Below are 72,089 nucleotides of genomic sequence, written 5' to 3'. Positions count from 1 at the left end.
ATATTTTTGTTTAACTTTTACATTATTATTTTACGGTGTGTCGCAAAGTATGAAATATTTTTATGATGAGTCTCCGTAATACAAACATAGAAAAACATTGCCATAGTCTATAATTTATTACAGTACACTGTAATAAAAACAGTGAGACATTAGTGTTGAGAAATCATTTTTCTTCATTAATACAGTATTCTTCTCTTCAAGGCCGTAACTGGGGGGGTCCAGGGGTCCAGACCCCCCTCAGAAATTTTCAAAAGTAGAAACATTTTAGCGGTGGATATAGTTTATTAACTATAAATTGTATTAAATAATATTGTTAGACCCCCCCGAAATTTTTTTCCAGTTACGGCCTTGCTTCTCTTGATATGGGTTTCAAACGGTTTTCAATGGTTAAGTACATATTTTTGAAATTCGTTGACTGTAGCTCTCAACTATCTGTTCGATACGAAAAACACATTAACCATACTAATTCAGGTACACTAAAGTTTGAGTGCAATCTTAGCATACATCCTTCCAAATTCAATAATAGTGAACATTCTGACTTATGAATCGATTTTTTTCTGTTCAAGGTAACGTAACGCGTTATAAATTTAAATTACGACCAACAAAATACTTTCTAATTGTTGGTGTTTTAGCGAAAGTTAAATTTTACACTCTATACGCTGATAGAAAATAAGAATAAAAAATTAATAGTATAAATAATAAACTGAAAACTGTTTTTATACACAAAATTGCTTATTCCTTAATAATCTCTTCCTTTATTCATATATGAATATTAATAAAAGTATAATACCTAGATATCTATGATTTCACATTATATTAGTTTTTGTGGAAGTCTTTTGCATTACTTGAAAAAGAGTTTTGTGCACGCATATGCATAATACATTAATAAGTCCACATAGAAGGTATAAAATTTAAAAAAAACACGAAAAACAATAATTGAAAAAAGGACTAAACTCCTATATCGGGTGAGATTGTTGTATTAGTATTTTTAACTTTTTAAAGTAATGTACCATTCCGCTGAAAAAAACGATTAACAAAATGACAGAGGTTGGGTAGATTAGTTTATTTCTAAACATGGTTGATATAGTAGTGAAACGAAATATCTTAATAAGATAGGTAGAACTTTTAATATTCAATTTTTTTTTTTTTTAAAAAAAATCTAAAATTAAGGAAAATTAAAATTGTAAGTCCCTTTAAACCAGTGTTTCCCAACTGATGTTCCGCGGAACCTAATGGTTCCGTGAGCTTGAGCGAAGGGTTCCGTGAGTAATTTGGGAAAATATAAATTAACTAGCAATATTTTGATTTGAACATAGAACTCAATATAGAACTGGAATTGACACATCTCCCGATGTGTGGTACGTAGTTTGTAGCTTTTCGGCGTATACAAAGACTAAGAATAAGTTTAAAAATCAACTGAACGTGGCTCCGGACTTACGAATCCAACTTTCAGGAATAACTCCAAATTTAAAAACAGTTATGAAAAGATTCCAATTTTCTCATTGAATCTATCTTAGAGGTAATGAGAGATAAATATTAAATTTTAAGCTTTGATATGTACTTTTATAATATTGTAATAGTAATAAACAAAATAAAATGTTAAAGCCGTCTTGTTTTTTTTATATTAATGACACTCTTGTGCCGGAAGTGTCCGGTAACCCACTCATTTAAGTATATAAAACATATGTCTGTAATAATATTATAGAAAAAATATTGGGGTTCCACAAAACGTTCAATCTCCTGCTAAGGTTCCGCGGGTAAAAAAAGTTAGGAAACACTGCTTTAAACAACACAAATTTTATTAAAATAATTTGAAACTTTAAAATAACTTTAAAATGCTAATATAAGTACTCAGTAAGTGTTTTGAGTTGTTACATAATATTCGTTGAAATATTCGATTTCGTTAATATTTTGAAACGCTCTTTTCTTTTAATTTTTTTTTTTTTTATTAAAAATGATTTACCATCTGTACAATACAATTAGTATATCAAGTAAATTTTGTAAGTGATTATTTATGATATTTGTGGATAGACACTCAGCAATGTCATCCGACTAGGTACTTTTTAGGTATTATTGTTTTTTATTTTTATCCTAGTCTCTATATATCACTGTCTTTTGAATGTTCTACGTTCATTACTGGGAAGTGAAGTGGACGATAGTTATATGATTACCGTATTTAAAGTAATATAATTTTATTAATTGATTAAGAATAAGTATTTTTACTTATTTGTGAAATACTAAGGAGAAGACATTATTAGTCATAAACAAATAGATAGAAACGAGTAAAACATGACGGTTTCTATTAACTCGGGCAATATTGCTTGATATTCAACATTTTCTAATAATGCTTTCATTTTGGTTTCGAATAACTTATCATCTCTTAAAATGTTTTGGTATAATATACCTGTAAACATACGTAAGTGAAAATCAGTTTACGATAGTTATTAGTTACAACCAATATTTATTTGTAATTTAAACATTATAATTACCTTTAGGTGACCATATTATAAAATAACAAAATAATCTTTGAGTTATTTGTAATTGACCAATAACTTAAAAATAGTATTTGTCACTTATTTTTTTAATTGTAATTTGTCTTGACTGCAAATAGTTGCAAATTTTAATTTTCCAGTTTCTATAGCTTCTTTTTGAGTTAATTGTTTAATTGTAGATGGACATTTTATTTCAGCTTTACTGTTATTATCTAATAGTCCGTCCGGACTTGCTGCTAAAAACGGTAATTGTTCATAAATGAAAGGCCAGATTCTTCAATTTTAAGCCCTGATAATTTTTGAAACTGTATCTTCACAAAGGGCTTGCACTCAATACCATATCTCGTATGCTCATTTCCGCAAAATGTTTTATACAACATTGATGTTAATGTATTAGCTTTAGACGTCGCCGGCCGAAATTTACAAATGGTTCCAAAGTTTGACGTAGTTAAACGAATTCTTTATGCCATAAATGCATATCCGATTGGAGTGTAGTCGATTTTTCAATTAATTTGATTTCTTCACTATTTGTTATAATTGATAATAATTAATATATATTAATTAATTATAATTAATATAAAGAAAAGAATATTCATCATATAAACACGTATCACACTGGTGGATAATACGTAAATGTATATTCTACATTTTTTTATTGGTTTTCACTAAGGCTCAGAAGTTGATGCATTTTGCATTTTTTTTTTTTTTAACTCTTCAGACGATGCTCTGCTGGTCACAAATGTGTTTCTTTATCATGTGAATCCGTAAACTAATTTTATTTTGCATTTTTTAGAATTTTTTGGTGTTTGTTACTTTTTAAGTTATTTTTTGACATTTTTTGGTCATTTTCACACATTTTTAGTTATATTTACTGATTTCACACTAACTCACTTCTTAGTCTATAATGGTCTACGTTATGCCGATAACTTAAGATTTGTCCGATTTTATCTCTCTATTACATTCGTCGTTGTCTTGTTATAGTGAATATTATTATACCTAAATTTTATTATTTTTTCCTAATATTCGATTAGTATCCGATTTTTTCTCGTCGATTACAGTCGTCTCGTCATTGTCATGTTATAGTAAATAATACCTTTTATATCTAAATTTTATTATTTTTTTCGTAATTTTTTCCAAATGACTAAAATTAAAACGCCGGTTCGTGCTCGTCTGCGTCTCCCAATCACTTCAGTGGACGCGGAGAAAAGTTTTTCCAAATACGAATATTTATTAACAGATAATCGTCGTTCATTTACTTTTGATAATATCAAATACGCTCTAATTGTACAATGCAATGATTATGATTTTTAAGTAATTTGAAAACTTTGATAAATTTATAAAACAAATGTTTGTCATTTTTTTATTTCATATTTTAAGGACATTTGTTGTCATTTTTGTATCATATTTTGAGTAATTTGTAAGTTTTGATAAATTTATATAGAATGTTATAGTAAAATATTTAAAAAGTTGTATTTTTATTAATTTAAAACAAATATTTGTAATTTTTTTATGTAATTTTTTAAGGACATTTTGTGTCATTTTTATGTCATATTTGCATCTTTTTTAGGTCATTTTTTTATGTTTTTAAGGTCTTCAACTTCCGAACCCAAGTCATAACTAATAGTCAATGAGCAACCCGAGACCACTGAACTGCTATTGCCCGGTCAATATGATATTCGGTATCGAACAATAGAATAATAATTATTGTCTACACCGTGTGCATCTGTAGTAAACCCAAATACAACTAGTATAGTTAAGACGTAATTTTAATGTACTAAAATATATATTTTAATAATATATGCTGCACATAAAATAGGACGTACATTTTTGAGAATTAGAAGGTTAAAAGGGTTAGGTAACATGTTTTCGTCCATTTTGATTAATGTACTAATTTGCATAATAAAGTATATTATTTTATCTAATTTTATTTTCTAAAATTTGCAAATAACGTATTAAGTCATTATTATTATACATCTCCACCATTCAACACTGGAAGTTCTCGTATAAATACGATAATGGCATTTAGTGCAAGTTAGAAGGTAGTTAGGAGTTAGTAAGTGCTAGGCTGATTATTTACCATTTTTATAAACTATTGCTCGTCGTGAACTCTGTTTAAGCTAAATCGCAACCAGTACATAGTTTTACCAAGTTTAAATTGTTTGTTTTTTTAAATAGCAGTAAGCTATATTAAATGGTTTGTCATTTTTATTAAGTAATGAATCATTATAACTTTTTACAAGTTTTAAACATAAGTATTTTATTATTTTAAATATCTACCTTTCTCGCAACCACCTTTAACTAACGAAGATCGTTTAAATAATTTATTGTTTATCCTACACAGCGATCATAACATGTATTAGTAGAAAAGATAAAAACGAAAGTAAGATCATATTATTAGTTTTATTTTTATTATTGTTATTAATATTATGTATAGCCGAGGTACGACTGAAGGCAGACAGATCAATTGATATTTAATATATTGCAACTATACTACTACTACTACCTATTATTAATTATTATTATTCTAAAATCCAGAGGAGTGGAAGATAGTGTCGGTGACGGCAAAAACTCTTGAAGAGTTGTAATGCCAATGAAAAAAAAAATAATAATATAATTTTATAATACTTGTGAGTATTATATAGACTTATAAAGGTAAACTTTATTTTAGTAATCATTTTTTTTCATTAGTATTTTTAATAAAACTGACACCTATTAATCGTATAGGGAAACAATAATTGATCCAAATAAATTTAAAATAATGTACTCATTGAATTTGTAACAGTTTCCAACATTTACATTGTTGAAACTTAAAAATAATATTTAAAAATTGAAAGCTTGTTTATAAATAAGATACCACTTACCTGTATTATTGCTAATATTATTACAACTGTTCATATTATAAGCGTCATGTATAGTGTTAAAATATTTGTCAGATTTCAATTTTTCTTCTTTTTTTTTTTTCATTTTTCCTTTTAATCTCTATAACTAATATCTGAATGTATAAAACAATAATAATTGGTTTTCTTTTGAAACATTTGGTTTTATTCAAATGTGAAAACTGTTTTTATGACTATTAGTTTTCTAAAAAATAAAAATATTTACTTTTACCTGTACATTGTACGTACATTTTAAATTATTATCTGTAAACATAATAACTTATGACTACACTTCTTATAGGTTTGTTAACCCTTACTTAAATATTTGTATGAGAATTATTTCTGAAATATTTATGTAATATTGATAAAAAAGGTTTTTAATAGTTTTTAATTTGCAATCATTTATACTCTTAAACTGTTTTGCTGCCTAGATTTTGAAAATAAAAATCATATTGCATGCCAAATAAATAATATTCTATAAAAGAAGAATATAAGGAGGATCAAAATACCCCTGGGGAGAAAAATTAGTCATTATCATGCATATGTCATCAAATATAACACGATATGTTCTCAAAATGTATAGATTGGAACAAGAAACATTATGAAGCTGATTTATCAAGTCTAATGTTACTAAGAAAAATAAAAAAAAATCTTTCTATGAAAAAAAGTCCATATACATGATTCGTATAAACAAAAATAAACTCATTTTTTTTCAAATAATTCAGTTATATCAAATATACGTTTAATATAAAACATAATCTATAATAACTATAAGCATAAACGTTTTTCTTTAACCGTCGAATTTGATTATCTGTCGCCATCTTTCTCTCGTTGTAGACATATAATCGTTGTTGTAATTTTTGTATAATATAATGTGCAATAATAATATAATAATAATTCAATTTAGTAATAATAATTTAAAAGAATATATTAGGTAATACAATATTGAAATTAAACAGAATTAATGTCGTAATGATTAAGTAGCAAATAGTTAAATTGTAATATATTAAAAATTGTCTTGTTTACATTACATTACATTAATATGGTTTAGTATTTTAATTTTCTTATATTTTATATGTCTACTAAATGAGTATAATTACTCCATAAATATTATTTCAAACTAAAAAATAAATATTTTTCCTAATTCCAATACGTGTTGAAATATGTACCTGCCGTTTTATCAATAGAAGCGAATTTTGAATACAACATAATGTGCATGTGATAAACATACTGCAGCATTATTGTACTGTTTTAAAATTGAACGCTTTGATTTTGCTAAATGTATGTATAAACTATTAAGTTTTTGTGATTTTAGTCCGAAGAATAATAAGTTGTATTGATTAATGAACAATAATCTTACATAGCTTGGAAAACGATGGTACAGTAATTATTATTCAGAACTTTTAAATAGGTTAAAGATAAATGACTCCTATTTAGGTTATGACCTCGGAATTCCTATAGGCCTCACTGGCCATTTGCCTAAATGATTTTGAAATTCACTAAATGATGCCAAAAATTAAAATTATCAAAAATATAAAAATAGTATGTATTTTAGAATAATTGGTTATGCCGAATGATAAGCTGAATTATTGACTATATTGACTTATTATCATTTTTATAATTTATATTAAATAAAAAATTATCACAGTTTTAATAATTAAAGTGTATTAAATTAACAAAATGCTCATGAAAATGAATTGCTAAGTAAATAAGAATTATTATGAAATTAAAATGTAAAAAATTACATCATAAATTAAACTTGATATCCACAAATAAAATTGGTAACAATTATAATTCATCAGCTTTAAGAAGAACAATAAAAATCTATTACATGAAAAACTATTTTAAATAATAATAAAAATGTAGGTATTTAATAGAAGTTATAAATAAGTACCTAGTGAATTACATAGTGTAGTGACATAATTTATATTTTATAAATTTCCAATTTTAGCCAATTGGATACTGACCTAGCACTATTAAAAACGATTCATGATAATAGTGGTTATAGGCCCATACACAAGGGAAAGGAAGATTTTAAGGGTGTAACCCCTTTCTCTTATTACTGAAAAAATAGAAATCGTGTTTTTTCATTTTCGATCGATTATAATAAATATTTTGTAATCTTATTTGTATTTTTGCATAACATTACTATTATAGTGTTGTCTTTACGTTTACTATTTATCAATGTTCATTGTTATCGTCATCACGATATAAACGTAAACATCAACCAAGCATTGAATGAATTTTTTTCTACCCCTTGTTAGGTAAATTTATTACAACAATGATTTATATTTTATATTATTAATAAAAAAAAAACATTTTCAACATACCTACAACATGAATAATAAATATAAATATATAATATTATTAATTAATAATTAGTAATGATGTACATAGTTGTACCTTTTTTAAAAATCCTCCCGCACCCCATTATGAATTCCTGCGCACGAGCCTGAATAGTTGGTCATATCCCGTTTCGTCGCCGTTTCATTTTGCCGCTGTGCCATTTCACAACATAATTCTCAAATTATTTTTTTATTTTGAAATATGGTTGTAAATTTATGATTTTAAAAGTGATAAATAGACACCACAGTGCAATATTTATAATTTGAAATTATCTTTTATAGTACTATACTATCTGAGTTCTGAAGTTATCAATTGATAAATCCCCGATAGTTATATAAATGAATAAATAGTGTCGCTACAGTGATAACAAAGAATTTGGTGTCTTAAGAACCGAGTGACAAACGATCTTTCACAGATAAAATGGATTGATTACTTTTGGAAAATATTAGTTATTTATTTAAATACAATGAATAGTTTAAACTAATATAAAAAATTTTTTATATAGTTTTATATGCTTATTTGATTATATGATTATGTAATTGTATATAAATATATAAGAAATAATTATCTGGTATGTAATTTGTTAACTAAGTTACTCAAAAAATAAATTCGGGTACGGTGGCGAAATTAGAGCTGGCCGAATATTTCCTCCATGTACTAAATATGATTAAATTTTAATTTTTAAATGGTAAATTAATGTATCAACATTATATATTTTAATTTATATTTGATAGTTAAAAATGTAGTAGTCTAATAATTATTATAATAATAATAATAATAAAATCATACTATAGTAAATTATTTCAACCATTTGTATAAAAATATTGATATTAATATTAATTATATTTACCATGAAGTGGATAGCTGCAGTATCACCTAGGTATCTAATATTTATAAAATAACTTTTTGTTATCCGCATATAAAAATTACTATAAAAATTAAGTAAAAATACAGTAATAATTGTATGACTAATATAAATTAGATGGACTGTAAACCAATAAAAATTTAGATAAAAAAAGGAAGATCACAATTTAAGTACAAAATTTAATTTCCTACATAATCCTTACCCTTAAAAGAAAAACATGTAAACATTTGTTTACAACAAAATAAGTAATAACGAATAATTAATTAGCGAAATTTATTTTATTGTACGATGATTATTACATTAATAATACGCAGAAAAGCTGTACGTTTATATGAATTGGACGTTTCAGTTAGTTTTTTAACAATTGTACAGATTGATTATGGATAAGAAAATAGTACCAACATTTTTTTATACTAATGTTACAAGTACCTACTGTCAAATTATTCGAGTAACTACAATTTTCTGATTAATTTATTACACAAGTTATTATTTAACACTAAATATTTACTTCACTCACAACTTTGCAAATTGAAAGTACGTTATGTTAAATAGTCAACTATTGAAAATTTAATTTTAATATAGATTAATTAAAATAAAGATTTAATACAAAACGGGATACTGTATGTTAACTAAGAGTTCTATCAGCGTTCTGTGTAATATATAGTCAATGAAATCGCGATTTTTTTTTTTTTAATCATATAATTTGTAATACGTACGAGTATAAAATATTCGTAGAAACGATATTCTTTATATTTAGATTATTGATTTTAAAAAAATGTGCGTATGATCTATTACATATTTTCAAAATATTTAGTTATTTGTTTTTCAAAAATTAGATAAATTTACACACATATACACTAAAAGTCAAAAAATCTAAGCGGACTATTGAAACCGTAAAATAAATAAATTTTTATGTGAACTGGAATTTCTTAATTGTTTTATCATTCTTCCATTAAACTACACAAGTACTTTTCCCTCAATGAATAATTAGTTTTTATTATGACCAAAGGGTAAACGATTTATAATGTTAACTACAAAAAGTATTTAATACGGTCAACCATTCTGTTTTACAATTTGCCATATTTTTTACATACCGCCATGTCAAATAGAACTTCCATATACGTAATCATAGTTGATAACTTATTCTATTCATTTTTTACTACATATTTACCTTTTAGAGGCATGGAGCGGCAGAATAGTTAATTGGTTTCTCAACGATCGCTTTTGATTAAGCTATTCTTCGGTCACTAAATCTTAAATTATAGTGACTTAACTTATAACTGAGCACTGACAAAAATATTAAATTGAACCGATATACCTAATAGCATTTTAAAATATATATATATATTTAATTTCTTAATTTATATTACCTATGTTTTACTTATACATGTATTATACAAAATTAAAAATGAATTGTATTTTTTTAATAGCATATGAATAACGAACGTTTGAAATGAAATTGTCTTTTACCAAATTGCTTATGTATCAAGTCAGTAAACAATATTAAGTACATTAGGTAAATTTCACCTGTTCCAGTTTCGTTTATACTATATATTGAATTTATTCTTGAATCTTGTGAAGTATAAAATAATACATTTATACTACAATTATATTTATTTACAAAAGTGTAATATAATGATTGTTAATTTCTCGTTATTTCAATGAAATATTTAGTGGAACATAAGAGTTTTGTATTTTATTTTTCATGATACTATCTTCAAGGCAATAAAATAGTTTAATTTAGAAAATCATTAAGATTGAAAATGGTAAAATTTATTTTATTTACTTATAATATAATCATAACCCGTATGTTAATAAGTATCAAAAATTCTAGTAAAAATAAAACACAAAAATTGACTAATAAAATAAAAGTAATCCACCGCTTAATTAATTGATCACCCTGTATATAATAGTAATATAGATGAAATGAATTTTTTACACGTAAATAACTACCTAGGTTCTATTTTTAATAAATATGAATCATGAGGGCAAGTGATGTGGGTGGTACCTACTGTAATTATAATTTTACATTTCGTGCATATAATCAAGAGCAATCGTTTTCAAATAATTATTTTTAGCATAATTGCATAAATAAAAATAAATAAAACTAAATACTGCTACCAGTGTTGCGACACAAGTTGTATTTATTTTATTTTAGATTATAATACATTCTATAATATTATATTAATTTTATAAATCAAAAATTTTAATTATCTTAGCTTAGTCTAAAATTTGATTTTTTTTCAATTTCTTAAAATTTTTTTTTTATTTTTTAGTTGACTAAAATTATTGATTCAAATTTTTAATTGAGGATACACATTTGTAACACACATTTTATAAAGTTATACAGTAAATACCCTTTACAAATACTAGAAATTTTAATTCTAGTCCACTATCATTAATTTTTTATTTCTTTTATAAATTGTAAAAATTTAGTATTAAAATTAAATTATTGTGAACTTAATACTCAATTTATGTTACTTATTACAGTTATAAGATTTAATTAGAATGTATTATTTTAACAAAATAATAATTTGACTTTTGAGTAGCCGTAATTGTTTTGACACATAAAATCAGGTATTTGACATATGGTCAGACATCTGTAACTCGAAATTCAAAACAGCTGTCTACGGAAAAATGTTATCACCTATCTGTAGGTAGTTTGAATCGTATTGATGGACATATAACACTTTTATGTTGGTTTTTATTAATTGTATCCTATGTTTTACTTCAATCTCTTAAATATTTGGACTTGTAATGTAAATAAATTACAATCAATAAGAACAATATTTGAAACTATATCCAATTTTTTCTTTTGTTTTTAATACATACGTGGTATATATATTTTAATCTCTATTCAATATTGGTCGTGTGTTTATTTTAATTTTACCATTCTAAACACCTACTTAACCCGACTGTTTAGGACTTATGATGAACATTAAATGAATCCTAAAGCGTTGTTATGAAATATTTATTAAATCTTTATTTGGCTGCAATAGTATTTATTTTCCGCCTACACACACGTCACAATAAACCAGTTGACATTAGATTACCCCCAGGCGAATTAAATTAACAGGTAATCATTTTTAAATGATTACGTTCAAAACTTGACTGACATATATTCGATTTAGCGACCGTACATGTAAAATACTTAAACGATAAATTAACGATTAAAATTTGGTTATTTGCTATAATATTTCAATTTATTTCAAGTTAGTTACGTTGATTGCGTGAAGCGGACAGCGACCGCACTGTTGTAATCAAAGAGTTCCTAACCGTCAGAAACTTTTCTTGTAACTATGCATACCATACCTGTGGAAAGTTTTGATTTGTTGTCGACTAATACATAGTTTCTTTCTACAGCCGTCGGATAAGTAATTCATTACGCTGAGATGGAAAGTTGAGCAGTGCATTTTTTAAACTAGTCAACTAAACCAGTGATTCTCAACCTTTTTGAGTTCGCGACCCCCTATAATGTTACCAATATCTCTAACGACCCTTTTGTAATGTATGCATTGAAAAATCGTACAAACTGTTATTATTGTATTTATTTGTGTATACATTTTACAAAAAAAAGGTTTATTATAAAATTCGATTAGCGTAAATTAATAGAAAAAAAAACAATAAAAATGATGTAAATTTTAATATTTTTTAAATTTAATGACTCTTTTGCTGCTGTTGATTTGAAATAATTTTTTTTTACATGATGTGACCCTAAAAAAATTGTTGGTGACCCCCAAGGGGGTCGTGACTAGGGTTACCAACTCTTATTTACAGATAAGCAGGAAACCAGATATTTATATGCGGGACTTGACAAAAAAAAAGCAGGACATGCTTACAAATTTATAGAAACAAGAGAAAACGATTTTAATAATTTTTATCAGTTTTATTTAAAATTTGAAATATTCATGTAAAATTAACAGAATAATCGCTATTTTAAAGTAATCATTAAAAGTTTTTTTTTTTGCACAAATTAGTAAATAAAGCACTTTGCCCAAATAAATAGGGTTCATTGAGTACCCTATCATAAGACAATTATTTTTTTTCTTTTTGAAAGAGTGCTTGTGTACTGATTACTGAATTGAATCTATAAATACTATCAATTTTTGATTAAACCGGTACGTGCAATCGACTCTGAAAGAATTTCGAATGGAAAATAGTTTTAAATGCGCACAATAAGAATGTAAGGCTTCTATATAAAAATAATTATACAGAATTACCAAAAGCGAGACAATTAGTGTCCTGCGGATACGCATCGCAGGACGCATTATTTGAGCCCTGGAAACGGAACGTCCCACCTCACGCGGGATGGTTGGCAACCCTAGTCTTGACCCCCCCCCCCCCCCGGTTAAGAATCGCTGAGCTAGACGACACAAATGTTGCCCAATAAAAATATTTTTTCGTCTAGTTAATAGTATTTTGAAATAATGGGTAAAACCCAATTAACTGTCAAAAGAAGATTGAAATTTTGAATTTTGTAAAAAAAAATAATTAGGTGAAGTACAATAGATACGTTTGTGCATAATAAAATATATCATCAATATTTACTATTTCTATCAGCATTAAGATTAATTTTTAATTAATATACGATGTGAATGTGAAATACCATCGTGCTCTTAATATACATTGACTATTTTGAGAAGAAAATGGCTTGTCACCCGAAATTTCTTAAAATTTCTTAAAAAGTGTACTACGGTGAGACTATACTCGTCGCACGTTATCACAACGATGACGCATAGGAGAACGATGCCAGATTAATCCTTTCAAAAATTATTATCTTTTAAATACGACAATAATGATTATTGTTACGTATTTACGTCAATATCAAACCCTGAGTAGCAAACAAACGAGTACAAACTTAGAAGAGAAGGCTGAATTGATTACATTAAACAAAATTAATAGATTAGACAAAGGCGTTTTGTGATTGGTTTTAACTGTAATTATTTTATATTTTTTTTTTATAAATACTAGATTATTATCTAGTATTTATTTAATATATATTTCTATATACTATAATGTAGATCGGATCGATTTCGTTTGTGATACTGGCACAATTATTCTAGCCAAACGCACAATGTTCCCTTTGCAAAGTCTTATTATAAGTTTAAATTCACGGACCCGTAACAATTCTAATTATTCAATGATCTAAGTTAAATGTACATATAATCAAATATCGAAATATTTAAATTGTGTTGATAAAATATATTGATGTATTTGTTTTAAATAATGGTACACAAATCAAACTAAGTCAATACGTAGTACAATTTTCACAAAAAACTTATATTTTTACAGAAAAACTGTACACGGATAAAGTATATTTTATAAGATTTCTGATTACAATATAATACATTTTAAAATATAGGTTAATTAATAAGTTAATTGTTTTAAGTAATTTATACACATATGACCAAGGATCACTTTTTAAAAATAAATTATTTAGTCATAATCAATAGGTTATCTATGTTCCTTATACACAAAGATTATGTACGAATATTTAAATTATAATCGTTATATAAGCACAATATTAAAAACTTATCATCTAACTTAATCGCTCGAATAAATGTAAGTATAATATGTATGTCATTTGTTTCTAAACTAAAATATATTAAATGAATTACCTTGGTATTCACCTGAATTAACATTAGTATTGATGTTCGGTGTTGTACTGGCTCCGTTACAATTGTACATAGCGTTAACTTTTCGCAAGTCATTAACCGTAGCTCCATTTCTTTGTCCCAATGCCATACTTGAGTCATACTTGAAAACAATCATATATTAAAATTAATTTTATTTATTATAATAAATATTTAAATGGGAAATTCAATGACTATATTATAAAATATAATAATGAATTACTTATTATAATACAAATGCAAGTAGTATTATTAATTTATTCACACTGCCTAGCATTTTAATAAATAAAAGATTTACAACGTAATTATAAGTAATATTCAAAAAAAAAAAATATAGCCGGTCTAAAAGAATAAGAATTTTTTTTTTTAATTAAAATATTAAATCTTAACTTCAAAGAAGTCCCATCACTGGATGGGTTCTTCGCTCAAGTCTCCAGTCTTCTTATATAAATCTACTACAACACTTACACTTATTGTAAAAATAATATATTTACAGATTGTGTAATAAAACAAATAAAAAAAAAAAAAAAAAAAAAAAATCTTAATTTTGAAATCAGCAGTGGAAAGACATTCAACGCAACAAAAAAAATCATGTTTTCTTAAGATTGTTTTAAAATTTTTGGAAATAGTAAGAATAGAACATACATATGTTTCAATTACATACTTGTAAATTTACATCTAGCATTTTATGTTTTGCACATTTGTAGATAAAAACTTCAATTATGTGTAATTATATAATTAGTAATAAATTTTATTAATTTAAAATGGACTTCCATTGCATTTCAGTGAACATATAAAACAGATATGTGCAATCTTATTTAAGTGTTTGTTAATTAGATTTTAGAGCTTAACATCAATCTAAGTTAAGTTTAACATTTGATAACATTTTTCTAGATGCATGAAGTTTTATGAAACCGCTTAGTTTACTGTTTATATAATAATTGTTCTCATTTTAGATTTATTAGTAAAACCAACTTCTGTTTCAAAACTTGACCCAACACCCATTCGAAACATAGAAAAATAAACTTTTATTCGGTACCTACTAAAGTGAAAAATATTTCATTACAATCTATGCTGATGAAATTAACTTTGGTGGATGTAGCTCTTTATTTTATATTTTAAAATCGTATGTATCTCGTTAATTTGATTATTATAATATTATTATTTAAACCCGTAATTCATGATTATTTTTCATGTTTAAGATTTAAAGTGACTAATTCTTTCAGTAAATTATTAAATACATATTTTGAGTTTAATAAGTCTCATTTCAGTTAGACAGATTTCAATTTTTTTTTTTTTTAATTACCATATTTAAGCTATTTAAAATGCTTTTTTGGTATTTTCAAATAATTTTATTTAAATAACATACAAATAATTTATATATTTGTCATATCCAGAGTTGTAACCGGATCTTATACATTCTACAATTTTTCATTTAGACTAATGAATTAACTAATGAATGGTTATTATTATTTATATTCAAAAACACTTCTGGAGCACGAAAATATATAGCACAACATCAATAATTTTGTTTCCAAATTTTTATAATTATAATTACTAAAATATTTTTAAAATTAAAATAAATCTTTGATGAATTATTTGAAAAAAAAAATAATAATAATAAAATACGTTTGATAACCATTTTAATTGAAAATGTAAATAATTGGTTGCGTAAGTAATTGGACCATGGCTTAGTTTTAAATCCACACCAAAATAACGTTATATTGTTATATTATATTGACGTTTACAATTAACCGTGTGTGGTACTAAAATAAAGATTAAGGTCTTACGTTGGAATGCTTTGCAGGAATTGCGTTGTGACAATAGCGACAATTTTACGGCGAAGCTTAGCTATGCCACCATTCAAAGCTAACAATCTCAACATTTATAGCAATTTTTGAACTAATAGTATGTAATCTACTTTTCTTCAATTTTTAAAATTATTATAACTAGGAAAAAAATAAAAAAGTTTTTCGTTTTTTTTTTTTTCTGTCGTGAACGACATTTATTTTACAAATATTTTTTTTATCCTAAAATACCTGCAACTCAAAAGCTTGAAAACTACGTCTAGTACTACGACGGAGTAGTGGTTAGTGCACAACAACTTACCTTTGCCACGATGGTTTCTTTGCCATTTTTCGAAAACGCGAAACGCGGGTAATGCATCACACTGGTGTAGTCGTAAGGCAGTCCGAACGAAGATGTAACGTTGTCGGGCACCTTGTTAAAATCTGGCCAGTACGCTGCGAGGACACGGAAAAAAGGAGATTGATTTGTTTTCTTCTCGTCCCTTGACCCCCCCCTCCACACCCCTCGTCCCATTCGCGTGCGCCGTTACGGACGAAACACTCTTACCCTTGTCGATGTTCTCCCAATAGATCGTCACCGCTTTGTCGCGGTCGTTTCGCGCCTGTTCGTGCAGCAGCCCCACAACGTGAAGCAACTCGTGCTGCACAGTGCCCTGGTAGGCGATGCACGAGGGCGCTTCCAGATTCATCATGTGCGGCGACCCCATGTCCCGGTGGTAACCTATCATGGCATAGCATCCCTTGTTGTGCTCGCGCACTATATACAGGTGCTCGGCGTGTCCGAGATCCTGCAGGGCCCTGGCGGACGAGCCGTCGTTCTTGTCGACGAACCTCAAACAAGTCTTGGACTCAATCGCGTCCATAGCCATCCGGATCCGTGACCGTTCGTCCATCGCTGTACAGGTCGCCAAACGAACAGTTAATGATGATGATCCGTCGTGATAGATAACATTTTTACATTTTTTTTTTTTTTTGATCTTCAAACGATCATAAACAGCTTAGCCACTGTACTAACTCCGCTAACTTTAGTATACACGGTAACTGACGATTGGGTATTTTTTTTCGACATGCGATCGGTAGCCTTGTTGCTATTGCTGTTTTTTATTTTTTGAACAGAAAAGTAATACTACTCGTACGGAAGAACACGTCTACCGATCATGTCCGGATAAAATCAATCTTACTAAATTTTTTATGTAACGCGGATATGTATTAATCAAGTTAAATGCATTTCGATAAATGCTGCTGACCATATTCGTACGTTATCAAAAAAGTAATTAGATTCCTATTCCCGTTTTTTTATTTTACTTCATAGAACCGTACCAAAGTATTATCAATATTTGTCGTAAATAATTCACTTACATTATTGTAATCATCTCGATTACAAATTTCCATTATAGTAATTTACACGAAAAGTAAGATTGAATATTATCGTTTTATAGTCAAATTTATAATAAAATATTAAAATGGCTTCAAATTATTTTTACTCTAAACGTATTTTGAATAAAAAAAATCTTTTTAAATAACCCAACAAAGTCGCTGCGCTGATGATTCGATAAAAAGCAATTGACCGCGACATACAAATGTATAAAGTGAGAAGGTGGTATAATTAAATTTGCATTGTCAGTATTTTAGTTAGTAAATGTTAAAAGCATATGATGGAATGCATACTATGTACGTTTAAATATAATTATAACAGGGCATAACTTTGATTAAATGCTAAAAGCTTTGAATGTGAAATTGTAAAGGAAAATGTCACTCCGTAGAAAAAAAAAAACTGTATGATAGTATTATAACAATTTATATCTGTTCTTTGTATAGTTTTATTAAATATCATTATTAAATCTAATTAAATTGTATATTTGATCATTTGATTTACTTACTAAAGTTATAATGAATTATATACGGAACAGTTGCTTTCGGCCATTTATAATAGTCTGACAGTATAGCATTTCTGGAAATGGGAAGCATAATATCTCCTTGATATAGCCGCGAACTCAATTCCGGATACATATCTGTTCAAATAGATAAAAAAAATGCCTAAGAAATGAATTTGATATTGAATACTCTTTTTATTTTTTAACCGAAATCCCGGCTTTTATGTACACTAGTAGTCTAACATACTATAACCTATGTTAGGTTATAACCTATGTAGTAATTAATTAAAAAACAATAATACGTTATTTTACACCAAGCCTATATAGGTGCTTATAATTATATTATGTAAAACATTTTTTGGACTACTGGCTCTCAACATTTTTTGGTGACCTTATGAGGTGTTTATATTTTAATACATAAATTGTCCCATGACCTACTTACTGAATAAATATACTAGCTATCCTATCTAAACCAAAGTGCTTTCAACGGAAGGCCTCTTCACCCACAAACACAACTAACCAACCTATTTCTATACATCACTTATACTTACTATGAATATTTAATTTATAAATTGTATAAGAAAAAAAATTTTTTTTCGGCCATTATATTATGGCTTTTTATTTTTTTATATTTTTATTTTTAAATTCATAATGAAAGGTAATTTTTGATGTATTAGAATACCAGGACAAATAAGACCCATTTTAAGGCTACTTAAAATGTTGTAATTAAAGTCCCTATGGAAGTTCGTTATAACTGTTCTATTTCTTTATGTTATGTGACAAATTAATCATTTATAAAATTATAAGCTATTAAGTTTATTAATTATGATATTAACTAAAAAAATAATAACCATCCTAAACTAATATATTATATTTAATTTAACTTTAACAAATATTATATTATTAATAATTCGACAGTCTCCAGGTAAAAGAGGTAAAGAAAAATTTTCAGGAGAGTAATTCTAAACTTTATATACGTTTTAAAATATCATTACATTAAAGAAAAAAAAAGGTACACTCAAACCAATTTCAACAAAATACATGCAAAATATTCTATATTTTTAAAATATCAGTCTTTATTATTATTTCCTTAGATTAAAGTTAACTTATTCTTTTATAAACAAATTTTAACAGTGTTCAAAAAGGAATAGCTATACTTGTGTTAATTTTACTCAAATATTTTTATTCTCATCTCAAATTACTTTTAAATAGTTAAAACTTCATAGTGTTGATGAAAATGAGACAAACTGATTTACCTATTTTTATAAAATTAAAAAAAAGTTCATACTATAAAAAATTACCATTTTCACCAATAATCGACTTTTACCCAGAGACCATCAAATTACAGTATTAAAAAATAAATGATAATTTTTTTATATTTCAGTGTGATGTTCAAAACTATAATACGGTCATAATAACGCGACAAGACTTTATTTAAATGTAATCTATATAATAATAATGTTAAGAAAAAATAAGCATAGCAAATGATATTGACTAAATTTATTTTCACTGCACATCTCACACTTACCTCCTACCGAACAAAATTATAATCAATGAGCTCTTAAATTACTTAACCTGATGCTGTGGAAAATAACTGTTTACCCCTTTTTGGAAAAATATTTTTCTCAGATATTCTTTTTCACAATCGTTTTTACTTTCTGTACAACGACCATCATCATCAGAAGTATCAATTATGGCTTTTATTTTATGGATACTCAATATATATTTGCTCATTACCAAATTAAACAAATAAACTTCAAAATACAAAAAAAAAAACTAATAGGTTTAAATGGTTAAAATATATCTGGCTCGTAGTCTCAAATAATAGCTTCAAATGTATAAATCATTATTGTGTTTAAACTGCGATAACTATGGACATTTCCGAGATATAACTGAAAACGAGGTAAGTATAAAGTGTATTTATGATTACGACTGAAATGATGCAGCTCTCTCCCCGTCCGACATAAAACCCTGAAAAGATGGCTGATTTTGGAACAATAATGTTTATTATATTAAGATACTGACAGCCAGCGAGATTTGTTCTATTTAACAGAAATAGGAACGTACTTCGCTGATTTTAGCAAGCTAGACAGTATTCACGAGCACGTGAGAGGGACGTTTCAGAATCGAAAGCCCAAGGGATTTCATTAAACAATACACAGTAGATACGAATTTGTATTGTTATTGTAAATAAATAATTGATTAAACAACGTAGAACAAAATGTCCCGCGAGATATTTACTATACATATTATGAAGTAGTGAGATCAATGAAAATTCAATTACCCCTTCGCTTTATACCGGTAAGACCTCGTAGGACACATTTTAGTGGTTATATATATTATTCTATTATATTATATTATTATTGTATGAAGTAATCATTTATGACTATCATCGGATCATCCCATTTACTCATATAATAGAAGTTTGTTGACTACATTTTCCCCAACTAGCTATTTTAATTTTCTAAATTTTTTCACTTCATGCTTTAAGTCTATATTACCATATAAATAACCTGAGAGAAAGTGCTCTCACTCAAGTCACAAAAAAATTCACCATATTCTTTATAAAACCAATAAAATTAATTTTTATTAACAACATTTCAAATGTTTTAATTTCATTGATGTGCAAGTATTGTATTTTCTTAATAAAATTGAATGTATTTAATTAATTTTTATTTAATGTATTTATATTCTAACGCTAAAGATGTACATTGAATTTATTAACATTTTCTAAAAAATAACAATATGATACTGTGTAGTTGACTTTTATTTGTTCAGTTATTAAAATATTTACCATGGGTTATAGTATAAATTATATCTACATGCAGGTCATTTAAAATCACCATAGCAATATCGAATCTAATTTATTTTATAATATTACATAATAAATATATAAACTCAAATCAAGAGAAAAATTAATCCCTGCGATCTCTAGCCCCATAAATACACAATTGTGCAAACGGGCATAATCCATGTAACTGCATTAAAACAAGGCTCGATCGATATTTTTGAACTGTAGAGAACTAATAACTAACAATCTGTACTCCAAAGCGTATGTTCATTTTTTTTTTATATATATATACATATTAAAAATATAAATACAAATAACGTTTATAAATATGGAAATATTGAACGAAAATTCACGAGTATAACATTAACTCAAAATTTGTTTTATAATAATTCTGAAATTGTAAATATTATATATAAACTCATATCTACAACCGTATTTCATCAAATAGCTTTCATCAAATAATTACATTTTTCTTTCTTATTCTATTTGGTTTCGGCCTTTAGACCATGCCACTAAATACAATCTTGCCATAGGTCCCTGTTCTCTGCAGCTTCTCTCCATCTGATTCCTGGTTCTAACGTTTTTAAGTCCTTTTTTACACAGTCTTCCCATCTCAATCTGGGTCTTTCTAAAAGTCTTTTACCTATTGGTTCTTCCTCAATTACATTTTTAATAATAATAATAAAAAAAATAGTAAAACGCCTAATTATTTATTAAAAAACAGACAAGCCTAATGGAAAAAAATGACATAAGTAATAATTAAAACAATCAATTAATATACAGATATACCTATCTAGCGTAAATCTTGGTAAAGAATATTAAAAGTTAACATAGAAAATAAAATACAGCATAGAAATAAATTAAATTTTAAGATATTGACTAAATACATTGGAAAAAAAAAATGATTGATCCTTATAAAAGTAATTATAGTCAAAGAGATGGGAGTTTAAAAAGTGTATAACATTTGCTTGAGATTGGCTCTGAAATGGAAAATTCCATTTACAAAAACTCATAAGTATTGAGCTCTTCTGTATACTATAGTAATATGATTAAAGACTAAAACACTAAGACACAAGCGAGTAATCATGTACGAGGACGCTGCATTTATTAAAATCGATATGAATATTTTAAAATTATTAATTAAACTAAAATATAATGATGAAGTCTATATAGCGACTTGTAAATTGAATTAATCATTTAAATATTATTGCAATATTTTTTTTATACGTGAAAGAAATCATCTATAACTTTAATGGCACAATGCCTCACTAAGATGTAAAATACAATGATTACGGATTATTGAACTGAATAATTTCTAGAATAACATCCTCACTAACGTCAACGAGTTGCGCAAAAATTTGATACATTTAACGCCTCGTGTTCTAACCGATTATTCATAATATCATCATTCGTTAAATTATAATGCGTTTGTTATACTTGCTTAATGGTTGCTTATTAATAGTGTAACATCTATGTTGGGGATGGGCAACTAAGTAATTAAAGGTCCAATTTATAGAACTTTATAATCTAGTGGGCCAGAGCGAAGAGAGCAAAAATAAAAGAGGGTCATTGAAATTGACTTTTATCATTTATTTTTTACGGCTTAATTTTACAACTGAACCAACACAATATAACCAGTACCCGATACCTATAGCTAAGTTAACTATACCGATATGTATATATATATATATATATTTATTATACTTAGACATTTAATCAATTGGCTGCAGTTCAATACTAGAGAAAAATATATCTACATTTTATGATAAACGCGATGAAATGAAATAGGTACCGATAAATGCTAAAATTTTATGAAGTAATTTGAAAACGCATCACGGGCCAGATGAAAAAAAGTATGTGGGTCACCAGTTGCCCATCCCTGATCAATATTACGCCGTAAACTGCAGTGACGAACAGAAAACAGTACAAACTGGTCTGGAACTCTTACCATGTACATACTACTATTAATATCGTTTATCACATACCACATACCGCTTCCTCTACATTGAAATCCCACGAACCTTACCCGGAGTGAAATGAGAGGGTAGCTTCGATTCTCCTTTGAATCTCTCGTACAGCGCGTTGAGGAGACTCCCATCTATACCGGCCGTACAAAATCCCAAAAGCCTTGCGGCTACGTACAATTGAAGCGCATACATACTGTCGACTGTGTGAGCTCGAAAGTAGCGATCATGTGCTCGTATATAGGGTACCATTTCGTTGCATAGGTATGACCTGCCATCGAATTCCGTATCACACGCCGTCTTGAATGTGAAAAATACATTGTTTCGATGCAGGCGAAATTATCTGACAGTTTCTCCCCCATTTCCTTTGATTATTTAATTGTACTTTATTCCACTGATACGCGTGTAAAATCGACGACACGCGCTAATATAGCCATTATTCATTTATTTCGTTGACGTACCGCATACCTGCGCAATTGTGCGTGTGTATGTGTATGTGTGCCCTCGTGGAATTAATTAGACGGCTGTAGCGACGAAAATACTCGTGATGCGCTATAATATAACATTTTCCAAAGTTTCCGATAAAACATACAATAATTATCGCTTGTAGTGGTCAATGAAATGTTAACCTTTTTTATTGTTTTCCGATGATAACCACGCAATATGGTAAAAATTGTATAATTGTTTCTCCGTTCGACTACGCGCGTAGCATATAGTAGTTGTAGTCGATAAGAGTTGGCGCGTAATACGCGCACGACAACACAATAATGTTAATATATTATCATGTTGCAAAGACGTATACATATAATTTCACACTGCATAAATGCAGTGTTGGACGAATAATGTTACACAATGTACTCGTGTACTCGGTTCCAGAATTAATTATCGGAATTGATTGTTAATAGAATTAATTAAAATGTTTAACATAGTCGTTGTGGTATTGATGTGTTTACGCGGATTGTACAACAACGGATTAAATATTGTACTGCTGTTATCTTAAATGTATTAAAAGTTCACTAGGATTAATTTTACGCTGCAGTAGACTTCGATAAAAAAACTCCAAATTTTACTGTGTCAACAAAGAATACCAATATGATGCATCATATAGCTTATGACAACGTCAACACCACCGACATCATAGATAGTACGGGATATACGTTTTACTCAAGGGTTGTATATTTTGTTTGTACATATTAAATGGACTTGGATGCTTTAATGTTTACTTTTTACCAACATATTGCAACCATAATGCAGATTACAGTCTTTAAAATGTTTTCGGTGAAAAACTTGCAAGATTTTATAGAAACCGATCGGTTTCGACACCTTTTAAGTTTTTATTTTAAGTATATAACTTTATCTGTAATGTAATGTTGTTTCTATATTTTGATAACAAATATACATTTAAGATTCAATTCCATATCGTTTGCAATAGCGATTTGATTCTACAAAAAATTAATGTTTCGTTTTATAGCCTATAAAAACTATGCATCTCAACCAAAAATAAAGTTCTTCACGAATCAATTTTGTTACAAAATTGGTAATTTATCGAATAATGTTAATTTGCACAAAACCATTTTCTGAAAAATTTCATACTTTCACAACAACCAAAGGCAATTAAACTACTTTAACTATTAATTACCTAATTAAATTAGGCACATGGGAAATCGATACATGAAGTATCTAAACAACGAAACCGTGAAGTATTTTATGAAATATATATCAGTAGTATATTAGTATCATTCCCAACACAGTTATAATAAATTTCACTTAAAACTAATTTTGTGATTGATTATTATATTACATAGTTTAATTTTTTAAACATTTTTCATATAACTTAGTTTTTTAAAATATTAAAATTATTTTATGCTAAATTTCACTTGAAACTAATATAGTGATTGTTTTCTCTAGTTCTGAAAACAGTTTTAAATAATATAAATAAAAACATTTGCATTTTAAAAATAATAAAATAAATAAAATATTTTTTCAATTTAATTTTTTTTTTTTCATTATTTATTTATAATTATTTTTAAGTTATCATTTTTAATTAAATCATTAATATGGTTATTACAATTATTTCTACTTATATATATTTAATAATGTCCCCAAGCTAAAGTATTAATTCCATTTGCTAATATAAATCTTTTATCATCATGAGTTCTTATAATGATATAATATAATAATTATAAAATATTATAACTTATGCATTTTGCTATATAATATATAATATCTTTTTGTGTCAATGGAATTCCTTCAATGGAAGACTTCTCCGCATACATAAATCTACCTAAGTACTGCAATTTTTTTTTTATTTATGTCAATCTTTGCAAATTATTTGCTAGTCAAATACATTCGGAGAATTTTTAAAAAAGTGGCGGTCAACAACTCAGAGGAAAGATATATAGATTAGTCCTGTTGATATGGCAAAAAGAACAAATTCCAAAAGAGTGGAAAACGGCAATCATTTGCCCGATATTTAAAAAAAATGACCCAAAACAAGTAGTTAATTATAGAGGAATATCATTACTGGATGTAGGATACAAAGTTCTGTCGTCTCTCTTACTAGGAAGATTACAAAAATATGCAGAAGAAATTATTGGCAACTACCAATGTGGTTTTAGGAAGGGAAAATCAACCACAGATCATATTTTTGCTATAAGACAGATCCTAGAAAAACATCATGAGTATAACAAAGATATTCATATATCGCACGAGGAAATCAAGCTACGCCTACAGTCTGCTAACAAAGCATACTTTGCTATGTTGCCATTGTTTAAATCTAGGTTACTACCTAGAAAAACCAAAGAGAAACTGTACACAACATATCTAAGACCAATTGCTACTTATGGTTGTAATACATGGGCCACAACTGGAGGGGACTACAAAAAGCTACTCGTCTTTGAGAGAAAAATTTTGAGAACAATTTATGGACCTATTTTCGAGGACAAGGAGCAAAAATGGCTAAGGAGGTCAAATGAGAATCTGAAGAATCTATATTCAAAGGAGGACATAGTGCAGTTCGTAAGAAGTTCAAGACTTGCTTGGACTGGGCATGCGTGGAGAGCTGATGGGTCCCTCATAAAGATGGTTATGGTGGATCAAATAGATCTGAAAAGACCAAGGGGACGCCCAAGGCAAAGATGGCTAGATGCAGTTAGAAGAGATATAGAGGAGTTAAAACCGGATTGGAATGGAAACTTAGATCTAGCCTACGCAAGAGATGTTTGGGGAAAACTGGTGTTAGAAGCAAAGAGCCTAAATGACTCGTAAAAGCTAAAAAAAAAAATTTGCAAGTCAATTTTTAGTATTTGCAAGTTAAAACATTCACCGTGAAGCCAAAATATTTAAAGTTAGGTCAACTTCACATAGACCACCTGTTTGATCAAGAACTTTGAAATCGATTTACAATCAAATGAAAGCTAATGATTAACATAATTTGCAAGTAACCTAGGTAGTCACAATAAACTTTTGAATTTGTAAAGTTGGTCTATCTAATAAATAAAATAACTAGTATAATTATTTGTTATTCTAATATATACATTGATATATGGTGATGTATAATGTTATTTTCTGATGTCACTTAGTAAATTGTAAATATTTTCTAAAATCATTATCTTTTGTTTGATGCCCACTTCGAAGTTTCAGGTCAAAACATTACGTCGACTGCACAACTTCAAAAGTTAGTGGTCACCTAAATAATTTATAAATTTTTAGAAGGGACTTTCGAATACTTTAAAATTAAAAGCTATCGTTTGCATCATTTACAAAGTTGTAGGACAACTTGAGTGGGCTGATTTCGTAACTTTAAAAGCTCTTACTGGCCACACGGTTCACTTGTGAATTTTAAAAATGGACTTGTAAATACTTGCTATTATCTTTTGTGTGATACCTTTATGGAAGTTCTGTAACAAATTGGGTGAACTAACTTCATAAGCTAAAAAGTTTAAAATGACCACCTAAATTATTTGCAAATTTTCAATAATCATTAGCTTTTGTTTGATTTTAAACTTATTTCAAAGTGTGAAGTTGGCCCAACATTAAATTTTTTGGTTTCACGGTGAAATATTGAACTTGCAAATTCTAAAAATTGACTTGTAATTACTTGCAAATAACTTGTAAAATAACGACATAGATTTAAAAAAAAATTATAGTACTTAGGTAAACTAACTTCATGAACATCTAATTAATGGTGGGTTATGTATATGGAGAAGTCTTCCTTTGACGGAACTCCATTGACATAAAAAGATAAAAATGGCAAAATTTATAAGTTATAATATAATATATTTACTATATTATATTACTATAATTTATATATTTATAAGTTATAAATTATAATTATAAAAATATCATATTAAGAGATTTCTGTAACAGTTTCTTTTTAGACGGTGGGGTGGGTATTTTGAGAGAGTAAGGAGCTAGATTTACTTCTACAATAAGAAGATGAAGATCTTCTTGGAAATGCTTACGGAACCTTTTACAGTGGTGTTTGGCTGTATCGTTTAGTGTATGGAGAACTGTGTCAATACGGAATATGTTGGATACATATAAAGGTTAAATGTGTTCAATTCCATATGACCATATTGGTTTAAGTAACATGTTATATATGTGAAATTTGGTTATCATGTTCATTTTTTTAAGATTTATTTAGTAAGGGGCAAAGGAGTGTTAAGCTGTATTTCAATATTATTCTTCTTCCGTATAAATGGAGTACCCATGTGAAAGTTGTATCCATAATTAAGCCAAAAAATGTTACTATGGTTTTAGTTGGAACTGTCAGTTTGTTAATTTGTTAATAAAAACTAGAAGTGGTATTTTTCCATAGTGTAAAAGTTACAAGTGTAGATTTATTCTCATTGATTTTTACACGCCATGTCTTATACTATTTTAACATTTAATATGAAAGTTAATTTTAATAATCCCCGAAATGTTTCTATTTTTATTTAGTCGTAAAAGGGGGAATGTTTCAGAAAGGAAGGATCTTATGCAGCCTGTCACTTTTTCAAATGAGAAATGTTTAAGATGAGCCATAGTGAATACAAGAAGTTTTTTAACATTTTAAAATAGCGTTATCCAAATTTCAAACATGCATTTAGTAATTAAGGCTCGACAAATATTTTATGAATAAATACAACTCTTTTTTATTATTATTATTATAGCATTATTTTTATTTATTTTTATTTATGGTATGTATATTATTAATTACTACCGGTCTATTTAAATATGTATAAAATATATAACTGACTAACCAATATTAATATCGAACATAGTTATACAAATAGTTACTGGATAATTATAATGTTTAAAAAACTAATCATATACCTACACTAGCAATCAGATATCCTACCGTCCTAAACTCATAAGTAGAAGCACAAATAATTATCCACATAGTTAATCGTCGCTTTATTTACTTTGTTTTACAAGTATCGTGAAAATACTAATGCATCTATTAACTGAGACAACAGTTACAACTGATACCGATAAAAAAAAAAACCCCATTTACTGTCTATATTCAGTAATCGCTGTATTTAATTTCAAAATTACGATTAATAAGAACTGCAGCAGTTAAGTTATGTAATCCAAGTTCGTTTTAATTGATTTTTATTTAATCTAGATGTGTTAAACAAAATCTTAAGTATTATTGACACAAATGACACAAAATATACATCCCACATGCCAATTTATTACGCTTATACGTAGTCCATAGAATTATAAATAGATTGAAAATTCAGTAACAATAGTAAAAAAAAAATATATTTTATCTATAAACAATTTAAAATGTCTATTAAGTATAACGGAAACTATTGTGTGACTCAGCCAATAGAGAAATAGTATGGAATGCACTTATAACCTTTGTGATACCATCTAAAATAGTGAAAATGATCAAACTATGTATGGATAAAACGAAATGTCCAACATATGTCACATGAATTTGAAGTTAAGACTGGAAGAATGATGAATAACAGGAAGATGCATTATCCTCAATACTCTTTAAAATAGTAAATACTAAAAACAGTAGTCGAGAAAACTAAGAGAAAGTATGATGGATTAAACTTGGAAGACAACAAAAAGGCAATGCGGAATACTAGCGTATGCAGATGATATTATCACATTAGAATCAAATAGGCAAGAAGTAAAAATGGGTATCAAGAAGCTCTTAAAAAAATAGTAAAGACATCGAATTGCAAATCAACGAATCAAAGACTAAATATATGGTAATATCAAAAAGAGAAAATTATGGGAAACATTAAGAAGTTGTGAATTTTAAATTTGAAAGATTACATATTTTTAAATACCTGGGTGCTACAATAAATAGAAAAATTAATTATCACAAAGAAATTAAAATAAGAACTACTGTAACGAATAAATACTATTATGGGTTAACGAGCATAGTTAAATCAAAACAAATATCGATCAAATTAAAAATTACATTTTACAAGATAGTATTTCGATTAGTTATTTTGTAAGCATGTGAAACATGGCCAACAATCAAAGGAGATGAAGATAAGATAGCAATTTTTGAAAGAAGAATATTAAGAAGATTATATGGACCAAAAAGATAAAATATTACAATACAATATGAAATAAGAAGCAATATAGAATTACAACAGATGTATAAATAACTGGACATAGTAACAATATTACATTTTAGAAAAATCGCATAGACTGACCATGTATGGAAGTCAAGTAGTCTAATAAAAGCGGTATTAAAATGGAAACCCCTCGGGAAAAAAACAACTAGACATACCAAAACAAAAATTAATAGATAAAGTAAAAAAAGATTTTAAAATAAATTGGAATACAAAATGGAGAAACAGTAACACAGGATAATGACAGGTAGAAGCTGATTTGTGTTGCGTTAATGGGCTTTAATGGCCTTTAGGCTTTTAAAAACCGAATAAGAAGAATAGGACATATATTGCTTGAAAATGGCACGTAAAATTACAAAAGAAGTAATATATTTAGAAAGTACCATGATTTTTTAACAATTACCTTTATTATTTCTCAAAGACCTTCGTATTTTATAAATAATTTTCTCTCACAAACATTTTATGCAGTATAAACCGAAACATGTCCATCGGTCTATTCAGTTAGTGATTGAAAACTAATACCGTTTTTTACTGTTTGTTTTGGCGATAACATAAAAACCAATACTGTAAGTGTAGATTCGTGCAAAGAGTACCTATTTACCATATATATTATATTTATAAAGATAACCACATTATACATTTTTATATTTACTGTAACTATATTCTTATAACTTCAATTTATTACAGCTTTATAAATAATGATAACGACACTTTCATTGATTGAGTTTCCTTCGGCGTACAAAATTTAAAAAATCGGTCGGTGTCACGTAAACTTTATTCGTTTCTCACGGTGTAATATACTTTTTCAAAATCTACTTACTGGTATATCTACTTAACTTAAATTTATTTACCTAAAAAATTTTTTACAGTCAAACTTATTAAAGAAGCCAAATTGGAAGACTGTTTAAGTTCGTTAAAACATCCCCTGACACATCCACCCCCAGCTTAAATAATGCAACTGCTTATAATATATTTATGAAGTGTTTGATAAATTATTTTTTTAACAATAATGGAATAGCATTGCTCGTTATACTGAATAAAATGGACAAAATTACTTTTTCATTACAAATTAAATTGATATGAAGTAATGGATTAATTAAATGGGTAACGCGCCTACCACAAATATGTTTCTACTATTTTGATTATTTAATTTCATTGACGTTTGTAAATCTGAATGATACCAATTAAATTTGTAAGTCAACACTTACTCGATTATCCCAAAAAGTTTACCAGCCGGAACATTTAAATTTTAAAATTTTTTTAAATATTTAGTTGGTAATTAGTAAGTATTTCTAAGTCACCAACCGAAACTTTTATGCGTGTACTTTTTAAGTTGTATCCAACCAAATTTTTACCAGCCAGACAATTTTCAAATTTTAAAGATTTTATTTTGCCAATATTTAATTGTTAATTAGTAAGTATTTGTAAGTTACCAACCGAAACTTTTAAGCTTGTACTTTTAAAGTATTTTCTTTCTGGATATAGTGGTTGTAAATTATAGTTTGTGCCGGAGTCCAATAAAAAATGAAACATGAAATGGATCAAGTCCGATTTTATGAATACTTGTATTATATTCTTCCTGATACTTTAAACATTGTAACGGCTCTAAAACATTTTTTCCAGAAGATATATTTTTGAATTGTGTCTTCTCTTTATACTCTTGACGACTCTTGCGTAAGACGTCTAGGGAATAAAGTGTTCGAATGTTTTGATTTTGAGTAATAAAAGGCCGGTTCACGATTTCGCGCCGCACTGTCGCACTGATAATCAACAATTATTATTACCTCACCACCATGTATTTTTTTAACAAAAACTACTGTTTCTAATTCCAACGCTACGTGTCGACAATTATCACGATTTTCATTCTGAAAAATATACGAATTCTCCGTAATATGTACAAGGGAACGATCGAGCCACATTTTTAATTTTTGTAATTTGAATTGCAATAAATATTGTTGAAAATTCAAAAAAATACAGAATTTCAAACTTAAATATTTAATTAACTAAATACAATTTTTAAAATGTGCCTCGATCGGTCCCTCGTACATGTTGTGCAATAAAAGAATATTGTTTCCGAATGTAAATCAAGATAATCGTTGCGACATATTGTTTGAATTAAAATCGTATGTTAGAGTGAAAAATAAACATTTTTTCGCGATCTCAATAAAACATTCTGACATGTGCGTGCGAGAGCCCTCCGAACCGCTATCGCGCCGCTTCAAGATAATGAACATATACAGTGTAATATAATTAGATACGCTATTTCGTGGTATCCTATAATAATGTTAGTAAATAGTTATATTTCCGTGCCCTGATAATATTATATACCTGGGCGATTGTTAAGTCCACCAGAATAAAGAGGTAATAAACAGTCGTGTTCACGCAGTCGTAGCGTATGTTCCTGTCACTGTGCGTTTCACTGATAAGTAAATTCGGTCTTTAATTTTAATTAAAGACTATAATTTTAATCAGTGTTCTCAAATGTTGTCGTCCTCGGGCGGCAATAGCCGCACCGATTAAACCCCAGCCACATCCAAAATCAAGAGCACAGTTACTAAAAATCCTGCCTCAACTCATGGATACAGTACCATGGGGAAAAACGGTAAAGTACTTAAAAATACCAATAATCCAATTTCACCTAGTTTTCAACTAATTAACGAAAACCCGCCGATACATCTCACTCTACATTTAAATTCAATGACGTAACCGATAACATTCCCATGCCCGATTCAAATATTATACCCGATGATAATCAACCTAATGAACACACACACCCATCGTCAGCTTATCTACAGATAAAACGCTGTCGTTTCCATTTACCAATACTGATATCGATATGTCTACAAACAATTACAATAATAATACTCTACTTCATTTTTTTTATACCAGATTATAATGGCCCCATAATTATACTCGCCTTGTGCATCGATCAAGATAAAAACATGGATAATTGGCATCCTATAAGCGCTGCAAAATTTTTCACCAAAAATTTTATTGGTATCTCCAATATCAAATCAGCCGGTTCCAAAAAGATAAAAATTACTTTTAATTCCATCATCAACGGCAATAATTGCTTAAAAATTCTGATATTCCGCGCTCTAACAGTTTTCACGTAAATATTCCCAGCAGCTTTATATACTCGTATGGAATTATTAAATTAGATAATAATATCTCCGAAGAATTTTTCGAGGGTCAACGTTCACCTGTTACAATAAATGCATTTAAACGCATCTCTATTCAGAAAGATGGTAAAACTCTAATGACTCGCACAGTAGAACTGAAATTTATAGCACCTAAAATACTATCCGTCATTTCTATATATAAAATGATATTCAAAGTTATGTCCAGCATCTGTTCCCCTGTCCAATGCAACCGTTGTTTAAGATTTTGAACACACCCAAAAATACTGCCTTAGCGAAGCTAGACTTATCACTGCGGTAAAACCAAAGACTCAATAGACTCGTACAATCCACCGACCCCATCTGTCTGTGCTGCAGACTTCCTCACCTAGCCACGGACCGTTCTTGCCGGGAGTGGTCACTTCAAAAGGATATAATAAAAAATCATGGCAACAGAAAATATATTCTACAAAGACGCGTTGGTGTTTAAGAAAAATAAATGCTATACACCAGCCTTTAAATACTCTGATATTGTAGACAGCCAGCCTCATATCTCTGAAAATATCGAAATCGACACTTCTCTTCACAATGATCACTTTCCTAGTTTAAACAATTCCCACCATTTCTTCAATAATAAAAAAATATATATAACTATAATCTATCTCAGGTGTACAATAAAAAAAAAATATCTTACCGTTTGATTCTTCTTATACTGTTCTAAATTTTCTTCACTGGCGGAGTTTACTTGAACTCAATTTTACCTGATTTTTTTCATTGGTGGAGTTTACATGTGCCCAATATTATATACCTATTATCCGAAGTTTATAGATTATAATCGATAAACCTTGCATATTACCTACATTGGATGTTATTATATTTTATTATCGTTCTGTTTTTTCAAATTTGAATTTATTATTCAGTCACTATTCAGCTTTGTTTCTCTAAGACTATTTAGTTATTGTAATTAGAAAAATGAATTCCAAATATAAAATGAAAACTAAAATTCCTTTATCGAAAAGAAAAAACGCAAAGGTTTCATATAAGGAATATGAGACCATCATATCCACATTCATAAATACTCGTACTTAATGTTATTATAATTTGTTATTATATTATCAAAAATTATTATCGTAAATTAACTTTCACATATTTTAATTAAATTTTCAATAAATAAATAAAATAAATAATGATATAATACCATATATGTTATATATTAATTTTTATTTGTAGTCTTAAAAATATGTAATTTTATGTATGAGATACCTAAGAAGTGTAGTAGATTGGTAATTTTTGAATTGCCGGCAAATTACGTTTATAAATGTTATTATTTCCAACATGATCATTTTTAAAATCACCAAACATATTTTCTTATCACAAATTATAAATTGATTACATCGACAATAATTAATGTCCTTAACTATTATTGTTCCTAAGACGTGAAGGTGCAGAAAAATAATTTTTTATAGGTTTATAACAGAACTAACATTTCGGATTGCACAGTGTGTCGTAACTCGCAGAATATACATAGAAAAAAAAATAGCTGCTGTCAAGCAGCTGTTACATAACGTGATATATGAGATATTTTCCATGGTAATTTTGATCGACATTTATCGACACATGTAATTATTTTTTTTTTTTTTGTTAAGCAATTTACACGGATACGAATTATTATTGTGATACCTATATTACTAGTAATAGTAATATAACTTAGTACCTAATATGTATTCAACGGAGTTATCTATTAATCGATTATTGAAAAATATTTCCTTTTTTTTTTTTTTGTACAATACATATTAATTGTTAGAATGATCGGTAATGGGGCCACATTTTACTTACCGGCTTCGTATACGATATTTGTTTATAATATTTCCCGGGAATTGGATCACTAACAAAATAATATTTTGTTGGTGATCCAATTCCCATTATTATTATTATTATTATTCCCATTATTACATATTATGTATATTTTTAAATAGTACCGGTAGGGTCCCCCATCTTGTATAAAATACAAACACAAACATTTACGAAGATGTAACATTTATTTATTACAGTTTAATAATTAAAATTTTCTTTTTTCTCAGTAAATATAAAATATAATATTAATTACATAAAATTTGTTGAAAAAATGATTAAGTTTATTTGACAATTATACAATCAAATACCAGGTAAGTACATAAAATAAGTCAAGTGGCTACTATTATAATTTTTTTTCCTTGATAAATATATAATATAATCATTATTGAGAATATGTATATATGTATGAATTTAATTAAAACGTAGTGGCCTAATTTCCGGTAGTCCATTGTTATACGATGATAAGTATAAGTGTATAAGTATACAGGTAAAGTACATCGAGTAAAGTTTGTTACTCTTTTACAGCTAACTAAATTGCAGGATGTAATTATTATGAGATTGAATACAATTATTGTTGTATAGGTATAGTAGAAATTAAAAGTTAAATATTATTTTTATATTATATTTATATTAATATATATATGTGTGTGTGTGTGTGTGTAGTATGTTAAGTTAAATACAATATACAGTTTAGATTTATAAGATATATACATACACACAAATATATGTATATGTATTTATACAAATATTGCCGGTTCGATGTTTGAAGAACATGTCTCCTAATGTATTCTTATTTCTTATAAATAAATATACACGTGATGAGATAAGAGATAATAATATTACAGAATTATACATTTTAAAAATATCATATATATATATAATTTGTTTCTATAATAGTTTCCCAATGAATTTGATCATTAACATAGGCGTATTTACGTGTTTTGCTGAAAATGCAACACATGAAACTTTATTTTATATTATTATTTATAAAGGTATGTACGAGGCGTCACAAAAATAATGTCCCCATATTCCTAGCGCTGAAAATAAAAACTTTTTTCAAAAGTTTATAACATTTGCGTATCACGAAGCTCCTTCCCTTTCAAACGAAAGTTGACGGTTCAACTTAATCCGAATTTTAATTTGTGTCTGACACGCGTTTACGATGGACGCTTTTACGTCAGCCGCCGCCATCTCTTTTCCCGTGTATACTGAATACGAACTCCTCGCTGTTATTCGTTTTTTAAATTCAAAGGCTGAATCTCCAATATGCATACATAGGAAACTGTATGTCTGCAAAATATATGAGAAAGTGGTGTAGGGAATTTTCAGGAAGTCAGGAGTCAGGGTTTTTCTCTTGCATGATAACTCACTTTGTCCACGATTCAAAAGCTTTCTTTGATCCATTTGATTGAGACGTGATTTCTCATCCACTTTATAGTTCAAACTTTGCTCCGTCTGGTTATCACCAATTCTTGATCTTAAAGAAATATTTGGTAAGAAAAAATTTTGAGACAGCAGATAAAAAGTTGAAAACAAAAGTTACGCAATACTTGCAAAAAGAGATGGTGGTGAGTTTCAATGAGGCTGGCATATAAAAACTTCTACTGAAACTTCTTATGAAAAATATATCCATGTAGGAGTATAATGCGATAATGTGGAAAAACAATTCATGTGTAATCATGTAAAACATTCTTTAAATATAAATATATTTTATCATAATTATTTTGGAGACCTTACTTTTGGGAGATGTACATCAATTTGTAGGTACCTTGGCTTAAAATATAAAACAATTGAAATTTTATTTTATTTCATGATATTTGTTAAATAATAACGATGTTTTCAATTGATGATAAAAAATTAACCAAATTGACATTGACACGTGGCGTATATAGTTATAATCACATTTATAATCAACGCTAGTACTCATTAATAAAATGTATTTATTATTTTTTTTTTTTTATTAAATTCTAAGCAAGAAATATGTTTGATTGCCCATGTTCAAAGAAAAAATTGCCCTCTTGCCCCCAGTTTACGTCTGTCTTGATGTGAAACATCTATGACGCGGTATAGGAGTGAGGCCGACTATTGCAGTACCTATATAAGGTTTAGATTTTATTAAATTGAAAATTACTGAATTACTATAAATATCAATGAAATAAATATAGCAGATTCTAACGTATGCGTTTCTGGCGCGCGATTTTTAATTTTTTAATTTTGGTATCGAATTGTAAAAAATCTAAATATTTTGTTGTTATTTACGCCGTATTTATTTCCTTTAATAAATCATCCTTTCCGGCATATTTTCCATACAAAAAACTTTCGAGCGTTCCGCGACGGCTCACGTTTTTTTTTCCTTATCCGTTCAAGTTGATTCTAGGCCAAAATAGCGAAATAATTAACCGCGAATATGAAAATCGCGAATTGATATAGCAAAAAAAAAAAAAAATAATATAATAAATATTCTTTAGGAGAAAGCCACCCTACTTTAATTTATTAATGTAATAGAGAAAACTCGATATTTAGAAGAATTAAAATGAGAACAGTATTATTCTAAAGAACAACCAAAGATAAAAAAAAGTTCAAGGACTGTGCTGAAAGACTTCGTTTGTTAATTACAAATTATAATACTAATGATAATAAAAACTTTGTAAATGGTATAGCATATAATTTTTCACTAATGCCTAATTGTTTTTTCATAATTATTATCACTAGATCGTATATTTTCGCTCATTTTAAAATTCGTTGTTTTTATTTTCGCCATTATCAATTCGCGACTTTTACATTCGTGGTTTCGCTTTTTTGGCCACGTACCTATCAAGTTTTCTCTTCTCCCGTCGATCCACGGTAAGCATGCCATGTTGATGAATTTTCCCCGTCCGGCAAGGACAACGGGATACGTTTCGCGCGGGATACGTGTTGCGGCGAAAAGCACATGTGAGAGCAATATGGCACTGGTACGACTCGCGCTGCGGCGGCGGCGGCGGTACGGAGATTGATCACGGACGCAGTGGTCGGCTAGCGAAGCGAAGCGACGATCAGCGTCAGCGACAGTGCCCGGCGGGCCCGGTAGATAGCTCTGCGCCGGCCGGACGGTTGGTCGACGTGCACCGTGGACCGGGCTAGCGGCTGTCACGCGAGCTGGACGTGACGCGCGGTCGGACGGCCAATAATCCGTTCTTCCGGATCCGTCAGAGTGGCCGGCGGTCGGGCGGACCACCGACGACCGGTACGAGTGGATCACGGGACAAACGGTTCGGCGATAAGCGCGCGAGACCGGTTCAGCATATAGTAGAGCCCGCGGGACGATGTTCTCTTCAAAAAGGATGTCCACCGCTTGCATGGTGTTTGGGTCACTGGTTCTCGGGGTATGGCCATTAATACATATTCGACACATAATTTTAGAAACCGCGGGCTGTTGGTCACCAATACGTGCCGGCGTCTGCTCCGATCGATCTTCGTTGCAATCGTTGTAGTGTACTACCATCCCTTCCAAACGAGTCCTGATCTTGGTACACTCTAACAACACCGCTTCCGTAATAACATTTTTTTCTACCGTCGTCCTCAAGTTATAAAATGCGAAAGGGTCGATGATATTTGCGCGCACTACCGTTCGCGGGGGGAAATAACGGTGGTCACTACTCTCGTAACCGATTGTCGTCGTCCATTCGGCGATAGAGAACGATTTTCCCTAGCGGCACACACTCGTTTCCGTTAAAAGTATTGACGCGAAATGTTTTATGATATTAAGTGTTTCGTATACGTCCTCAACGCGTGTTCCACAAATCAACGGTCGCTCATTATGATAATACAATACCGGTATGAACACGTACACGGCGAAACATTCGTACTGAGAACTTTTGTTTTCAACAATCGCTCGAACCGAGGAAAATAATAAGTTCGTAATCATTTAACGGATATTTTTGTTCAAGTTGTGTCATACAACTCGCACGGATCGATTGTTGTTTAAAAACGCAGTTATAACGTTTCCGTTGTTTCACTGTAAAAAGTATTGCCTATGTAAGTTTCCTAAAGGGATTTTCCATCAGTATGCATACGTGCACATCGTATTATATAGTTATTGTATTAATTCAATAACTTTTTTCTCACTGATACGTCAAGTGAACTTGTAATTTTCTATTAGATACGAGCGCGTTGAGAAAAAAAAACGTACCAAATTCACTAAAGAAATCAGAAGTACAAACGCGATTGCTGACCAGTGTGGATCAAATGCCATTCGTTCCACGATATTTATGCGACGTTTGACGAGCTCTAGAACGTGTTTCGCGCACGATTCTCCCTTTCCCTTTACGTGTGTTACGACCGAAGTAGCAGATTTGTCAACCCCGATCATACGATTTAGCGCCGGAGGAAATGGCTCGAGTTCCTGCTGCGGTGCGCGTTGGGTTAGGTTAGAGTTATTTATGGTATCAACGTGAGTGCGCACCGGACCGTCGTTTTATGCGATGACGTTACGGTCATCGAGAGGATGTTTCCCGACTGGGAAAATTAATTTTTTAGATTTTTCATTTCGATAAAAGTACATATTATGTATACTTTTATTGTACTTTTTTTAAGACAATGCCAATCGATATCAAAAATCAAACCAATGGTTTCATAGTTAAAGTTCATGTTTATAAAAGAAGGTAAGCGTATATAAAATTAATTTCTCATAATAAACTAGTATAAATTAGATACGTAATAGATTCAACATTTTATTATACACTATCTTATACTAAGCCATTTATAATATAAAGAGGTCGTGAAATATAAAATTAGAAAATATATGGCTAAAAAATATATTAAAGTCCGTGTATATGCGTATATTTAATATCCGTGCATTTATATTTATTTATTATTTAATCTATAAACATTGCATATTAATTCAGAATTAATTTATACTTAAAATATTTATATTTATAATTATATAACTTGTTATTAATTAATAATATAAATTGCATACCTACATACCTACCTTTTATTATTTACCTAATAATGTTATGAATAGTTATTGGTTTTGCTTAAAAATTAATAAGATGCATCCATTTATTGAATAATTTTATGAAGGTATAAACTATAAGTATAACTATATATTAAACTGATTTTAAAACTAAAGCATAAACAATCACAAAGCTATCTTATCGTCAGTGTTATTGCTTTGTGTTTACGTATGCCTTGTATCTAAACATTTTTGAAGATTTTAAAATTGTTCCATAACTTATTCTTGTTTTCGAATATATGAGTGTTCAGACTCACAGGTATTAAAATATATGGGTATTTACATTACATGGGCCTTAACCCTGTCTTAGATAGAAACACGGGTACCCGAGTAGTTCAATACACGTGTGATTGTGACCTCTAATTTCTATGGTTGAACTATATTTTTCCGTATTATACTGCATTATTGCATTAATGTCTTTTGCTATTGATTTAACTATTTGCCATTAGAATCCACGCTTTTTTCAATCAAATATCAATAAGTCACGTGAAGGCTTAATACAAATATTTTAGCAACGAATTCGACCGTCGACTTTGACCGTTGTTTATCACTTAATATTGAGCATGGATCAACAGCACGATAGTGATACTGTTTTTAGACCGGTAATAGTTATTTGTAATTTTTTTTAATTTACTATTTTTCAGGAACGTATTTTCATGTGTTTCAACTTGCTTTCAAGTGGGATGAACGATCACTGACTTCCTTAATCTTCCATACGAAAATTCATGATTTTCGTTAATAGTATGGTAATAATAATAATAATAATAATATTAATGACGTCGTGCCGATTTCAGTTACGCTCTACAGCAGGAAAATTACACGATTCGTATATTGTATTAGATAACATAGTAATATACTACTAAAAGGGGTTAAGGCCTGCAGTCATGGATGAATACTGTACGATTAATTGTGCAGGTGTATATTTATTGTACTTATAACCTCATGTAGCGCAGCATGTAATAATAACAGCATTATATTACAATATATATATATATATATGCTTACCGTCTTGCGGTGATTCGTCTACTGTGCAAAAACGTAAGATTTACTACACCATGCGATTGAATTTGAAATAAAAAACGACGTGGTATAATCGAATATCCTGGTCGCTATAACCCATTACTCGCATCCGATTCGTCGACAGTAAGACACGTGATTATCACGAGTTGTACAAGAGCTAACACGTGGAGGTAGCCCGAATAGGGATTTAGAAATTCTAAATGTTCCGATATTGTTGTTGTTACACACGGTATTATAAGTCATAAATGCTACGAAAAATTTTGGTGATATAATACTATCCTTTTCGCCGTATATTTAATAAAATATTGTATTAGATTTAGATTTTCCATCATTTATACTAAACATTTATTGACTAGTATATTTTGCAATTGAATAAATGATTGCGTGCTGGGTGATTACAAATAATAACAAAAACGCCGGGATTCCGGAAATTATGCCCATAAGTCATACACAATTTGAAAAAGAAAAGTATAAGAAAATATTAAGAATATAATTTTTATTAAAAATTTACTATAATGGCTCAATGAAAAACGTGAAACTATGAAAACGTGTTTGTTTACAAATACTAATGAAAAAGTCGAGTTATAGATATTTTGAATTCATTATACCAGTGACTCTCTTTGAAAACGCACGATTTTTATACAAGCAGTATTCTTCATTGCATTGTTTAAACGTTTAAGCTTATATTTACGTTCATATACATCGAGTCAACGTTCCATTTGTATACGTAAGCAAATAGAAAGGAACGTCGGAAAATATCGAAAGGGATTCAAAAAGCTTCAAATTATCCAAGACGATCATGGACAGTGTCAGACCGAAGCATGAACGAGGCACCTTAAGAGGCACAGGCCCGTCTTTCCGCTTTTCTAATCGACGATTTGATGGAGACCAGCATTTAGGAACGTCGGAAAACCAATATTTGAGCGGACGGTAAATATAGACTATTGTATAACTAATATACAACTACGTATATTCGATTGAACGTGAAATGATTGATGTGCCATAATAATGTTGACGATCACTGTCGTTTAGAAACAATGAGATATGGTCAAGGCGACCGATTACCAGAAAGTCCCAGTCTGGTAGTGGCGATTCTACCGGACCACTATGTCGTCCGCAGTCTTGGCGGTGTGCGATGCCGAACAAAGTGCTAATCGTGTATGGGTTGGAAAGAATGGCCGTTAACTGTGATAAGATCTTCAACCTGTTTTGCATTTACGGCAACGTTATGGCTGTGAAAATTTTGAAAGGAAAGCAAGTACTCGTCGAGCTACAAGACGTCGAGGCTGCTAAACGATGTGTGGCTAACTTGAACTTGGTTCGGTTGGACGAAACAACTGAGCTAAAAGTCAAGTGAGTGACGCAACTGCCTACTGAAATATCTTGATGTCGGGTTAATGGTGAATGGTAGGGTAGGTTGCTTTTGATTCAAAAAAAGATTTTGGATGACGACAATCAGTCGAGAGGGTGCATTTTACGTCAGTATGTGGCGAGGACAATAAGCGTCTCGAATCATCCCAAACAAAGAACGGTGTAAAATATGCTTTTAAACAATGAAATTTAAATTCTGCTCTGTACAATTTATGGGTGTATATCGACTCCGCCGAAAAAGTCTTTTTACCTGTAAGAAACCTATCGATTGCGCCGAATATTTTTATATATCGATTCCGCTGAAAATATATACATGTAACATCACTATATATACATTACATTATATATATACCATATCTAGCACGACGGTATAGTGACAGGAAGGTAAGTAAAAAAAAAAAAACGTACATTTTATAGAATAAATAAATAATAATAATATATATAATAATCAGCAATAATTGTAGTCGGATTTAAATACAAATTTTGAGCTGAGCATGTTTTTATAATACATCTAAATGCGGTAGCGTATGTATTTGTGCTTTTGTGTGACAATAAGAAATATAACAATGGAACATAATGTCCATTTTTAAAAAGTATGAACCGTAAACAGTCAATAGAAATATTTTGGGCAACTGTAAAACAAATCATCTACAAATATTTTATCACTAGAGCATAGCAATTTTAAATTAAAATTTGTAGATTAGAATAAAATATTATTTACTGTGTCAGTATTTAGTAGAAAATCTGCTGAAAACAATATTATGTATTTATAAAATCCGAAAATGTTTTAATATGATAATATATGTTATATTCTTACGTATATAAATCTTCGGCGGAATCGATAAACTCCCCAATTTATAATACTATAAAATATAGCATTACGTCCACCGCTGATATTTTAGGTATTCAAAGCATTCGTTCATCAACAATCACAGAACGTCAAGAATGCCGGACGGCACGCTAGATATGAAAAATTATCTCAACAGCAAACTTAATCGATTTATCGGAAAAGTGAAGAAATACGAGGATCAGCGACGAACCACAGCTCCGTCAAAAGTAAGTAAAAATGCGTGTATTGAAACGTTCACGTTGACTTATGGGTAACGGGCATACATGATTCATTAGTTGAATGATTTACGGTTAATTTTATTCCTAATAGATTTTGCATTTCTATAATGCACCGACGGATATTTGCGCCAAAAAGATTCACAAAACGGTGACGGAGGCCCTTGGTTGCATGGACTCAATAAGATCCATAACCATTTGTGAGTCGTTCGTCGCCAATTGATTCGTTTATGTGCGAGAACTTTATTGAACTTATTTTTTCTAAACTTTTTTTTTAGTGCCTAAAAAACTTCCAGGCGCTAAGTGTTCAACTGGTCTGGTTGAAATGAAAAGCGTCGAATTGGCGGTAAAGACAATTTTCATTTTGAATCATATGTCATTTGAATCGTCAAGTAGGTTTTAATTATATTATCACTTTAACTATAATATTATTTTTATTGGTAGGATTTCGAGCGTTGTAACAATTATTTATACCTACCCCTGTACCGGAATCGGTTTTCGTAGTGTTTGTGATTTCTCGTCTTCTCCTTGTAGAATCCAGGTTTCCATTTTTAACTAAGTTGTGCTTCTCAAAATGGTCCGATATCCGGCGGCAGTCCACGGGCTCGTCCGATTTGCTGTTGAGCATTACGCCATGCATATCGTCGTCGTTGCACAATTCTGAGTACGCCGTGTCCACGGCTGAGTACCCTATCGCGCGCACGACACTGCAGACGACCGGGCCCGATGGAGCTTCGTGGACGTTGTGGGAAACTAAGGATATTGTGACGGAGGCCATTGACCACGTCGCAGTAAATCTCGAGCGACCCACGGACACATCGCTGAACGAGTTGCGTGTGACCGAGAACCCGCCGACCACATTGTTCACTGCCCCACGGCAAACGAATGACAAAACGTCGTAGTCGTGTAAACGTTACTCCTGGTTCGGAGGAGTTCCATTCGCCTCGTTCGGGCATTGTTAAATATATACGAAATAAATAATAAATATACAATATTTTATAGTTTATTGCACATAACTTTTTATTCCGATTCGCTGATCCGATATTGATATGCACTGACAAACAATGTACGAGTCGTATTTGTACTTGTCCACTTGTAGTAGTGGGTACTGAAATAACTAAAATTATAGAAATAATAGTACAAATTACTTTGCACTACAAACTATTTGCAGCTATTTTTTTTATTAATTACTGTTGTACATCAAAACAATTTTCGATAACTACAATTCAACAAAATTTGTCGCTGTATACCATATTTAATATGGTATACTGCGATAACGATTACAATGAACCTGGATGATGGTGCGAAAAGAAGTGGTGCCCGCAATGACGCCACATACACACTAATAATCATTTACAACTAACACATAGATCTTGGGTGCCGACGATGAGATTAGAAATTGCTTAAATGTTGCTCCTTAAATAAATGCTATAGCAAGGCCCCTTAAGCCTTGGTTTCCAACAACCACGCGTCCGTGAATGCGTGGTGCGCGATGCGCGATTTTTCAATCACACTTGCGTGATGCGTGATGGAGGTGTTTTGCTACACCTTGCGTGGTTTTGTATTCCTACAATTTTCGTCAGTTGATGAATAGCAAAACGTCAAAATGGACGTGATGTCAGTCTTTAATTTGTTGGAAGATGAAGCCGACGACGAACTTCTACTATTGGCCTATTTGTTTAGAGAGGAAAGTGATGAAATGTACAGTGAACGAAACAGGGAAGGCTGCTACAACAACCTTATACACAGACGTTTGATTGACAATGAAACTAAATTTATAGCATATTTTCGAGTTTCCTTTGAGTTATTCAATTATATCCTTAATTATATCAGTGTGATGTATTTACCGTTTTTTCCGATGGTAATTGATATTTATTTCCCGGCGTTTTCTTTAATATTATTGTCCTTATAATTTTTATCATTTAATTTATATAATACGGGGTGGTCCCGAACCATTTCAATGAGTTTTTCATCGTTCACGGCAGTAAATAATTTGGATTCCATTTCGAAAACGATTATTGAATTTTAAAAATTACAATATTTAATATAATAAATATCTATGGATGAGTCGTCCGTGTCATGCAAATGTTGGTCTTCTGGCAACCGTGACGTGATTGACGCGCGTGATAGAAATATCCCACGCGGGAATATTTACGCGCGTGAATTATTAATAAACACCAACATTGATTTCTGGTACTTTAATTTCTATGTGATCACACGTGGTTGTTGGAAACCAAGGCTTTAAGGTGGTTCTAGTCGGTCATTTCCTAAGGAGTTTTTTATTGGCTACCCATCAATCCCGATAATATTTGAGTTAAGAGTGTGTGCGAAGTAAATTAATGTTGGTGTGTGTATCCGCTTATACGGATGCGACCCGCCTGCATTCCCAAAATAACCGATTACACTACTGTCTCCTGCGTCAACCCGCTGACCGTATATCTATCAGTAATCACTAATGATTTATCCACACACAACGCTATTTTAATTTTCTAATAAATGTACCATATACTTATTATCAGGGCTCGGAAGTTACAGCACTAAAAATATTACTTTTTAGCTCTTAAATATGCACTTAAAAACTCTAACATATGCGCTATAAATAGCACGAAAAATCAAAAAAATATGCATTTAACTTGAAAAAAATTTAATTTTACAAATTGTTAGGCTCATTAGACACAATCTGGACTGATTGAATTATAAAATGTTAACAAAAATGTTAAATTACTTAAATATATTTGTAAAAATGTACTTATTATTAAATTACTTTATATATTTATCTTGATAATTATCCTAGATTATTAATATGTTTGATAATCTAATGCAATGATATAATAAAGGAATAACAATGACCTCACTAACTATTGATACAACAAATCATCAATGAAAACATAAAATAATATTTGATGAAGTTATTTATTTCCTATAATTAAAATATTTTTAAAAACATAACCAAGTAAATACAATTATGATCAAAAAAATTTGATTATTTCCTACATTATGTGAAAATATACCCGAAAATAGCAATATAAATCCTAAATTAGCAAAATAGCAATAAAACCCGTAAATATGCAAAAAATAGCAAAATTAAATTTTGTGTATGATTATCCGAGCAGTGAGAAACATATTTGTTTCTTACTTTGGATGTTCTAGGATGAACCAAGAAAAATATGTATTTGCTAGAACTTCCGAGCCCTGCTTATTATTGATATTATTATTTATTATGTACACATTATTGAAAAGATTGGGAATCGATGCACAAATTGTTCAATTCGCCATTCGGATACAAAATTTATATTAACAATATGCATTTTATTAATTTTTTAAAAATACTTCATAAATAAAATATCTAATTGTTTATACTTATATTTACATACATTATTAGTATATAAGTATATTATTTATTATAATTATAAAATTGAAGAATAATAATAATTAAACTCCTAAAATAGCAAAACAATATTTTTAGTATGCAGATATTATAAAAGATGCTACAACAAATATTTTTTTAAAAATAAAATATCATACTGTTATTATTTATAAAACAACAGTACTTTTGAAGATTTATAAACTAAATCATTGAAGATGTTCGATGGAACTATAAAGAAAAAAAAACTAAATAATCGACATAGTCGATATGTCGGTGTCTGAAAGGAAATAGTTGTGCAGGTATCGTGAATATTCTATATGGTCATATAATGTATATGGTGGATCTATCGGTAATAATTTAAATATATAAAATAGGGGTCGGCAACCTTTTGAACCACGCGGGCCATATTTTTTTTCAGATGTTTATCAAGGGCCACTTTAAAAAAAAAAAAATTACATATGATATATACTAATAATTGTATTGCTATTATATTTGATTATTTTACATAGAAATATGAGTGTAAAAAATACGAATGTTACTGGAAAAAATTGCTTTTAAGAAAAAATTTAATTTTTTGATAAATTAAACATAATGGCTTACCTTTGTTTTCGACGAAAAAGTATAAATCAACCCAAGAATTATTAAAAAAACGATGTTCATCACAAATTTTCCTTTTTTTAGTGGCCATAATATTTGGATTTACTTGTAAAATGAAACTATAACAAACGCAAACAATCACAATCACGGTGTAATACTAATTGCTATAAATGCAAAGTAACTATGACCATAGATTAAATATATTAGATACATATGTATTAAATACATAGATTAAATATATTTAAAATTTTAATTTTTAAATATATATAAGTATATTTAATTATATTTATATTTATATTTTTATATTTAATTTATCCTATGACTGAGTAGTGTAGCCATCATTATCTTCAACTCTTATTATGTAATGATAACAATTTTATAGATTAAACTGACTATATAACTATATAGAATCAACATCAACTATTAACGATTAGATTAAATTTTATTTATAAAGAAAAAAAATTTAATGGTATTGAAAATCGTAACAAAAATAAAACACAAAAATTAATCACCTTTGTGCGGGCCATAAAAAATTGCTTCTCGGGCCACATGCGGCCCGCGAACTGCGGGTAGCCGACCCTTATATAAAGTTAATACTTTTTTATTTGAATTTCGGTCTAAATCGTATTTATAGAGTTGTAGTTATTACTCATTATCTAACTTACTAATTACTGTTAAAATGTTATATACAGTGGCGTCGAACCTTTTTTATATCACTGGGGTAAACCCTACTTATGGGTACCCACCTACTCACCAAAAAATCATAAATAGCAAGTATTGTATACCTGTGCGCTACGAGTACTTACTACACATCTAGTCATTACATAATATTATGGAATATTTTATCGTACAATAATATATCTAGCACTCATAAAGTCTAACCACCCACCCACTACCTAAACAATTTCTGGGGTATTTACCCCTCTTGCCATACGTTTTCGGCGCCACTGGTTATATATATATATATAGGCTTAGGGACTTCTAGCATTTGCATACTTTTTTAATTATTGTTAAATATAGCAGAGTGCGAAATAAATTCGTTTCTCTGTGCCATAATATCAGATCTAAAATTTGAATGAGCATATTTTTGCATATTTGATAGATTTTGCAAGAGAATGCTTATTTTAACATTATTATGTTTATTTTGCATATTTTGACAAATTTCTCAAATTTTATTGTTTAAAATTAAAAACTATAGACACATATAACTATATATACATATTTCAACCGATCGAAAAAAAAAATGTACTAAGAGGACTTAATAATTCCATTAATATGCTATCTGCAAACTAACTCTCATATCTCGTTATAATTTTTGTGTAAGTATAAATAATACTATAAATCCGTATCAACCGTATAACTCGCTGAATATTGACTGGATGTCGATAAAGATAATAATAGTAATAATAATAATGATAATAATAGTCGATATAGAATAAATAATGGATTATTTGTATAGTGTTTCAGTTAAGTCGATTATTATTTTTCGTTGTTATTACGTCTTTCAATAACACAACGTCGAATCATACGTAAAATGTCGTACGCGATAATTTGTAACATTGTGTTATGCTGAAAGTACAACAGTTCACGAGTAGCCGACTACAAAGTTTTGTTTCAGAGTTTAAAAATATATTTAAATCCGATGGACACGTTTTATTTTGTGTACTATCTGGTCATTTTTTTTTTTTTTAATGCATATAAATGCATATTTTAATAACTTTAGAAGCATATTTGTGTATTTTTTAGAGCTATAAGTCCCTTAACCTATATATATACAAGTATGTAACTGGTAGATAATATGTGGGATTGTGGTGGCGCCAATGACAGCGGTAGGAACATCGCTATCACTTGACACACCCGGGATACAGCGTTTTCGCACTCGCAAGCACATATCAGATAAATTCATAGAGTAAAGAATGATAAAGGATAAATTCAATCATGAAAAAATCTTGGTATACTTTTCGAGTAAAAACATGCCTCAGCTATGACAATTTTGTGAGACTTAGGTCACGACGATTTTAATCACGTAAATATCCTATAATTTCTAAACGTCTCTTCTAGAGAATGGTCGAAGCTTTTTTTCTAAGTATATTTTTCAACAAATTATATTGAAATTATTATTATTATTGAAAATGTTGAGAAACAGGAAAAATTGCGTTATATGTAAATGTTATAAAAAGTTGAAATTTTGAAAAATGCTCCGACCGTTCTCTAAAAGAGATAATATAGAATTATTGGACTTTTACAGAATTAAATTCGGTCCAGCCAAAGTCCCACAATTTTGTCAGACATATTTGTCTTTTATTCATGTATTTATGACGGGCTAAAACCATTTTAATAAAAATCTATTTTAGTCATTGTGCACCGCATTTCTAGGGATTATTATTAATTATGATTTATAAGTACTTGTGCAAATGCTATTAGGTAAGTAAAAAAAAAACTATTTGTGACTTATGTGAAATATTCATCGTTTTACATAGAAATAATTTATTTTAATAGGAGAGATTATATTTAAAATAAGTTCTTATTAGACATAAATATGTTAAGAAGTATAAATACTTAAGTTATTATTTGATATTATCTAAACTGTGATGATATAAGATTTTTTTTTCAAAATTATTATCTATTATATATTTAAAATATTATTAAAATTATTTTTCATTTAATTGTGAATGTGTAACTCTTCTAAAACTGTATTAATGTAAATGTTTTATTTTTGGTACCTATTTAGGGTTACCATAAATTTATAAAGTGAAACTGGGACAACAGAAACACTATCGAGTAATATACTTTTAATATAACTTTTAATATATTGAGAGGATCAGATCCCTCTAGCCCTTTTTTTAAAAATTATAAAATAAAGCACTATTAATGGCCCGTAATATAATATTTAAAAAGTATTTTGTAAAAAAAAATATTTAATATATTTATATGTGTAAATTACAAAATATGTTTTTATTATATATTGTTAATCGATTACAATTAAAAATGTACTCTAAGATAAAATGATAGAAATTAAAAATTAAACAATACTACATTTCCTCTAAATATCCGAGCCGGAACATATGGACGTCCCAAAAACATTTTTCAGGACACTGGGATGCTAAGTCCAAAACCGGTGACAATCTCGGGACGTATGGTAACCCTATACCTATTTAATATTTCTAAGTCTGTATTAACATCAAAATTCATATTATGGGTTATTTCCTAAAACATGTTTAGCAAAATCTAAATTAGGGGTAATCCTTTTTAATTTTATTTCAAAAATGTGTTATCTACATCTTATTTTAAAATTACGAGTATTATTAGTCTTATCTATATAAAATTAATTATAAAGTATTAATATAAATATAATTGTAATAAATAATATTCAAATTTAGAATATAATAAAACAGAGCTTAGAGATTAAGGAAATGTGAAGCAAGTCTGTTTGCCTTACAAACTCTCTGCTACCCTAAACATTTAGCCCAAATTACACTACTGGCTTTTCAAAACCAATTATTTCAAATTTATTATAACCATTCAACAATATGTATCTATAAATGATTCCAGTGTATTCGCTCTTTTTTTCATTTATCTATTGATGACACAACACAATCCATTTATAACATAACATTTTGAATAGTATTAATATTATCTTGGTTAACAAAGACTGGGGCTTAGCAAAATAAGTTACAAAAAAAAGTTTAACTCTCAACACTATTAATTTAAAAGTATAATTTATTTATATTTAAATTTTTTTGGCCTTGGTGTCATGACAATAGTATAGTACTCATAACTCAAATTTAGAAGTTACAATTAATATATTTCTCAACCTATTTATGAATGATCCACCTGATGGTATGGATAGAAAAATGAATTAGAAATATCTGGCCTGCTAAACATTTATTTCAAAACATAACCAGCAAGTTCATTAAAGCTGGAGACCATTGTGAAATTTAAATTTTCTTTATGAAAAGACAATTATTTAATTCGTGCTTCACATAAAAAATTCATATTTTTTATTTAATTAAAATGAATACTGTTTTATAATTACAATAAATTAATTTCACCTTATTATATAGTTTATTATACTTAAAATCACTAAATTATCACATGTCTGCTTAAATTTAGAGTAAAATTTTTCCAAGATGTACAGCCATAATAATTAAAACAATAATGTATAAGTCTATGGAAATTAAAAGATATCTTTTAATCTTTAATGATGAAAGTTTTCACAATCTTTATTAATACAATTTTTTTTTTTTTTAAGATCTAGTTCTTTAAGGACTTTTAGAATATTTTCTTTTATTTTTATGTTTTTTTTTCTTTTTATGACTACCACTCGACTTATATTTATTAATATAATTTTCATTTGAAACCGATTGCAAATAATTTAAAGGGCTTTTAGAATGCTTAGATTTTTTTTTTGAACTACATTCATTAGAATTGGACCGGGCCCGATGCCTCTTAAACTTTTCTTGATTACTTTCTGAAGATACAGACCGGCTTCTAGACTTTTTTGGCATAATTTCTTTTGATTTTGATCGTGTTTTGGATTTTATAGATTTATTTTCATTAGATTTTATTGGGGTTCTAGATCTTTTGGATTTTTTATATTTTGATCGAGATCTAGATCTCCTGGATCTTTTTAATTTTAATCCACTACTGGACCTTCTCCTACTTCTAGATAATGATCGACTTCTTCTTGATTTTTTAATATCAATATTATGTTCAGAATGTTGAATTCGAGAAATATTAGTTTCTTCATGTGAACTATCATCTTTCTCTTCATAATTCCTCAATAAATTATATTCTTCTGTTTTGATATCAACCCAACGAGTATATGGATGGCCACCAAAATATCGATTACCTTCATATTTAAAAATACAGCGACTGTCAGACGCACTAGTATTGATACTTGTAGTTTCAACACATACAGATTTATCTTCTGGGTTTGACACACTATTTGTTAGACCTTCAACCACTTCTCTCAAAACCTAAATCATCAGATCAATATTAATTATTATAAATCCTACTAATATGAGAACATAAACCTACTTCAATATAAGATTTCCTATCAGTGTGAACTCTTTTTCCACGATAAGCCACTCTTCTACGTTTTAAGTCTCTTTGCTCTTGCAAAAGTTCAAGCTCAGTTTTAGGCTTTTCGTTAGTTCCATTAAACAAATCCAATCTAAAAAAAATATATATTTAATTAGTTTTCATTACAAAAAATTATAAATTATTTTAAACTTTACACTAATAAATTTTTACTGGCATCATCAAGATCAGGATTTACATTTTTCCCAGTAAGACTGTCATACAAAACTTTTCTCTTATCAGCAGTTAAGTTTAAGGAATCTGTAGTAGAATCTACAGCATTTTTTTCTGACTCATGTTTCACATCTATAATAAAAATAATATGATGAATCTTTTAGTTAGCATGATTAATTATGGGATTAATATCAATTAATAAATTAATTACAAAACATAAGCACTAAAAAATAAACAAATAATAATATATAGTAGAGTGAAGTTGAAATAAATCAAATTTGAAAGTAAAGAAAATTGTATAAACAACAGTTCATTTAACATATAAATATATATTATTTTATAACCTTTACATTAGTAGGATAAAATAAATGTCTATATATTGAGTAAATGAATATACTAAATTATTCACAATTACTAAACTGTGCAATTATTCAATAACACTAATAAAAAGTGCATGTATTTAATGATTAACTATCTCTCAAGGGTAATAAGGTAGTGAGCATAAATAGTTAATTTAGCTAAGACAAATTTATAGATTCTGGGTGGTAAGTTAATTAGTTTGCTATCACTAATTTAAAGAATGAACACAATCAATACAAATTAGATTGTAATATATTTTTAATATGTTACATAACTAATTAAAAACTTATATTATCTATTCAAACATGATTTTTTAACCCTTCAGATTTTGAACAGCCCTCAGCCATCTAATTTATTTGAACAATAACCAATTGTAAATAGAAATTAAAAAAAATAGGAAGAAATGACTAAATTAATTAAACACTTCAGTTTAGGCATTTAAAAAAATATGCAAAATTAAATAGTTTACCAATTTTTAAAGATGATGAAGAACTACAATATGCTGCATACAATGATTCATATCCATTAAATTCCAATATTTTCGGATGACTACCATCAAAATTTAAAGGTGGTATTTTTTGTTTACTTTTAAGTGTGCATTTTACCAATGAATCCTAAACAGTTAACATATTTAATTATATTCCTACAAGTAAAAATTTAAAAATATATAATGGAAAATCAGTTTTACAATACATTAAAAAAATTAATACTTTACATTGAAAAAACACTTTTTAAAAATAATTTATATTACCTTATTGAGAGAATTAAAAAAATATAATATATTAATTTAAAACGCGTTTTGAGTATTAGGGGGAAAAAAAGGAAAATTTGAAGAAAAATACCTTAATGTTTGTCATTAATTATTAAAAAAAACAACAAAATGTTTTATAGTTACATCGGTTGGTGTTTTGTCCAGTGACCATCCAATTTTTTTGGTAAAATTTTCAAGTGTTTTAGTTGCATTATGAATATAGTTTTCAAACTGCTTTAATGTATTTTTTCTGCAGAGCAGTTCCTCCGATGATAATTCCATTTCTTTTTCACAGTTTAACAAATCATCATACAATCATCATTACGTACACAGTGATATGTATGTAGGTACCATTACCCCACACATTAATCTTAAATACAAATGTTCACGAGTTCTTCACGAACAATTAATATTCCCATTGTTCGTCGGTAATTAAACAATGAAAAGGTGAAAAATTCCTGAAATCATTTGTAAATCATGATTTTATTTCAATTCAAAAACAATAAATAATACACAAATCAATATCCTGTAATACGGTATAACAAACAATTCCTTAATTATTTTCAACTATGCGTTTCTACCGTTCCTGACCGAATAAACAAATACTTATCACTTATCAGTAAATACCAGTCACAAATAGATAACATAATAACCTTAAATAAATAATCGTGAAAAACTAACAAACGAATAAATAAAAACTAATCTTTTCTGTGGTACGATAACACTACACAGTCTTTCCCGCTATTTTTAACAAAATATGGAATTAAATTTACTTTATCACAGAACACACAAAATCATAACATTCATAACTCGTGTTCTCTGCACGGCTACGGTGTTTGAAAGTTAAAATTAATGATCGAAAACAACGATAGACAATATTATCCTATTTCGTGATATTATGCTGAACTTATAATGCTCGTATAAAACCCACGTCTCTGCTGCTGATTGTAATTTATACGGATCGAGTGTCATATTTTTACTCGCTAACAACGAAATGGAAGTTATGGATGTCGATATCGCCGAAGCAGGCCCTTCCACTTCGGCAGTCGTTACTAATCTTACGGAAGAATCCACTGGTTCACAAACTACGACAGTGAAAAGTGATTTGAATACACCATGGTTAGTATATTTTCAAGTTCGTAACTTTCATTCGTGCTTTTATTCTTTTTTTTTGAATTCAGGATCGAAAAGTATCGTCCTAAAACATTTTCGGACATTGTTGGAAATGAAGAAACTGTCTTACGGCTTGAAAAGTTCTCTTCTTGTGGAAACGTGCCAAATATTATTATTGCTGTAAGTGTGTAAAACTAAACAAAACATTGTTTTTTTTATTTTATTTATTATTTTTGAACATAACTAATGTATGATGGATTATTAGGGTCCTCCTGGTGTTGGTAAAACCACAACGATTTTGGCACTTGCTAGAATACTTTTAGGTAGTGCATTCAAGGAAGCTGTACTAGAACTAAATGCATCTAGTGATCGTGGTATTGAAACAGTTCGAAACAAAATCAAAATGTTTGCACAACAGAAAGTTACATTGCCTCCGGGTAGACATAAAATAATTATTTTGGATGAAGCAGATAGGTGATTAACAATTCAGAATAATTAGTTGAGTCAATATTAATAGTTAAAATATTTTTTTATCTTTAGTATGACTGATGGAGCTCAACAAGCACTTAGACGTACAATGGAATTATGGAGTAACACAACAAGATTTGCTCTTGCTTGTAATAATAGTGATAAAATTATTGAAGCAATTCAGTCACGTTGTGCTATGTTGAGATATGGAAAACTTTCTGATCAAGAAATCATGACCCAGTTGCTAAAAGTCTGCAAAATTGAAGGGGTATTATTGTAATTATGGTTTTTAATCAATTTTTATAATATCAATGTTCACTTATTTAGGTGTCATATAGTGCTGACGGCTTAGAAGCAGTTGTATTTACTTCTCAAGGAGACATGCGACAAGCATTGAACAATTTACAGTCTACATGGAATGGTTTTAAACATGTTGATAGCACTAATGTGTTTAAAGTTTGTGATGAACCACATCCCTTACTTATCAAAGAAATGCTATTAGAATGTGTTGATCAAAATATCTCCAAGGCGTATAAAGTCAGAAAAACATTATTAATATTGTGATTTTAAAATTTCATATACTAATTATTTTTATTTTTATTAGATAATGGCCCATTTATGGAAACTTGGTTATGCTCCTGAAGACATCATAGTTAACATATTTAGAGTGGCTAAACATCTAGAAATTAAAGAATCTCTAAAATTAAAATTCATAATGGTAAATATTTAACTATACTGGGAGATTATTGTAGTTGATAAAATCAGTTATATATTTCTGTATACTATATAGTCCAACAATAAATTTTGATTCGTCAATTAATTGCTTGATTCAAATTTTTAATTTAATAAAAGTAAATTAATAGGTTTTATTAAATTATAAATTATTTAACGTTAATGATTTTAAGTGATGTATAAATACATATAAACACTTACATCAGCTAAGATATACAATAAATTATAATAAAACTTAAAAGAATGAATTATTAGATTTTTATTTATGACCACTAAAACAAAAATCTAGGTTTCATTACTATAAATCAGGTTTGGAAATATAAGTGTATGAAACGTTTTATCCGTTACACGTATAAAACATTTAAAATTACCAAAACATATATAATTTGTTTTTGAAATTCACTCTTAAAAATTAAAAATACTTCCTATTTCAGATATTAAGTAAGGTTTTTAATTTTTATACATAGTAAAAATATATTTTACTACTTAAAGTAGATATTATATAACTATTTTAATTTTTATACTTAATTATTTTACTTTAGTTTATACGTACGTATAATACGTGTTTTATATGTTTCAACTCTGATATAAATATAAACCCAAATTAATTCAGATAATTGCTGCCATGCTCTCATTGATATTATTTATATATTTCTAATTAAATATAGTTTGAAACTAATAATTAATTACATTTTTAGGAAATTGGGCAGGTTCATATAAGGATTGTTGGAGGATTGAACTCGCTTCTTCAATTATCGGCGTTGTTGGCTAAACTGTGTACACTATCAGCAACAACAGAAAAATAATTATTGTATTTTAATTTTAAATTATAGTAACTTATATTTAATTTTTTTCCTAATATAAATACATATATGTATATTCAAATGTTTTTTTTTTGTCTAGAGATGAATTGAATTCATGTGGAACATTTATTTAAAGAAGATAAAAAAAACAAATTTTTACGTAAAATAGTAATAATTATTCAACTATCAAAAATTATAATATGAGTTTTAGTGTTTGGGTTTTTTTTTTATTATTTCTGATATTAAAATGTAAATAAAACGTAAAAGCTAATTTTATATTTATTTTATTTATTAATCAATTCAAATATAAATTTTTATATTTATACCATTGATTATATATCTATCCTATAATCAATAAGATATAATCAATACCTTATTCATATTTATCCTTTTTAGGAACCACATGTAAGCTACTGATTACTAACTCCAATACTAACACCTATTATTTATATATATTATATAATAAGCTTATTTATTTGTTGAAAATATTTAATATTATGTCAGATTATTCCATTTAAATATTTTCTCTTAAACAATCAATTTTTTGAATGAATCAGTATGATTTATAAAACAACCAGTAAAACTATATTTTTAAACACCCTTTCTATTAATAACAAAAGGACAATTTATTTTTAGAAAAAAAACTATAAATAGTTAAGAAGAGTTAAGTCTTTTATTTTACTATAAAATAAATCTTTTTTTTTTTTTTTTAAAAATACCAATAAATTTTTTTAAACTTTATTTTTATTTATTTAATTATTTTCTTTTAAATAAAAAAAATCATTGTATTAATCAATAGCAAATTAAAACTTAACAAGGTTTCAAAATAAAAAGTATTGAAAAAACGATACAAAATATTAATTAAAATATATTTTAAAAAATCTTAACTTATAACTTATGAATTGTGATTTATAAATCTTATTTTCATGATGTATAATTTAAATAAATAAGGTCGTTAAAAAAAACAATACTTTTGAAATGTGTAATATTTCGAAATCGATTTTCATTTGGTTTACTAAGGGTGGTTTGGCCTGACAAATGAGCATCAGATACACAAGTTTTCATCAGTAACAAATGATCTAATAATTGTGCTAATTTAGATGAATGCCATTCTTTAGGAATGTCTTTTGTGTGTTCCGAATTTGCTATATTGTTTGCCCGAGAAGATGGAATCATTGGATAATTTGGATCTGACTCAATTTGTTCAAACAATTCTTGAACCAAATTTTGATTTCCTGAGTTTATTTTGAGCTGCATAGCTGTTGCAGTTACCACAGTGATAACAGTGGACATAGCAATCATTTGTTTTAGTTTCTGATGTAAAATCTTCTTGCGGTACAACTATATAACACAAAATATGATATAAATTTCTATAATAAATAACTAAAAAAATTAACTAACCTTTCTAATTTTTTGTACAACAGATGAGATCAATATGAATATTTTAAATAAGACGGAGTTAGATTTTTTCATATCAACAAATAGTTGGTTGACTATCTGCTTATGTCTAACATTAAATTCTTCATCACTAATAAAAAATTCCCAGTTCTAGAAAAACATAAAAATAAACAATAAATATTTTGTTTACATTCAAGTTGACCATATAATAAATATTAATTTCAATATTTGGTAAATAAGATTTCATACATAATATTCTAAATACAGCAGCTATATTTATTAAAAATAATTTATACTAAACAATTAATAATTCAAATATTTTGCAACAAATGGTCAACATTATTTTTTTCGATATCAAATTATTCGACAATCTTCAGGTAAGTCGATTTTTGGTGAAAATGGGATTTTTATAGACTGATTTTTCATTTTTATAAATAAATAAAACGGGATCTCTCATTTTCACCAACAATATAAAGTTATAGTTAAAAGTAATTTGAGATGAAAACAAAAATATTTGAGTAAAATTACCATAAGCCCAATTTGGAGGAGGCTTGGGTGTGCTTATCACCCCCAAATGTGTTCATGTTAATTTATATTTAAATACTCATAACTTATTATGTATAGAAAAATAGAGTTTTAATTGTATAAATATATAAATTTACTATTTAAATAATGGTGGTGGATGTTTATCCTTTGTCTTTTTGGTTCTTGAACTGGATAATAGTAGTAGGTAGGGTTACCAAATTTTGAAATCCCTAAACTTAAACCATTATATTGAATGACTCGTAAAGACTTTCAAAAAATAAGGTATTTTTAAAGTTCTGTATTTAAATCAAAATTGCCATAAGACAATTTTATCATATATGAAAAAAATATCTTTGCTACAGGGTAAAAGTTTCAAGTTTCTAGCCACATTACTTTTATAAGTAATTTATACTTTTATACTTTTATATTACTAAATAACTAAAATCTGAAAAGTGAATGACTCATTTATAGCGTATTTTTACTGTTTCAGGACAGTTTTTACCTCACGCCTAGAAAAACTAAAATTAAGATTTTAAAAAAACGACCTATTTAAAGTATCACTGCATGCCAATTTAAAATCTAAACATTTCCTAGAAAAAACTTTTGGACCAGTATTTCTATGCGAAAGTGTTAAAAAAATAAAATACAAACATCATTATAAAACCATAATATTCTTCGCTTCAATTAGAAACTGAAAGTGATCATGTGATGAAATATTTGTGTTTACAGATGGGTAATTCATTATAAGCGCAATTAACCAAAGTGAACAATTTAAACTTAAAAATATTCAAATATTTATTAAATATTTTAGTAACTGTTGAATCGTATGGGTTGTGGGTGTATATTACCATTAAGAAATATGAAAAAGATAGAAGGCTTCAGCACCCCCAGTTTTTTCATAAAAATTGCGCTCCTGAAAATAACATAAGTGTAGTTATTCCTTTTTGACCACTTTTAAAATGTATTAGTAAATTGATAAGTTAATTTTAGCTTGAGAACAACAGGATAAAGACTGATAAATTTTAAAATATAGATGTCTATATGTATTTTTTTGATAGGAGTGTATATTTTTTTTCTTTAATATGATATTTTAGTATATATAAAGTTTATAATAAATCTCCTGAAAAGTTGTGAATTTCGTCTTAACCCGTTTTACTAGGAGACAGTCGAATTATACTAAAAAGTTGTTTAGTAAAATGTATGATTACAATTTAGATTTAATGTGTAAATGTCTTTTACCATTGCAGATAAATAATCTTTTTCCATTTGATTGATTGTTTTAATACTAATACCATAAGCTGCGGCCCATTCACTATTAATTGCTGAATCTAATTCGCCATCATCATGAAGGTATTTACTGGCAACCAACTAAACAAATAAAAAAGTAAATTATAAATTTAATTTATTTTACAATATATTATGGTAATTTTATAATTTATGAAGTTTACCAAAGATATAAGAAATAATTCTGATGAGTTAACTGATTTCAAATAACTAGGATTTGATGCTTTGAGCCGTTCAAAATACACTATTGCTAGTACAAATGAACACGTATATACATAGGGAGATTCATCTTCACTGTCAGTATAATAATCTTCAAATGTTGATATTAATTTTCCAGTTTTGAGTTCTTGAGCTAACTCTGTAATTGAACAAAGTTGAATAAAAAAAATTATTACATGTACCTATACCTATTTATTTTATTTTATTTGCAGAATATTAAATGTAGCAAATTTAAATAGAAGTAATTAAATTCAAAAATGTATTTCATTGGATAAAAATTAAAGCTAACAACAGTCAACATTTTTGCAAATTTTGTATCTTAGGTATTTTAATCCAATTTAATTTAATTATAAAACAGTTTTTTTATATTTGAAGTAAGTATACATAATACTTAATATGAAATAAATAACCATAATTTTAAAATGTAAACATTTATAATATTATAAAAAAATTGAATATTAAGTTTTAATGATATTATTGTGATAAGTACAGAGTAAAATATTGCATTATTCAAAATTTCCAAAAATCTATTCTATTTAACTAACTTTATTTTTATGATATAGATTAAAAAAAATAAGAACCATAATATTATAAATTAAATGAAAATATCCAATGTAATGTTAAAACGTAGTACAGTTTAAATAATTAATTAATGAAAAGGTTATCAATTGAATGGAAAAAATATTTAAATGTGTAATAAGAGAATATTATGAAGGGTAAACGCCTCCTACTAGATATTGAGAATTAGCAGTCTCTGATACGATTAAAATAATATTACGATCAATCTTAAAATGTTCAGTGTAGCATCGAGTGCTATAAGCACAAGACTAAATATTCACCTACCAGATAAAGGCAAACGTCCCAAATTCGAATTCAATGGCAGTTTGCTGAAATTCTCGCAGCAAAGGGCTGAAGTCAATTTGGACAGAAACAAATCATGGTCCTGTTCATTGTCCAAATTCTGAAATGAGAACATGGCAACGATAAACGAGGGATATTTTCCATGGCATCGCGCATGGTGCGTGGTGACCACTCACCTTGGCATTGGGAAGTTTTATCCTGTTACGGGTTTTCAAACAATACTTGGAAGACGTCATAACGTGGTCGGTCAGTGACTTATAACTACTTCTCACTGATCGGTTCAACTAGACGACGATTTTCGGACGAGCTGCGAACGTCAACGACGGTGGTCTCCAACTCGAGCGATCGCTACGCTCGAAGGTGATAAATAAAATAAAAATGAAATACGACCTTATGATGGTGACCAACGGCCGCGGGAGTTGATAAAATGCTTCGAATAGCAATGTTGTGTCGTCGCAGAATGATAACGGCGCGTTTGTGTGCGTGCCGATTTCTATTATCACACAATACCGCCGTGCGAGCCAGTGTGCCAGTTCGCGCGTTCTCAGTCTCCGCGCCATATTTAGACGAACTGAGCGGCAACGATCTTCTATACGGTGTTGTCACATGGACGTATTTTAGGGGGGGGTGCAAAGGGGCGATTTCCCCCCCTTGAATCCGTATTTAAGGAATTTATTACATGTGAGATACTTATTTGAAATTTTTTTTTCTGTGGATCATTTTATAACGAAATCAAATTAGGCGTGGCTGTGAATACTGAATTGGGCTTTTTTTTTAAATTTACTTTTTTGTATTTTGGTATATATCCTATACTTAGTGAAAAATCAAATAAAACATAAGCGTAACTTCTAAAACGCAGACAAGTGTTAAAAAAGAACTACACAATAGCCGTTTCTTAGTCGATCCAGCATTAGATTAAAAAAAAAAAAAAACCACAAATGTTAAGGATTTAAATATTTGAATATTTAAATATTAAAAATTTAAATATTACCTGATTTAAATATTACCAAAAATTTTACTCGCACATTTTGAGTCTGAACTAAAGAAAATATTTGAGTCGCTCCCCCCCTCCCCTAGAAATAAGTCTAAATACGCCTCTGTGTCATCGTTGTGTTCCGTATTAAAAAAAAAAATCTGATGAAAATGTTTATTCCCATTGATTGTCGCGCATCAAGTTCCATGCCGTTCAGGGCTATCCGCAACGGTATCGAATTTACGCGGTCCAAGGCTGAAAATAGATGATGGCAGACGCGCATGGACACTATAGGCTCCCAACATCTCTCGTAGTGCTTACAAAAATGTAACATTTCTCCTAAAAGTTCATCGGAATGCTGGACCGCTTTAAAATAAAAACCTGCATTAAACAATTTCACGCATTCATACCGATCATAAAATCTCTAACCCAATGAATGTACTTTATTTCCCGACCGGTTATACTATAGACATCAGTGGCGTATATAGGTTTTCATTTCGGAGGAGGCCGATTATGTATTTGATTTTTGGGTGGAAGGGAAGAAGGAAGCACACTATTACGAAAAAAATTACTTGAACACTATAAGACTTCTCGACTGTCTTAATACCAACAGAGAAATAAAAAATTCAATTTTTTTAATGATTTATTATTTTTTAAAAGTATAAAAACTACATTATAATAGACAAATTTTTTATTAGAGTCACTCAAAATCCACCACATATTTTCTTAAAAGAATAAACATATTTTATAAATATAAAATTTTAAATTATCGCATAAGCAACATTCTCAGTGCCACGAAAAATTTTCGGAAACCCCCAGCATTAAGACTTATCCATGTTAAAATTAACAGTCTTTAACAATGGTGTTTTTCATTTCGGAGGGGGCCCGGGCCCAATCGCCCCCCCCCCATAAATACGCCCCTGATAAACGTTAAACTATTCCAGCGACTAAAATTGTGTGCAATACGACACACTTTGTGTAATACAAAATTTTAAATATGTAATACGAAATTAAAAAGTGTGTTGTGATTCTATTCTTTATATTATGGTATTTATTTTTAATTTTATATATTTTTGAAAGGGAAGTACGACAAAATCCTTAAGTGTGCAGTACGAAAAAGTATATATTTTAGCCTCTGAACTATTCGTATCCCATTATATTGGTACAATCGATGAGAGGGTGAATATACATAACTTAATCGTAGAAGTCAATTTTTTTAATCGATAAAATGTGTTTTACATTCAAAGAAACTATTATTACAAAAATATACATACAAAATAATGTAGTTATCTACTTTTACTTATAAAACCATATAAGTAGGTCTTCAGGCTTACGGCCATGTGATTATAGTTACCTATAATTTATTAAATTCTCGTGCTTCTATTACGGTGTTACTAAAATTATAAATAATTACTTACATATAGAATTTTGTAATATTACAACTGATTATATGTAAATTTTATATAATACCTATTAACACATTTCAACCGGTCTCGGCTTACGTAGGTATCATAGTTGATTTATCGACATGAATATTAATCTTACCCAAAATGTAAATATGTTTTTTGGTAATTAATAGCTTTTATGTTTACTGAGTGCCTATTAATAAAATTTGAAATATGAAATACCGTGTTAGAATTTATAAACTAAACATAAATATACTAAATTCATGGTACGTCGAAAAAAACATATTTTATTTAGTTTTGACACGTTATGTGTTTTTCGATAGTAGACAAATATAACTGTACAAATCATTTATTTAAACTAAAATTATAATTCATGAAAAATATGTATATAGCTGTTGAATTTTTAGAAAAAAAATTTCCTAGTTTTGACTTTAGAATAGGTACCTATTTATAGATATCACTTGTCGATTGTTATATATTCCAATGTTGTTTCTTTTATTCTATATACAGTTATAAACAGTGTCGTCTATCTAAAGATTTTTACAATTCAAACTTACAACAATTAATTTATTTGGTATTTCCATGAGAAATGTATTTTTTATATAGAATTCGACAAGTAGCTACATTTCTAAAGAGAAGTTATGAAAATTTGTTCTTTTAATTTTATAATTATTTAAATCACTTATATTGATTATATAATGAACGAAGGAAATAACGAAAAAATCTTTCAAGAAATTTTAATACATTCCTTCATTTTCAATATAAAATCTGTTAAGTTTCTCAAAAATCAAAAAAAATAAATCAAAAGGACGCGTTCCTTGGACCCCCGAGGGTCTGCACTCCCGGGGGAAAAATGTTTTATGCTGTACACCAGTGGTTCTCAACCGCCGCGGCACCGGTCCGCGATAAAAGAGATGCCGGTCCGTATTGTGTTGTCATCTGATTTATTTTTAGTGTAGCGTTAGGAATTTTATTAGTGTATTATATTACCCGTATACTATCGCAACAATTAGTTTCATATCTACATTATTGATTCAGCTTTCAATTGCAACTGTGACGTTGCGGCTGTACGACGTTATTTTGTTTAATAAAAATGAATTTTAAACAAACAAACTTACTGAATTTTTACAAAAAAAATAATAATGATATTGCCACCAATTCAGTTTCGGAATCCGTTGATAATATCATTGCATCACCATCTAAGAAGAAGAAAAAAGGTACATTTGTTCGTAATTATAATGATGATTATATTAATTATGGATTTATTTGTTTTTCTTCTGATTCAAACGACATACCGAAACCGCAATGCGTATTGTGTTCTGTGATTTTATCTAATGAAGCAATGAAGCCTGCTAAACTTATTCGTCACTTGGAATCAAAGCATAAAGAATTTAATAACAAACCTATAGATTTTTTTATTCGAAAAGGTAAAGAGTTAACGGCTCAAAAAAAAGTTATGTCTGCAACTTCTAAGGTTGATTACTCATTAGTTAAAGCATCTTATCTGGTAGCATTTCGTATAGCCAAATGCAAAAAACCGTATAATATCGGGGAAACTTTAATTAAACCTTGTTTACTTGATGTTACTAGTGAATTTTTAGGGCCTTCCGCTACTAAAAAAATGAATGATTTACCTTTGTCTAATGACACGATTTCTAGAAGAATAATTGATATTTCTGTAGATATCGAAGAACAAGTTATAGATAAAATTAAATTATCGAAATGGTTTTCAATACAACTTGACGAATCAACTGATGTATCTCAAAAAGCAATTTTGCTATGTTACGTGCGTTTTATTGATTTTCAAACATCAGAAATGTGTGAAGATTTATTGTGTTGTTGTGAATTACCTTCACATACTACAGGGAGTGAAGTATTTAAACGATTAAATGAGTATCTAAAAAAAAACCAACTAAACTGGGAAAATTGTGTGTCTGTGTGCACGGATGGTGCCGCAAGTATGACCGGAAAATATTCTGGTGTAGTTTCCAGAATTAAAAATGTAGCAAACATACATTTTGTTCATATACATTGTATTATACATAAACAACATTTAGTTGCGAAAAAAATGTCACCTGATTTGAATGAAGTATTGACTGAGGCAGTAAAAATAATTAATTTTATTAAATGTAATGCCTTAAATTCTAGATTATTTTTAATTTTATGTGAGGAAATGGAATCTGAACATTCTCATTTATTGATGCACGCAGAGGTTCGGTGGTTATCCCGTGGTAGAGTCTTGAATAGATTTGTTGAATTAAGAAAAGAAATTGAATTATTTTTAATTCAAAAGAAAAGTAATTACATTTCAATTATTCAAAATACTGAATGGATCGCAAAATGTATTTATTTATCTGATATTTTTAACTTAATAAATACCCTTAATTTAAGTTTACAAGGTCCACTCACAACAATTTTCACCATGTTAAATAAAGTTTATGCATTTAAAAAAAAAATACAGTTGTGGATAACGCTTATTCAAGAAAGAAACTATGAGATGTTTGAATCTTTTTCATCATTTATAGAAACTAATGAGTTAAAGATCGATAGTAATATCAAAATTACTATCGAAAATCATTTGCAATCATTGTATGATACGTTTGAAGATTATTATCCAGTGAATCAAGATCCACGAGACGGATATTTGTGGGTACAAAATCCATTTTTAACAAACTCTCAACATAAATTGTGTTTAAAAGAACAAGAACTTTTGTAAGAGATATCATCAGATATTGGTCTACAATCTAAATTTAAAACAATATCTGTAACCAAATTTTGGATTGAACTCAAGGACGAGTATTACGTGCTTTTCGAAAAAGCAATGAAAATTTTTCTTCCATTTTCTTCGACATATCTATGTGAAGCTGGATTTTCTGGAATGACCCATATAAAAACCAAAACTAGAAATAGGCTCGATGCCACACATAGTTTACGTGTATCTTTGACAACTACAGTGGAACCAAGATTTGATAAAATTGTTAAAACAAAACAAGCACAACGCTCTCATTAAAATGTAATATTTTATTTATAAATATATTGTTAAAAATTAACTAAAAAGTACTCATTAAAATGTAATTTTTGATTTATAAAAATATTATTAAGAATTAATTAAAAGTATAATACTTAAATCTTGCAATCAAAACTAGAAAAATTAGTTATAGTATAGTAATAAAATGTAACATAAATTAATAAATTAACACATGTTGTGATTAATTTTGTGTATTCTTGTTGATGAACAAAAAAAAAAAAAAGTCTTCCTAGTTCCTAGTTTTTGTAAAATTGAGGTGGTTCGTGACCTAAAAAATATTATCGAAGTGGTCCGGGGTGGTAAAAAGGTTGAGAAACACTACTGTACACTATAGCAATGTACATATATAGATGTAAACCAAATTTCGCTATCGTCCAATAAAGTATTTAACCGAATACGTGTTAACAATTGTTACATTTGATTAAAATTAAGGTTGGCTATTATCGTTATGACTTATGAACATTCGGTTGTTATGTGACATCAGAAATTAACTAATGCCTACAAGCAAACGGAAATATATTTCAGTTATTCGATTCTCTACGGTAAAATTTGCACAAATTTTTAATTTAAAAATATCTTTCGTTGTAATATATAGCTCTTCAGAGCTATTCACTTCAGAGTTGTAGTATATCATCTACATTAATTTTACTTCTGCCATAAGAATTAATATCGAAAGAAATATAAGCTAATTCAAAGAAGTTAACGGTAAAAAATTTTATTTACATAATAGCGGTAAATAGAAAGCGAAAATTACAATTACGTACTAATTATTTGTGTAAAGCTACAGCATCTGAAGCTTTGAACAGCACGGCCGAAAACATGCAAGACGATGGACTATTGATCCGCAACACCGTAAAGAAATACTATTTCTAATCACGAATAATATACATTACCACTAACATATAAACAGTAGTCACTCGATAATTTGAAATTTAAAGGACAGAGCTCAAAATACGATTTATAAAGGTTTTCAATTTACCTAATGTTTGAATTATCGAATGACTACCGTATATGCATTGCATATAAAAAATTACACGGTGAAGTTTTATCAGTTAAATTTTAAAAGTACAAATTATGTAACTAACCAGTGATTATAAAACATAAATTAAACTTTTATACTTTATTTTCAACTTTTCATAAATATCTGAAGGTATATAAAGAGGTATTTTTCGATCAGTTAAATACACACACCACAAAAAGTTAACTATTGAACATTCTTAATCTTGAATAATTTTCAGTTGGATAGAATGGTAAAATTTATAGAGCACAACGCTGAAGTTATTCAACAGGATATTGATGATGAAACAGAAGAAAATTATAACATGGAAAAAGAAAAGTTAATACATATGGGTAAAATGGAAGTAAATCAATTATTCAACAAAAAAACTAAACTTTTAAACAAGGAAAGGGCAACGTGAGTAATTAAAAAAAGAGCAAATTGAAAAGAATAAATATTAATCTTTTTGATATAAAACAGAATGATTTCTACCTTGATGACTAGTGCTAAGTTGAAAATATTACAAAGTAGAGATAATCACATTAAATCAATAATGGCTGATGTAAATAAAAAAATGACAAAAATACGTGGAAATAAAGCGCAGTACAAACAAATCCTCAAAAATTTAATATTACAAGGATTGTATCAAGTATTACTTATATAATATATTATTGATCAATAAATAAATATTTGATTTTTATAATCTTATAATTTTTATTTATACATTTTTATAACTTTGTATGTATGGTTTTATGAGATTTTAGAACCAGAAGTTAACTTAATGCTGATATCGAATGATGCGGCTCTCGTGAATTCTATGATCGAAGAATTAGAAAAAACATACAAAGAAAAAACAGGAATGACAATCAAAATAAATATTGATAGCCGTTTTAAATTACCCGTCCAAGAAATATGTGGTATTTTGATTACAGCAAAGAACCGGACTATTATAATAGAAAACACATTGGTAGCGCGATTGCTCCGCCTAACCGAACGAGGAATACCACTTATAACCAACGGATTGTTCGGACCAAATCCACATAGAAGTGTTTAAGAAAATTCATGCGTTTTCTTATAATCAAAATGTGTTACCTCGTAGCATAGTATAATTGAGTCCAACGAATGTTATATATTGTTACAAAAATTCTCCATGAATGGGTTTCAATAACCAGTTACGATTTTGACGTAAGATGTGTTCATGCACTGGCTAAAAGTTAGCGTTTTATACGTATTAAAATAATCGAGATATTAATTCAAGTATTTGAACAATTCTGATTTTAAATATCATATTCAGTTTTTTTATTTTCTGATCAGTGGCGGATTTAACGGGAAAAAATAGAAATTTGCTGCCTGGGCCCCTACCCGAAAAGGCCCCGGGCCCCGGACCCAGTTCTGAGTCTTCACTTATTTTCATTCATAAAGTTTATGTACATATGTGTATTAAGTGGTCTACTAATTATGATTGAATCTTGTACAAATCATTTGCAAAAATACCTAACTTTAGAGAAGATATATATTATATATATTATTTATATTTTTAACAGTTTTTAAACATTATTTAGGCCATAAACTAACATAGTTTTTTTCTGAATTATGCGTAAATATACAGGGCAATGCACACAAAAGAAGTAAAATAGAACGATAAGAAGTCGAAAATATGGTTTAAATAATAACTTTAAGAGATATTAAGAAATATAAAATAGCCAAGTGGCGTCATTGGACCCTCCTCATCGTAATTGCTTATCTTTTACGTGTAAAAGTTCCTCGCTTCTCACGACGATTAACCAACCAAAATATTTTATTTTTGAAATGTAGTTTTTCTATAAATCTGTGGTTTCATGTGTTTAAGATGATGTAAGTATTAGAATTTCAATATGACGTTTAGTTTTTCGAATATTAAAAATATTAAAAGATACATTTTTGTTAAACAATCTATCGATCGCCGCTTGCCATGACCTGCCGTTTTACCAAAATGTCTCTTTTAATATTTTTAATATTCGAAAAACTAAACGTCATATTGAAATTCTAATACTTACATTGTCTTAAACACATGAAACCACAGATTTATAGATAAATTAAATTTCAAAAATAAAATATTTAGGTTAGTAAATTGTCGTGAGAAGCGAAGAACTTTTACACGTAAAAGATAGGCAATTACAATGAGCGGGGCCCAATGACGTCGCTCGTCTTTTTTCGTCTGCTCATAACTTATTGAATAATATGAGTAGAAAAGTTAACCCAATGCCATTATTCTAAGAATTTAACATTCTTTCAAATAAAAAAAAAATATATATTTTTTGTGTTGTATGCTCCTTTAACAAGTACATGTCTGCGAAATACAAGACTAAGATTCCAACGATAATGTGATTTATGAAACAAGACACCATAAAACTTAAGAACAATGATTGGGTACCAAGAAATGTAGGTATGTAATTTAAATGCTCGACCCAAACAAGAGTATTGCAACACAAGATCATTGTCGAATTTAGAAAAACTTAAATCACCAGCATGGAGTGTCTTATGAACAGTAAAATAATACATTATTTCATATAAAAAAAGTTATGCATACCCGTAACATTGTTGAAATAATTGAGTTATAATATACATGTTAACATCCTATTACAATGTTTATAATAAAAACATACCACGATACATGCAAGAGCAGGTAATAATTAAAGTGCCAACGGAAATTAAAAAGGTAATTATGTCTTTTAAAATCAATAAATCGAAGATAAAAACAAACATTACTTTTTCAGCTAGTGGTATAATTAATAGATTTGTGATATCGTAATCCTTTTTTTTTTACCTATTAATTTAAATTGTTTCAACAAAATTATTGTTTTATAGAATGAATTTAACAAATATAATTTTAAAAAATTAATCTTGAAAATTTGTTTGTACTTTTGTTTCAAAAGGTATATAAAAAAATAATCGAATTAAATTATACACATTGAAATATGCTTTAAATGGGTGAATTGTTTAATAATTTTTAAATTATTTAGGCTATGAATGAACCGAAATTAACTCCACAATACGCACATATTTGTTCACTAATAAAAGACACGGTAGTGTAATCAAAAGATTAGAAATCCAGTGCTTCGTTTCGAATAGTTTTGATTGCAAAGTGTCAAAACGCATTCGAGGCAATGTTCAACCGTAAACAAATTGTAGCCAAAAACCGCAACGAAATCTAGTCCTGTAAAGATAAAATATGAACGGCTCTCAATAACACTGATCAGTGCATATTTTAACTAATATACAGAGCGACATAAATGTCGCCAAATTAATATTTTTTGTATGTCATCTAGAAAATGATATATTTAATTACTGGGCGACAACGTTGTTTTGGTAAAAATTAAGATGTTTGTAATTATTTTAAAATTGTATTGTTGTATTATCACATAGAATATAGATGATACCTACACCTAATTTAATTTTATTATTACGTGAAGTGGAGAAACCGCGGTTCCATTCGCAAAATGGATGCAAACGTTGTCCATTTCGCGAAACGTACAATAACGCGATATGGATGTGACATATATATATATATGTCATAAATATATACATACATATATATGTATATATTTATTATACATATAATGTATAAATTATAGATATAATTTTATAATGTACACAAATATCATTGTTTTAAATATTATATGTATAAATAAATAATAAATGTTGTACATGTGTAATTATTAATTTTTCCGAGTTAGCGGACACCTCTAAATAACGGACAAAATTATGGCAACCAAGAGTGTCTGGTATTTAGAAGTTTCACTGTACATGATTTGGACCCCTCCCAGAAAAAATGTCTAGATACTGTCTAGATACTGCAGCCCCCTCCCAAATCCATACCTAAATTTATAAATTTATTTTTAATAAATTCCTAATAATGAATACCTAATTTATAAAAAAATGTATATTGTTAACAAAAAATTCATATTATAATATGTACTATTATACGACACTCAAAAGTATGTAGATAGAGCTATAGAGGCAGTAGCACATTTAAGGGTGAAAGGGGCAAATGCCCTGGATGGAAAATTTTTGGGAGCGGCAAAATATTCTAACTTATATTATTGATGTGCTTATGATTTTTTTAATTTTCACACCTTTTTCGGTATTGTTAAGTATTTTAAAAATATTGTTGAGCATCTAATAAGAAATTAAAAAAATTATACTATACCTAGTCACCTAGGTAATAGTGAAATACCTATTTTGCTTTTTCACTATTACCTAGATGACTAGGTATAGTATAATTTTTTTAATTTCTTATTAGATGCTCAACAATATTTATTATTCGATATTATATTTTCGTTCAATGTTTATAATAAATACTCGAGTACACAGAACGCGGTATTCACTTTAGGGCACATTTAAAAAGTTTACAAAAGGAGTAAAATTGTACCTAAAAGTGTTCAATGTATGTTAGCATTTATTAAAGAGATAGTTTAGTTGAAGTATATCCTTATATTGATATTGCTCTAAGGATGCTACTATGTATGTACTTTGTACACCTTCAAGTAATTGTTCAACGGAAAAATCATTTTCTACATTAAAAAGAGTCAAAACATATTTCAACAACCAGAGAAAATCATCTTAATTAATGAACAACCATTAATATTGAAGCTGATTTAACGAAAACTATTAATTTTAATGATATTATTGAACATTTTTCTTCTCAAAAGTCAAGAATAAAATTATAAGTTATCGATTATTTTATTATATATAATTAATAATAAATATAATAAAAAACCATGTATTGTTAATCATTGTGCATATAATAAGTATAAATTCCGTTTTCTATATTTAATATATATATATTTTAAGAAAGGAATATTCACTGAAAAAAAAAAATTAGGTTAACGTTAGTATATGTATTACCATTGAGTTTATAGTATACAATATATACATATATATATATATATTTTTGGGAAGGGGAAGGGTAGAAAATTTATTTTTCCCCGGAGCGCGTATGTATTAAATGCGCCACTGCATAGAGCGTGAGAGTGTTTCTCAACCTTTGTATAATGGCGACATACTATTAAAATATTTCATACTTTGCAACACATAGTAAAAAAAAATAAGAATAATAGATAGTATTAAATATTTATAATTAGTTAATAATATATAAACTTATAATATATAATCAATTATAATATATAAAACAACAAAGAAAAATATAACATAGGTAAAACAGCATTTTAATGAGAAATTTGTGACTGATATTTCTTACATAATATATCAATTCGTGGTGAAATCTTCAATAAGGCGACTCTTAACTCCTCTT

General features: G+C 28.5%; 6 protein-coding genes and 1 non-coding gene across 11 annotated transcripts; 3 read left to right on the top strand and 4 right to left on the bottom strand.

Annotated features, from left to right (window-relative positions):
* Positions 1–13,988: 13,988 nt before the first annotated feature.
* Positions 13,989–22,945, bottom strand: LOC112683279 (low choriolytic enzyme-like). Its single transcript, XM_025554216.1, has 5 exons — positions 22,712–22,945; positions 17,901–18,032; positions 16,568–16,915; positions 16,322–16,455; positions 13,989–14,336 (listed from the first exon to the last, which is right to left on the bottom strand). Exons 1-5 carry the CDS (start codon positions 22,899–22,901, stop codon positions 14,175–14,177), a joined length of 966 nt encoding a protein of 321 aa, XP_025410001.1. The 5' UTR covers positions 22,902–22,945; the 3' UTR covers positions 13,989–14,174.
* An 8,675-nt stretch (positions 22,946–31,620) lies between these two features.
* LOC112683270 (heterogeneous nuclear ribonucleoprotein L-like) lies at positions 31,621–43,659 on the top strand. 2 transcript variants are annotated; one of them, XM_025554203.1, is made up of 8 exons: positions 31,621–31,835; positions 39,847–39,948; positions 40,955–41,152; positions 41,255–41,575; positions 42,496–42,649; positions 42,753–42,858; positions 42,937–43,050; positions 43,193–43,659. In XM_025554203.1, the coding sequence occupies exons 3-8, from the start codon at positions 41,022–41,024 to the stop codon at positions 43,558–43,560; spliced, it is 1,194 nt and encodes a 397-aa protein (XP_025409988.1). In that variant the 5' UTR covers positions 31,621–31,835; positions 39,847–39,948; positions 40,955–41,021; the 3' UTR covers positions 43,561–43,659. The 2 variants fall into 2 exon arrangements, with proteins under 2 accessions (XP_025409988.1, XP_025409987.1); XM_025554202.1 differs by having other exon boundaries at positions 40,903–41,152.
* Positions 34,955–36,064, bottom strand: LOC112683271. 2 transcript variants are annotated; one of them, XM_025554205.1, is made up of 3 exons: positions 35,757–35,918; positions 35,577–35,683; positions 35,405–35,496 (listed from the first exon to the last, which is right to left on the bottom strand). In XM_025554205.1, exons 1-3 carry the CDS (start codon positions 35,894–35,896, stop codon positions 35,453–35,455), a joined length of 291 nt encoding a protein of 96 aa, XP_025409990.1. In that variant the 5' UTR covers positions 35,897–35,918; the 3' UTR covers positions 35,405–35,452. The 2 variants fall into 2 exon arrangements, with proteins under 2 accessions (XP_025409989.1, XP_025409990.1); XM_025554204.1 differs by having other exon boundaries at positions 34,955–35,683; positions 35,757–36,064.
* LOC112683290 lies at positions 37,523–37,649 on the top strand. Its single transcript, XR_003148582.1, has one exon. It is a non-coding gene; the product is annotated as a U11 spliceosomal RNA (small nuclear RNA).
* A 4,897-nt stretch (positions 43,660–48,556) lies between the features above and the next one.
* LOC112683250 (replication factor C subunit 2) lies at positions 48,557–56,299 on the top strand. 3 transcript variants are annotated; one of them, XM_025554171.1, is made up of 10 exons: positions 48,570–48,648; positions 48,871–49,046; positions 53,991–54,108; positions 54,171–54,282; positions 54,368–54,576; positions 54,643–54,838; positions 54,898–55,107; positions 55,175–55,288; positions 56,001–56,113; positions 56,206–56,240. In XM_025554171.1, exons 2-9 carry the CDS (start codon positions 49,037–49,039, stop codon positions 56,106–56,108), a joined length of 1,077 nt encoding a protein of 358 aa, XP_025409956.1. In that variant the 5' UTR covers positions 48,570–48,648; positions 48,871–49,036; the 3' UTR covers positions 56,109–56,113; positions 56,206–56,240. The 3 variants fall into 3 exon arrangements, with proteins under 3 accessions (XP_025409957.1, XP_025409958.1, XP_025409956.1); XM_025554172.1 differs by having other exon boundaries at positions 48,557–49,046; positions 56,001–56,134; positions 56,206–56,299; XM_025554173.1 differs by having other exon boundaries at positions 48,558–49,046; positions 53,773–54,108.
* On the bottom strand, positions 50,870–53,779 carry LOC112683249 (U11/U12 small nuclear ribonucleoprotein 48 kDa protein-like). The gene is made up of 5 exons (XM_025554170.1): positions 53,134–53,779; positions 52,708–52,852; positions 51,863–52,010; positions 51,663–51,798; positions 50,870–51,601 (listed from the first exon to the last, which is right to left on the bottom strand). The coding sequence occupies exons 1-5, from the start codon at positions 53,269–53,271 to the stop codon at positions 50,885–50,887; spliced, it is 1,284 nt and encodes a 427-aa protein (XP_025409955.1). The 5' UTR covers positions 53,272–53,779; the 3' UTR covers positions 50,870–50,884.
* Positions 56,300–57,007: 708 nt separating the features above from the next.
* LOC112683268 lies at positions 57,008–61,066 on the bottom strand. The gene is made up of 6 exons (XM_025554200.1): positions 60,569–61,066; positions 60,375–60,492; positions 59,477–59,670; positions 59,268–59,396; positions 57,507–57,653; positions 57,008–57,446 (listed from the first exon to the last, which is right to left on the bottom strand). Exons 1-6 carry the CDS (start codon positions 60,626–60,628, stop codon positions 57,030–57,032), a joined length of 1,065 nt encoding a protein of 354 aa, XP_025409985.1. The 5' UTR covers positions 60,629–61,066; the 3' UTR covers positions 57,008–57,029.
* Positions 61,067–72,089: the final 11,023 nt, after the last annotated feature.

This window comes from Sipha flava, unplaced genomic scaffold (genome assembly GCF_003268045.1).
Source record: "Sipha flava isolate LNK unplaced genomic scaffold, YSA_version1 222_pilon_pilon, whole genome shotgun sequence".
Lineage (NCBI taxonomy): Eukaryota > Metazoa > Arthropoda > Insecta > Hemiptera > Aphididae > Sipha > Sipha flava.
This window is presented reverse-complemented; position numbering and strand designations above follow the sequence as displayed.

What these genes read in the sequence shown, in the direction of transcription:
- LOC112683279 (XM_025554216.1), bottom strand. Translation starts at nt 22,901, where the DNA reads ATGGTACCCTATATACGAGCACATGATCGCTACTTTCGAGCTCACACA. An exon ending in TTGGGAGAACATCGACAAGG is followed by an intron (nt 16,456 to 16,567) that starts GTAAGAGTGTTT and finishes GTGTCCTCGCAG; the next exon opens with CGTACTGGCCAGATTTTAAC. An exon ending in AAGAAACCATCGTGGCAAAG is followed by an intron (nt 14,337 to 16,321) that starts GTAAGTTGTTGT and finishes ATTGTTTTCAAG; the next exon opens with TATGACTCAAGTATGGCATT.
- LOC112683271 (XM_025554204.1), bottom strand. Translation starts at nt 35,896, where the DNA reads ATGTTTTACATGATTACACATGAATTGTTTTTCCACATTATCGCATTA. An exon ending in ACCACCATCTCTTTTTGCAA is followed by an intron (nt 35,684 to 35,756) that starts GTATTGCGTAAC and finishes TATTTCTTTAAG; the next exon opens with ATCAAGAATTGGTGATAACC.
- LOC112683270 (XM_025554203.1), top strand. Translation starts at nt 41,022, where the DNA reads ATGGACAGTGTCAGACCGAAGCATGAACGAGGCACCTTAAGAGGCACA. An exon ending in GAACCACAGCTCCGTCAAAA is followed by an intron (nt 42,650 to 42,752) that starts GTAAGTAAAAAT and finishes TATTCCTAATAG; the next exon opens with ATTTTGCATTTCTATAATGC. An exon ending in AATAAGATCCATAACCATTT is followed by an intron (nt 42,859 to 42,936) that starts GTGAGTCGTTCG and finishes CTTTTTTTTTAG; the next exon opens with TGCCTAAAAAACTTCCAGGC.
- LOC112683250 (XM_025554172.1), top strand. An exon ending in ATTTTGGATGAAGCAGATAG is followed by an intron (nt 54,577 to 54,642) that starts GTGATTAACAAT and finishes TTTTATCTTTAG; the next exon opens with TATGACTGATGGAGCTCAAC. An exon ending in TAAAATTAAAATTCATAATG is followed by an intron (nt 55,289 to 56,000) that starts GTAAATATTTAA and finishes TTACATTTTTAG; the next exon opens with GAAATTGGGCAGGTTCATAT.
- LOC112683249 (XM_025554170.1), bottom strand. Translation starts at nt 53,271, where the DNA reads ATGGAATTATCATCGGAGGAACTGCTCTGCAGAAAAAATACATTAAAG. An exon ending in TGGACAAAACACCAACCGAT is followed by an intron (nt 52,853 to 53,133) that starts GTAACTATAAAA and finishes TTAACTGTTTAG; the next exon opens with GATTCATTGGTAAAATGCAC. An exon ending in GCCAGTAAAAATTTATTAGT is followed by an intron (nt 51,799 to 51,862) that starts GTAAAGTTTAAA and finishes TATTTTTTTTAG; the next exon opens with ATTGGATTTGTTTAATGGAA.
- LOC112683268 (XM_025554200.1), bottom strand. Translation starts at nt 60,628, where the DNA reads ATGACGTCTTCCAAGTATTGTTTGAAAACCCGTAACAGGATAAAACTT. An exon ending in TAAAACTTCCCAATGCCAAG is followed by an intron (nt 60,493 to 60,568) that starts GTGAGTGGTCAC and finishes TTCTCATTTCAG; the next exon opens with AATTTGGACAATGAACAGGA. An exon ending in AATTATTTCTTATATCTTTG is followed by an intron (nt 59,397 to 59,476) that starts GTAAACTTCATA and finishes TTATTTGTTTAG; the next exon opens with TTGGTTGCCAGTAAATACCT.